This window comes from Micromys minutus (genome assembly GCF_963924665.1).
Source record: "Micromys minutus genome assembly, chromosome: 5".
Taxonomy (NCBI): Eukaryota; Metazoa; Chordata; class Mammalia; order Rodentia; family Muridae; genus Micromys; species Micromys minutus.
This window is the reverse complement of record NC_137974.1, coordinates 895,478-967,566: the sequence shown is the minus strand read 5'-3', so window position 1 is coordinate 967,566 and position 72,089 is coordinate 895,478. Positions and strand designations below refer to the sequence as shown.

Genomic DNA, 72,089 nt, shown 5'->3' with positions numbered 1-72,089 from the left:
CAGAATTCTTAGAAAGTGAATCAACCTTATAAAAATAATAGCTTTCAGACTTTCAAGACACTCTCGTGTAATATCAGTAAGGTGAGGTAATTTTTATTTAAGAATATTTATCCTCGTGGTTTTCTTTTTTTTTTTTTTTTTTTTTCTTTTTTTGTTCCTGTAAGAGTTTTGCAAGATAGTATTTCCCAAAGCAAGCTCCATGTCACACTAATACCCAAAGGCTCTTCTGAGAATAAAGTTACAGGAACTTGAGAAGGTCTACATATTTCCCTAGCACCTCCACATATGTACCAAGTGCCACAACACAGTGAGCACCGTTATGAAACTCTTTTGTAAACCCACTTAAGTTTATTTTTAAAAGCATTTTTCCAAGCTTATGTGACCACAGAGCCAATTTCCAGTGTAATGCCTACAAGGACTTTGAGGAAACAATTTTGTAAGGAATTCATTTATTAAAGGCAGTGTATTCTTATGGAAAGAAAGATAACTCATCACCCACCACAGCTTATTGTAAGCTTAAACAGAGAGCGCTGGTGATTTGTGGGGTTACAATTATAAAATCATAGTCACAGAGTCCTATGTTAATAAACCACATGAACTAACGCTCAGAACTTTCCACATTCTTAATTACCTAGTGAATCTGAAGTGAAAATTAAGTGAAACTTATTGTACAATTTTCCAAAAGCTTCTGGGGAATGTGAGCTACATTTAGAGATGCTGGAAGCATCCCTAGTAGAGGACTCTGAGCTTTTCTCAGGGGTTGAGGGCCCCCTGCCCATTGGGTTTCAGAATGAGATGAGTTCCTGTCCCTGACTATTCTCTGGACAATGACCCCAGAACTTTGCTAGAGCCAGCATGAGAAGAGAAGGATGCCTGAAGGGTGGAGCAAAGAAGCAATTAGTGAAAGCCCTAGGCTGATTCCTTACCATCCAGTTCCCCAGCTTGTGTACATCTGCTTCATAAGCAATGCTAACTTGATAGAAAGGCCTGCAAAGAGACCTGGGGGTGGGTCCAATCTAGAATCAGCAAGGAACACAGGACGTGGTATCAACATCTCAGGAGGAGAATTGGGAAGACAGAAAGTAATGGGAAAGGCAAGAATATGCAAACTCTTTTTCTTTCTTTGTAGACCTAATAAACCCAAGAGAAGAAATCTCCCTCAGTCATTCTTAAGGGAATCAATAGGATGGCTTTAAAGAGAGCAAATAAAGTAACATGTCCAAGGGAAGCTTTTTATCATGGAGGGTGGCTTTTATACATGGGTTTGGAGTGAACGGTTGCTAGGAAATATGACAGAATAAGGAAACAGACTGTAAATGATATTCCGGGTGTGTGCAAGATCGGGTGGGGTGGGCAAGATGATCTAATGTAACTAAATGTAACCAAATACATTTTTCTTCCCTGGTTGATTTGGCTTCAATTTTAAGTCATTATTTTGAGATTTCTAAAGCACACCTCTCTAGCTGGGTTTCAGAATATGAAACCTGATATACGCTCTTTTCAAGCAAAATGTCCACACAGCCTTTTGTGAAGAAGAACAAGTTAACAGAAGAATAATAAAAAATTCCACTGGGTGTTTTATCAGGTCAAGATTTTGTTCAGTCTCTCCTTTCTTCATAGAAACAGGTGTGGTTTTTTTCTGCAGCAAAAATATCAAATAATCTGCTAAAACTGACAAAGCTATGTACCCAGGCTTGTTCCCACCGCTCTTTCCCAAAACCTCACCCAGCCCCAGCCCTGAGTATTTCAGCAGAATACTCAGCCAATGACTAGGTGAGTTTGACTGTAGCAACTGGCTCATCTCGGCATGGTTATCAGTAAGCAGTATGCACAGCAGTACCACCTGAGGCACACAAATTCTAGGCTGGAGTTTGAGGCAGCCCCCTGTGAAATGTACCACAGACACCAACAGACCCAGCCTGGACTTCGGTGTGGTTCCATTGTCTCTCACTGGAGTCCTTGCTTAGAGAAAAAGGAAAGGTTTTATGACTTTGTGGTTGACTGGGCTACTGAAACTGTGTTAGATGAATGACAATGTAAAGAGGTACCTATACTGTACAATATGCTCGCTATAGAATGAGGGGGCCTCTCTGGGATGAATGTCTTCCATGATAGCTGTTCTGTAAGATAGCATGGCCTGGTAACATTGGAGCCATGTCAGCATGATAAATATGCCCAGGATGTTCATACAGTGGTTCCCTTAACTGGTGCATTTCTTTCTCTGTGTCTCTGTCTTTGTGTATCTCTCTCTCTATCTCTGTCCCTCCCTTTTCCCCCCTCCCTTTCTCTCTCTCTCTCTCTCTCTCTCTCTCTCTCTCTCTCTCTCTCTCTCTCTCTCTCTCTCTCTCTCTCTTTCTCCTGTTGTAATGAATGACCTTAGGTGGAAAATATTAACTGTGAGTCCTAAAGAACTATTGCCAGATGGTTTTATTTTACTCAGGAGCGTATTTTTGTTGTAGAGCATATACTGTAGGTCAACATGTCAGCTGGGATTGAGGGCTTAGGTGGAATAGACTCAGAATGTGAGTCAGGCCAGCTTCCCTCATTTTTGTCTTCGGAAGTAAAATTGTCAAGCCCACATTTTGAGTTCTGGGTCATGTATCCAGGGACTGTCCATCTACACTAAAATTATTCCAAAGGCCAAGAGAATCTCCACTTCCTCCTTCTTGTCTTTCTTCTTTCCTTTCTCCTCTTCTTCATTTCATCATCATCATCATCACCATCATCATCATCAGCATCATCTTCATCTTTTTTCTGTCTCTGTTTTCTACACAGTGACTTATTCTGTAGCTTAGGATAGTCTTCAACTCATGCTTTCTTGTTGCAGTCCCCAACTGCTGGAATTACAGGTTATCTTGCCACACTCGGATAAAGGGGTATTTCTTTAAAGACCCATAGCACAGCAGCCATTACTCCATTAAAGGGAGGGCATTTGTTGTGCTGCACTTAGGCAGGGATCCCTGTGAGGCTGGACCAGTGACAACTAGATAGACATGTCTTATCTGGAGGGATCATGAAGAACTGATAAGTAACACACCAAGTGTGAATATCCTGTAACATGTGGAACAGAAGTTTCTACCAAGTGTTGGTTTGTGGTTTTAGAGTTCCTTGGATAAAGGATGCACTGGTATCTCTCCTGGATCAGAAATGGACAACATAGATGGGTAAGCTAGGAAACAATAACTCTAGAGCCATAAAAGGACCATCTAAATGAAACAAGAAGACAGATGGTTCTCAGAAAACTTGGAAGTCGTTGTAAATATCACTAACAAATAGAATGATATGAGGTTTCCAGTGGTGGGCATTTCTGAAGGAGCAAGAAGATTAATGGGAGGAAATCACCAGCTTTACCCAGAGTGATCAAATTAATACATTTTGGAGTAAAAATGAGAACTGTAAACAATTATTCCAGGACAATAAATGTACCCTGGCCTGACAACAGGCAATGTGAAATGTATTCTCATCCTGCTTTCAACTCTAAACCCCACAGGCAGCCTCATGCCAAAGGACTCCATCATTTGACATATAAGGTTAGGTCCTTTCTCACTTAGCTACACCATGCAAGGATGAGAAATCTTCCTACAGAGAAGCAAGCAACTTCCTTTTTTATACCTAATGGTTATTTCATTTTAAACCTTAGACTTTTGTAAGCTAATTTTTTGTTATTAATTCCTAATTTCACTGCAATACATTTTAAGAATGCAGTCTTTTGACATGAAATTGAAATCTCTCAGATTATTACAAAATAAATATTCATAGATGCTGTCTTTATACCCGAAGACCTGAATTTCTTCCTGGTCAAAAGATCATTGTAGCCTGAACTTACAAATTATGATTTTCAAATCTTAAAAATGTCTGCTTTAGCTGGGGCTCAGGCTGCAGCTCTGCTGTGTGCTTTGTTCTAAGTCCTGCCATCACCTCAGCTGCTGGAATTTTAGGCACACGCCACCATGGCCAGGGTCTAGGCTGCTAGGGGTCAGACCAGGGCTTGGCATATAAATCCAGGAAACAGCAAATTACATGTGCGCCATTAGCAAACTTCACTGGTAAAGAAGAACCACACAGGACAGTCTCACCTGCTCTCTGCTCATCCCTGGTGCTAAGTGTCTCCTGTTGGAACATGTGGGTGAACCCTGCCCGCCCAGGTTTCCATCTGTAAATATACCACCCACCTCTCTTTAGTAAATTTTTTGGGGGAATATTTTCTTTCTTTTTTCTTTACAGTTGCTATGTTTATTTTAACCATCACACCCAATGTTGGACAGCTGGCTTAAAATCCATATTAAAAGTCTGTTGTGTATAAAGCAAAAAAAAAAAAAAAAAAAAAAAATGTCTGCTTTATAAAAACAGCTTCAATCTGTTATTTGAGTAACACACTTTGAAACTTCCAGCACAAATTGCAGGTTGTTGTTTCTCTGCCATTCAACCATTGTTGTTTTGTATCTCTTGAAACTATATGGCTAAGTGCACACACAATTATGGCAGGGAACATCTTCAAAGAAAGTAGGGAGAGCTGACCTTGAGAGGGAGAGAGAAAGACGAGCTGATTTCTGGGCAATGGTACTGAACATGACAGAGTGTCCTCCAAAGAACCAGAGAAAATAACCACTAACAAAAGTTTACTACCAGAGAAATTATCTTTCAAAGTGAATGCAAAGTAAAGAGATTTTCATAAAATAAGGCTGCAAGTTAGCTACCAGCCTAACCAGAGGAAGCCTCCATGTATCCCCAGCAGAGAAATGTTCTAACTTGGAAAGCATTGGATTCAGAAAACCAAAAGAGAATTTAATAAATGTATGAACTGAAACAAACATTGGGAACATAAACAATAGCAGTGTCTTGGATAATTCTAGATAAAAAGAGACAATACTCAAATACTCTATTACAAACAAACAGTGTAAGCTATCATCAAACATAAACTATTATAAATTATTTATATTATTTGGATTGATAATAAATATATTTTGCAAATTAAATGTGGTAAAAGTTAAAAATAAGAGCTAAATATTTTTAAGGCAACTAAAGGAGGTCAAAATGTAACACCTCCAAGATAATATTTCTTTTTAATGGAGAAAACTGTTTAGACATGTAAAAACAAAAATGTCAAAGCCTCCATGACATACCTTCTCCAAGAAGACCACACCTCCTAATCCTTCCCAAACAGTTCCACCAACTGAGGACCAATCATTCAAATACAAGAGCTTGCGTGAACCATTCTCATTCAGACCATCACAGTTGCAGACAAGGGAAGGATAAGGTGCTCTTACTGTTTCATTCAACATGGTACTAGATGTTCCAGCCATTGAAGTAATATACCAAAAGGAAACAAAAGTTACATAGATCTAAAAGTGAGAAACAGGACTGTTCCTATTTACAGAAAACACTATAGCCTACATGGAAAATTTGAACACTTCTTTTTAAAAAGTATCCATGGAAGTTGGATGGCTAAATATTGTTGTCAGCTTGCCTGAATTTAGAATCACCATAGAAACACTGGTGTGGATATGTCTATGAGTCTATGAGGGTATTTTCAGAAAAGGTTTTTGTTTTTGTTGTTGTTTTTTTTAGGTTTTAACTGAGGATATCAGTTTAACTGTGGATTGTATCATTCCATGGGATGGGGTTCTAGACAAAATACAGAGCTGAATGTGAGCTGAGCATCAGCATTCATTTCTCTCTGCTTCCTGGGCTTGAATATAAGATAACCAGACACCTCCAGTTCATGCCATCATGTCTTTCCTTTCACAGTAGAATGTGGCTGCACCTGTAAGCCAAATGAAACTCCTCCTCCTTAAACTGCATGTCAGGCATTTGGCAACAAGAGCAACTGATACAAAACTAATACATAGTTTAGAAACCTGAGCAGAATGCAAAATGTTATTCATTGGTGTTGTCTTGGGGTTTACTGCTGTGAACAGATGCCATGACCAAGGCAACTCCTATAAGGACAACATTTAATTGGGACTGGATTAAAGGTTCAGAGGTTCAGTCCAGTATCATCAAGGCAGGAACATGGCAGCATCCATGCAGGCATGATGCAGGAGGAGCTGAGAGTTCTGCATCTTCATCCAAAGCCTGTTAGTGGAAGATTGACTTTCAGGCAGCAAAGGGAAGGGTCTTAAAGTCACACTCACAGTGACACACATATTCCAACAAGGCCACACCTTCTCATAGTGCCATTCCCTGGGTGAAGCATATTTAAACCACAATAGATGTGACTTATTTTCTAAAGTTTTATGTGCTGGTGGCATGGTCCCCAGCATGGTGATGTTAAGAAAACATAGAGCCTTTGAGAGACAACAGCTAGAAAAAAAAATTAGATTATAAAGCTATTGCCTCTAGAAGAGATGAATTCTGGTCTTATATAAGATAAGTCAGCTCTAAAAGAATAGGTTATTATTAAGTGACTGTAGCACTACAGAAATGACTAAGTAGCTAAGAGCCCTTGTTGCTCTTGCAGAGGACCGAGGTTCAATTCCCAGCACCCACATGGTAACTCATAACCATCTATATCACCTGTTCTCAGGGATCTGATGCCGGTTTCTGACCTCCTCAGAGACTGCATGCACATGATACATTTACATACATGCACAGAAAACATCTGTACAAGCAAAAATAAAACAAGTCAGTATTTTTTTTTTAAGAATCAAGTATGTCAGCACTGCATGCTTGGCCTACTATGAACACAAACCTCTGCCCTTGTTCCACTTGGCTGTGATATTCTCAACAGAGCCCTCACCAGTGTCAAAAGAGAAACAGGGCTGCCCAATTTTACATGTTTAGCCTCTAAAAGAGCATTAGCTAATTAACACCCTTTCTTCAATATTACTCAGATTTGGAGAAGTTGGTAAAAAAGAAACAAAGCAAAGCAACACAGAAATCAGTTCTGCTTCTATGGACCAGAACCGAGATACACATGGACACAGAATGGAAAGTGTGATATCATTCGCAGTTTTTCAAAAATGAAGAAACCCTTAGCTAAGCCTAACAACTGGAAAAGATTTTCCTGGTAATGAGTGAAATCTTAAAACATTTAGAGAAGCATTTAATGTAGATAGATCTCTCAAAACCAATATATAGTAAAGATTTTAATCCCCCCCCAAAAGTGATATACATGTTTATAACAAGTTTTATAAAAACCTTGAGGGGAGAATATATATTGACCAAATTATCATAAAATTTATATTCAATGTAAAGAAAAACTAAAACAATATTGAAAGAAGAGGAAGAAAGTGAGAAGAGTCACTTTTTCTGAGTCAAGACTCACTATTCAAATATAGTAATTAGCCCTATAAAGACCAAGTTTTAAAAATACAGAAATAACCTTGAGTGTGTCCACTTGAGTTTCCACAAAGGTTAAAATGTAGTTAGGAGCAAGAAAGGGTGCTGTTTTCATAAATGGTATAGCAGCCTTTCGTCATCCATAGGTAAAAAGCATCTAAACTAAACAGAATATCTGAAAACTAAGTCATCAACTCAAATATAACATAAATGTAGTGTAAAACAGAAAACTATAGGGCTGGAGAGATTTCTCAGTGGTTAGATCACTTGTTGTCCTTGAAGACAACCCAGGTTTGAGTCCCAGCACCTATATAGAGACTCCCCAATCATTTGTTATTCAAGTTTCAGACCCAGTACCCTTTTCTGATCTCTGGGAGCACCAGGTATGTCCATGATGCATATATATATATATATATATATATATATATATATATATATATATATATATATATATATATATATATATATATTCATGCAAACAATTCATATGCCTGAATTAAAGTAAATAAAGCACAAAAACTGATGAATATAAACAGTATAATTTTTAAAATATAACAGAGCAGAAAATCTTCTAGACCCAAGGCTTGAAGAACTACTTGTAGGCATGAAACATAAGCAAACTCCATTAAAAGAAAGTATGCTATAGTGGACCTAATCAAAATTAAATGTTTTTAAGAGGAGAAGACAGCTGGTGGTATACACCTTTAATCCCAATACTTGGGGAAGCAGAGGCACGCAGTTCTCTGAGTTTAACACCAGCATGGTTTACATACAGAGTGAGTTCCAGGACAGCCAAGGCTACACAGAAAAACCCTGTCTCAGAAAAAACAAAAACAAAACAAAACCCAGAGAGAGTCAGGCTACAGTGATCGGGTGAGAGGTGGGGGAGAGGTGGGGGAAGAGAGGGATGGGGGAGAAGACATGGGCTGGGAGAAAGTCTTTACAAACAGCATATCTAGCAAGCACTAGATTACATGGAGAACTTCCAAACACAGAAGTATAAAGACAGACATGAACTATACAAACACCATGCATAGTATCTGCCCACCATGGGTGCTGTCCATGTTCAGTTTGGTAGGATCTAGAGGAGGCATTCACAGATCTACCTGTACTGTCTCTGTTTGTGACTCCCTGATCATTCGAAATTTAAAGCAGAAAGATTTTTTTAAGCCACAAGAATAATGAAACTAACAACCTTATTGTGATATTCAATTTGGATTGTCAAGTTGACTGGATGAAGAAATGTATGGCTGGAGAGATGACTCAGTGGCTAAGAGCACTGACTGCTCTTTCAGAGGTCCTGAGTTCAAATCCCAGCAAGCACATAGTGTCTCACAACCATCTGTAATGGGATCTGATACTCTCTTCTGGTGTGTCTGAAGATAGTCACAGTGTACTCACATGTGTACAATAAATAAATAAGATTAAAAAAGAAAGAAAGAAAGAAATGTGTGGGTTGGCAATGCACACCTCTGAAGGCATTTGCCTAAACTGGATCAGGAGAACCTGGAACTAATGGTGGACTCATAAAATAATTACATTACTGGGTCATGGAGAACAGCAGGGAGAGAGTCCTACCTGGAGGAAGTATATCACTGGGGTGTGTCCCTGCGGGCGGTGTCCGGGCTCTCCCTATATCCCCCTTGTATTCTCACTGTCTGCTTATTGCCAGGTAATGATGCCAGATCTCTTCTTTGCATTCCTACCATCATGACTTTCTGCCACCGCCAGGAAAGCCCCCAGAACCTGGGACCCTCTGAATCCAAGAGAAAAGGTAAGGGTCACACCTGCAAGTTCCCAGTTAACTCTGATCACAGCCAAGTGAAGAACATTGGAAACGTTCCTCCGATTGCACAGTTTATTACTAGACAAACATAAGAAGATGATTCCTCAGCTCTTAAGGACCAACATTTTTGTTTATTTTTCTGTGTTTTGTTTTTGTTTCTTTGTTAATTATTTCCTTTTTATTGGGAATAGTTCTTTCTCATACATTATATCCCAACTGCAGTTTCTTCTCCTTGTGTTCCTCTCCAGCCTCCTCCTTCCTTTCTGTCTTTCCTTAGAAAAGTACAGGCTTCTAAAGAGATAACAACCTAACACTACAAAATAAAATATAAGATAAAGCAAAACCATTATATCAAACTCAGACATGGCAACCCAACAAGAGAAAGACCAACATTTTAAAAAATTATTACTAGCCATTTTAATAGTTGAAGATAAGATAATATACAGATGTACCCAAATTTCATATTCTAAAAAAAAAGATATTTCTAGAAAAAAAATGTTAAAGGAAGCTTTACTTTCACATTAAATTTTGACTATAGGTGAACAATGTCAGATACAATTAAGTACTTTTGCACACCAGCTTCCAGACATGCAGACACAGGCGGAAGTCTGATAAAATTTGACAGACTCGAAGATTAATGACAAATTCATCACTGTGTCTACTTTCCTTAACAACCACAAGATTTCTTGGTGTCACTCAGCTAACCTAATGATTCTGATTAAGTAAATATTTATAGCAAGAACCCATCACTGAGACAATGATCCTGTAATTACCATGGACACAGAATGAGTGTGATGAACGCCATGCCGATTTAGGAAGGGACTCTGTGTAGGATGATGTGTCTTCAGAAATGCCATGATACATTACCTTCTGTCAAAATCAAGCTCTATGACATCTGACAGTTTAGAAATGCCCTGCTTAATCCTCTCACTAGAAAAGCAAACAAACTGAAGCAGCACCAAATAGTCAGTTTCTTTGATACCCTGGGTAGGAGGCAATCACACATTTCACAGGTAATACTAATGCAGAAATGCTAACTTTGAACCAGTGGGAATGAATGCTGTTCAGTGGAAGCAGATAGAGATCAAAATGTTGAAATTCCTTGAGACAGCAAGTATTTCCCATAGAGCGTTTGATAATTCTATTTCAAGGAAAACCACGTAATATATGTGTGCGTAACAAACGCTGAGTGAGATCCAAGTGAAGGTCCAGGCATGGCTTCCTCATGTTGATTGTTGCTCATTTCCAAAGCTTAATTAGAAGTTTCTACGGTGTTTTAAGTAAAGTGGAAATTGCAGACAATCCCAACCTCTCATGCTGCATAGCAAACCACACTCGAATTCAGCAATTCAAACCCACCATTACGCCAAGCTCTCAGATTTGAGGAGTCATTAATTAACACAAGGTCAAGAAGGTCTATGCTCTACAAAGTAAGTTTGAAGGCAACTCAGCAGCTGGGGACAAGATGTATTTGGAGGTGCCTTCCTTTTTATTTCTAGTAGTTTGTGTTTGTTGTTAATTACTACCTCATTTGGTCTATAAAAGCAAAAATAACCCCTCTCTAGGGTTTTATCCACACAAGCCCGTTTGGGGTTCCTCATACCATAGCAAGTAGGACCTAGGTTTGGGGAGTTCCAAGAGAACAAAGTGGTGCTTGTGACATTTGGAATTCCTACTCACATCAGTCACTACAGTGGTAAGGTGACTATGGCCTTGAAGCAAGCCTTGGGTACACTGAAAAAAATGTGTTTCCCAATCCAAACCAAACAAAGAGTTTTACTATAGGTTTTGTAGTCCCACGAGAGAATGGCCAGGTTTCTTGAAAATGTGTTGAACAGAAGAAGCTACTGTGACCATCTTTTAGAAACACACTGCTAGATATATGAAATAAGTTTAGCTCTGGTTCCGAAAATTAACAATCTCCCTTGAGAAGTACATAAAACCTGATACTATAGCATTACTTCCATTGAGAAGTATATAAAACTTCATACTATAGCATTGCATCCATGAAATTCTTGTCACTACTGACCAAAAGAAGGCCATAAAAAGAAAAAAAATGTTTAAGAAGACGTAAAATTAAATAAAAGTTTGGTTGTATACAGAAGACATCATTTTACAGGGTTTCTTCCTGTTTAGGGCTGTTTATGTCCTTTCTGCCCCCTCTTTGGTCATGATTCCAGAGCCTTAGAGGAGTGGTATAAATATCCTGATAAGGCTGTACACTTAACCATCACACATGCTCAGTACCTTGGCGGCCATGTTTTCTCCACTCTCATTGCAAAGGACAGGGTCTCTCATTAAGGCTGAAAGTAGCAGTTGGCTATGGATATAAATATACATATTTAGAAAGCACTTTGGTACCGTGATGGTTTAGTTAAACAGCAGAACTGAGTCCTTCCACTGGCCTCAGCCTTCCTTAGCAGTATTGGTTTGTTTTGTTTTAACCAGGTTTACAGTACTCTACATACATTTCTTTTGTAGAATGCGCTTCAGATGCAAACACAAAGCACTTGGCCACCTTGGGCGCCCTGTGACAGTTGTGCGACAATTACACAATTTCCCTTGATTACGTGTGATGATGTGGTCCCAGGATCCATAGCTGAATAAGACTCTTAGTGCTGGGCTGAAGCTCGATGCCCAGTGTAGGGGAATGCCAGGGCAAGGAGGTGGGAGGGGGAGCACCCTTGTAGAGGCAGGAGAGGGGGAATGGGATAGGGGAATTCTGGAGGGGAAACTGGAAAAGGGGATAACATTTGGCATGTAAATAAAGAAAATATCTAATTATTTTTAAAATGATGCGATTTTCTTTTCTTTCCCAAATCCTATGTGATTATTTTCTGCAATTATGAAAGCTAGCCATCAAGGATGAAGCTTCTAGAAAGTTCCAGTTTGATGCCTCTAGATCTTACAGCCAAGTGTGTACTGTCTTTGTCAACAGGGTCCTATCAACTGGTTCTGGAGAGCAATCAAACAGTTTCGTCTTCAAAACATCTGTGGCTGCCTGTGATGCACCTACACAAGATTGGACCTAATAAACTATCAATCATAGCTCCAGCCGGGCTCATGTGGCCCTGCTTCTCTGAGCTGAAATACTATCTATCATGGGGAAAGGGACTCCTGTCTTCAGTTATGTACCACTGAAGAAGCCCTAGGCACCAGTGGACCATTTTAAACCCTTTGTCAGACGAACAGTATCGTTTAAACTCACTGGGTCTCAAGGGGAAAAGATATCAGTATTAGAAATGGACTTGTAGGGAAGAGGAGGAGCTAGCAGGGTATGACTATTAGAATGATGGAGGTGTTAGTAATCAGACTGAGCTCCGTGCAAGTATGAAACTGTCAACAAATTAAATAAAATTTAAACAGAATTTAAGTTGGAATTTAAGACATCTGAAGAAGTTATACAGATAATTGTCTTAAAGTTGAAACAAAATCAGTATTGAGAGAGCAATGGAGACATGTCATAGGAGAGTTCCTGTGACAACCACACTCCGGTGACTGCAGAGAGAAAGGGTGGGATGTGTCCTTCAACAGTTGGATCATTCCTGTAAAGTCAAGGCAGCGGTGATAAAAGCAGGGTTATCAGAAATGACGGAATGTAATTGTATTGTGGGAAAGAACTAGAATTTGGATAACTAAAACTGGCAGAAGCCCATTAAAGGGATACATAGATTCAGAATGCTAAAGAGCTTTATGGAAACATAATTATTTGATTATAGGGTCCCATGCAAGCTTCTCTGGAGGAATATAAAGAACGTCTACCCCTCCTCATATGATTCCAACATTAAACTGGAGTGCGTATCCACCAAAGTTCACTCTAGAAACCCAATGAGTTTATAACTTACTTATAGAGCACAGGCAATGACAGTGGTGACTACATACCTGCATAGATGAAGCCCCTGTCAGTCAACCTTAATTCTCTATGCTTTGACCTTTCCCCACTAGCACTAAGGCCACATGAAGTGATGGCAAAAGTCCAACAGATGGCTGGATGCTCAGAGGAGAGCCCAGTCAACCTCTCCTCCATCTCCTCTCTTAGGAGCAAGCGCCAACAGTCCAAAGCCTGATAGGGCTGACTCTTGCAAGGAGTCACAGATAATCTCAAAGATACGGTGGCTTCTCAGAGCAGAAGACAACATTCTACAGCAGAGAATTGTGTGGTAATTCAATATGGAGAGAAATCTGGGAAGTAAGATCAGAAACTGCCTGGAATCTAGTTGGAAAAACATCAGTGTTGCGACTTTGCATCGTGTCCTGTAGACAAACCCATGTGAGTTTTGAGCATCAGCATATCAAAATTAAAAACGTTTTGGGTGATTAGAATGTTCGGATGAGCAGAAGTTAGATGAAGCAAAGTCTAGGATACCAGCTGTGATTTTCTGGGAACGAAGCACAAAGGGCCCTGCAGAGCTTACGCAAGCTACAAGCAGACAGTCTTCTAACCGTCTCTCAGATGGAAGCTCATCTGCAGCTCACAGAAATGAGAAGCCATAAGGAAAGAGCTGATCCAGGTGGGTGGGGGCGGGAGGGGCTCCGATATTCCTTCAGATGGATTCCACTGCTGGTCTTCAGTAATGAAACCCATAAATCAACACAGCCACCTACTTCGAGGTGTCTATGGGAGAGAAACTCAGATATGAACACAAAGAAGATGTGGGTAAGAATGTTCACTGTAAGATGTAACCGGAAAATATATCACTGGGTAAGGTAGCTCAGACCTAGAATGACAAATGCCGCATGTTCTCTTTTATTTGGGGATCCTAGATACGATGGAATCTTTAGGTGTAAATTTATTACTCTGAGTAACTGCAGAAGCCAAGAAAGTAGAAAGGGACCATTGAGGAGGGATGAGGGAAGAGTTTTTAGGGAGGGAGACTACGGAACACGAGTGCTATGGAGGGTAAAGGGAAACAATTTGGGTTGGGTGGAGAGAGTAATGTGGAATGAGGAAGTGTGAGTAAACAACACTCAAGATGCTTAGAAAGGGCACAGAGAACATTATTTTGTGAGCTTTCTCAAAAATACATACAAAGGGGCTAAAGAGCTGGCTGGGTTCTTAAGAGTACCAGCTGCTCTTACAAAAGTAAGAGCTTCAGTCCCTAGGACCTCCATGACAATGCACACCAGTTCCAGGGGTACAGACCATTCTTCTGGCTTTCAAAGGCAACACGCACACATATATGGTGCATAGACATACATGCAAGCAAAACACCCTTACAAATGAAATAAATGTAAAAACTAAAACATATATAACACACACACACACACATATGAAGGATAATTGCAGTCAGTTCACGTGAAGAAGTCCTGCTCTATCTAGAAGCCATTAGACTATCTAATAAACATCTCAGTGCTAGACAAGGAATGTCTCCCTTTGAGTTGTTGGCTGGAGGATCCAAAAGAATCCTCTAAATAACGCAGTCTGTTGTCGTGGCTCTTGGTTACCTGACAGAATTTGAGGATAAGACCCTATCATTCAAGAAACTATATTCACATGTGGACACAGAATTTATAGAAATTAAGCTGGTGCCCTGACCTGGAAGCCTCCTCCCTGGATGCTCTCATGGTGCCAGAAGTTGCTGTGCACACTGGAGAAGAGGAAAGTTATCAGTTGTCCTACCTAGCTATAAGTCCTATGAACTATAATAATTATTTTCCTAACACTAATATCTTGGGGGTAACTAACAGTTGTCTAATTGGACTCAACATCCACTCGATAAGATGTATTGTTTTATTATTTCTTTATAACTTGTATAAATATTACAGAGTGTGAAATACTACACCCTGATTTACAAAAAGAAATGTTCAAATCAGACTCCATAGAACATACATTGGATGGCCAACACCCTGACTGAAGACTGTCAGTTTTAGTTCTTGGTACTTTCCGAGGCTCCTGGAAGTAAACTGGATTGTGCCAGGGTTTTCTGATGTTCTTCAATCCTGTGGAGCCGAGTCTCTGTCAGTACTTTCCACTGGAAGGATTTCTTCATTATTCCCACTGTGGACATCTGTTTCCTTTGTCAGCTGATCTCCATTGCTATGACGTGATACCCAAGACGTAAGCAAACAGAAACTGACTTGGAACTTGCTCGCAAGGGCAGGTGATAGGTTGGCCCGTTGGCAGAGAGAGCACTGTGGAGGGCTCTGCTGAGAACAAAGGCAGATGATCCTACTAGAGAACACTGCCCAGTAACCTAACTACCTCTAGACCCCAACTCCCAAACCTTCTACTTCCCAATACCACCACGGTTGGAGAGACCGATTCTTTGGGGTCTGAGCTGTTGAGAGACACTACTGAAATCCTAGCATTGATGTTGATTTTTTGGGGGTTTGTAGCTTAGATGGCCTGTTTGAATTCCTAATGTTATTCCTACTGGGTATAGATTTCTAGGTTTATACTATTGTTTTATCCATAGTATTAAAATATTTCTGTTTTCTTGCTTTTAAGAAAACTGAGCTGCAATCCTTACATGTGCTCCTTTATATGTAGAATGACTTCTCTCCTAATACATTAACAGTTGATTATTAACACTGGTACTGAATGGTTTATTTTTTTAAGTGTATTGCTGTGATTTTCCTTATAATTTGTGGTGTGTGTGTGTGTGTGTGTGTGTGTGTGTGTGTGTGTGTGCGCGCGCGCGCGTGAACTTGGGAATGTGTGCATGTGTGTTTCATGGGGCTTCTTGGTTCTGAGGTGTCTTTGTTTCCATTAAAGTTTCCATTAAATCTAGAAATACTTCGATCATTACTCTCTTAAACAAACTTGGTGTAGTTTCTTAAAGTAAAGAAAATGTTATTTCCACTATTTTATGTTACTTTAATAACATTCCTCTCAATGTTTTTAGAATATTCGTGCTTAGCATATAGAAACACAATCAAGTTCATCTACTGATAGTGTATTCTGTACTAGCTTTAGTTTGTTGTGGCTGATGCCATTAATCATTAACATGAGTTAACAACCTCCTGATTTCTCTGGTGTTCTGTGAGGACACGGAGTGAAGACATCACCAGGGGCTCACACCTCAGTTGTGGACTTTCCGTCTCTAGAACCATGACTAAATATATCTGTGTAAATTATAAACCACCCAGTCTGCAGTGGTTTGCTATAGTGGAACGATGCTCTTCATGGCAATGCGAAAACTGCAAGAACGCAAACAGCAGAGCAAGGACTGGCCTGTCTGGAGACATTCACCAAGGTAACTATTTACATGTCCTTATTTTAGGACATCTTACTACTGTTCAGAGAAAAATATGAGGCCTTTTAGATATTTCTTTGATATTAATATGTATTGTCTTTTCAGTAATTAGAAGAACATTGTAAAATTTAAAATAGTTGGCTTTCTGGCCAATTTAGGAAATATGATATAGAAATATAGAAATAGAACTATCTCATAATTATGCAGAACAGTTAAGGTAACTTAGATTTTAACACATATATCTGTAACTAGAAGAAGCATATCTCTCTAGTTTCAAAGCGTTATCTTTTCCTCTTTTAGTCACCCTGAATAAATATTCACATACATGTGCTTACAGCCATGTGGCCACTGACAGACCATGGATATGACAAAGGACTACAGACCTGTAACAGAGTTGGAAAGCTTCTCATCTAATGGTGTCATAGTCATCAAAACCTCATAGTAAAATACTCTTTGTGTCTTAGGGATTTTGGGTGTCAACAAACTTCCTGTCGGTTGTAAGTACACACAGTGTGTTTAGTCCATATACTTGATGATAGTGAACCGTGGTTCCTGTGTTATGTCCACCCAACATTCTAGATTTTTAGCCATTACTTCACCCCAGTTCACTACCAAACAATGTGTCACACTACACCAGCAGCAACACCCATCTCATGGTTACCGCATCTCGTGATCGAATCTCGAGGTCAAATCTCATTGTTGACCTCCACAAGCTAGATTTGGATGAGCACAATGATGCCGTTCCCTAACAACGCCTTTGTGACGCAACATCACTTAAGATCAGTGCACACATTAAATAAACCCCAGTGCACCCCGCCACTTAAGAAAAGCAGAATGTGGGAGCTTCTTGAATAGGGAAGCTAAGGCAAGGAGGAGTTAAACGTCTTTCTTCTCATGAGGTCACAGAGAGAATGTGCACAGGGCCAGGGCAGGGGCATCTTTTCCCCACTCCACACTGTTCTCTATGTTAACCATCAAGCACATGTAGAGTCAATGGGTACTGGCACTTTACATAAATACATGACGATGTGGTGCTACATGCAATAAAAATCTCAAGCATAAAATGTGGAAGCAATTCAAGAAAACAGATCTCACAGTTTTGCCTCTGTCAGAGTCAGACTCCAACATGCTCTGATTAAAACCCAACATCTGCAGGCATTTAAAATTCAAATGTACAGGTATTCGAATTCTTCTCTATCTGCCATGTTTCACTGCTGCTTTTTTCAGCTTAAATATTAAAAACATTACATTATTTTATTTCATATGTCAAACTCCATGTCTCTGTATATTACACAGCACTCTTTCACCCCCAACCTCTGGTTCAAATCCAGCTCTTAGCGGAGGGAATAAAAACCATCTGAAAATATTTAGCAGGCTCATCTCAAGGCCCATTGGACCACGGTTTATGCCAACTTGAAATACACAAGGAACAAACAGATTTGCCACCAATTAAGGTGTTTACATGAAAACATTGCAGAATGAACAATGTGCAAAGGCCTTTTTCCCAGACCTGAAACCTGGTTCTTTATTTCACAAGGAAGTTGCACTAAAGATGGAAAAATAAAATCTGAGCTGCACCTGTCCTCTTCCAGCAGGTGAGTGTGGGTTCAAGATTCCACCCTCTGCCACTTTGTGGAGGGGAACTGGAGTTTAGAGGAAGGGGTAGGAGTGGAGGTGGGGATACATTAGCTTTGAGACCCTCCATTAGCACACATTGTTAAATATGGTTTTATAGGTTCCTCTTGGCAAACCAAAAGTTTAATTTAAAAACAAATCAAGGAAAGAAATCTATTCTTTCTTTTGAGGATTGCCTGTTATGGATAAGTTCATACTCCATGAATTTGAAAGTGCAGGAAGGGAGGTCCTCCCCAGGAGGTAAATAAAAAAATGTGAATGCCTCCAGAGGCAAGGCCTTATGTCAGCCTCCCCTGCAGAGGTGGGTTGTGGAGGGCTGAAGAAGTCGCACCTAGTATAAAATCATTTCTTTTATTTTTAAATGTAACTGCTGTGCAATCCAAATATGCTATGTGTGCGTGTCACAGCTCTTTAATCTGTTTTTCAGCCATTCCCCAAGCTTCACGTTTTCAGGACCACAGAATCGTCCTTTTAAGGAGTCAATGTTCTATCTACAACTCATTCATCTGTGAAAGCCTTACCTTCAAAACAACCTTGCCTGAAGTACCTAACAGGGATTCAAATCTGTCAGAAATTCAGAATATGTCAAAACATCTTGAATATCAGATTGAAAAAGATATTGTTCAGCCTGCCTTCCAGAAATGCTGATTCTGAAGATTGACTGTTGGTCCTAGGAATGTGTGTTAAAAGGTGATCAAGACCTGGTGGGCCATGCTTCAGGGAAGGGATTTGTTTCTGCTGTATTGTGGATCTATCTGTGGTTAATAGATTTATCAAGTTTTAAGGAAAAGACCAAAACATCGGAAATGTCCCCTGCCTTTAGGGACAGCAGCAGGAAGGTTTCTGAAACGAGTGTCACCTGGCTATTAAAAAAAAAAAAAAAGCATTTCAGTTCTTTTATCCCAAGTCACTCTGCACTGAAAATTCATACTCTGTAGTGTGCACACATATATGTGCAGGGTGCTGTTGATAGATGTTCATCATCATGTCACATATGCTAAGCAAGTGCTCTACCACTGAGGAATATCACTGCCACATGCTTAAATTCTATCCTCATCATCCAAGTACACTCCCCACTTGAATGAACTAACTGGCAAAATGCCCTTACTCCCAATTCACTTGCATATCGCACAATTAAACTGTGGAGCAATTCTGCTTTCTTAAATCTGCGCTCAACAGAAAACATGGTTATGGACATCACCTTTGGGAAGCTTAGGGTTATCTAAGAAAAGGGTAAAATCAAAACTCAGTGAACCAAGATTTTGCAGTAATTCAAAACTAGAAACAATCGCCATTTTTGAAAACAGTTTGAAGGAGCTTCTTTGTATCTTTCCAGTTTCTTCCTAGGGCAGCCTGTGTGTGAGGCCTCAGTACTCCCTTACCCCTGATGAATGCTTCAAGACAGAGCTGCACTCAAGTGTACACATTTGGTAGCATTCACTGCAGTAACAAAACTCTGACATTCCACTTAAGGACAAGGGGTAGAACAATCATAAAAACCTTCTGCTTCACTTAATTTAATGTTTGACAAGTTCCTTGAAGAATAACTGGAATATTCTCACCAAATGCTTTAAGTCCTGTCTTGACCACATCTGTCCCTGGAGTTTGTTCATGGACATCTTAGGATATAATAAATCCTTCCTTCCTGAAACCCAGCCTCCAGCAAGGAATGTTGAACAGATGGTATTAATCATAGGATGCCAATCTGAATTTTAGGTAGATGCCCTAGTGATGGGAAAATGGCTCATTTTCCATTGTCCCCTCCATCATTTTTATGGTTTGAAGCCTTTAGTCATGAATGATACGCTCTGAAATAAATACTTTTTCTTTATTGAAGAATTTAAAGATATATACCCACATTTGGCTTTTGGACTCATCTTAGACACAGGACTATGTGTCTAGATAACAAACTGAGTTCAGAGCATTTCTTCTGTTGTGTAAAATGCAACAGATATTATAATTGAAGTGTCTTCTGGTAAACATTACAAATCAGACAGCATGTTTACTTATTACATGCTGGCGCTTGAGGCAAATGCAATATGCAAATACACTTCAAGTTCTTTTATTTATTTTTGGTTTCTCTCTCTCTCTCTCTCTCTCTCTCTCTCTCTCTCTCTCTCTCTCTGTGTGTGTGTGTGTGTGTGTGTGAGTGAGTGTCATCATGGGTATGTGGAAGGCAGACACCTGGGGTGTCAGTCCTAGACTTCCATCTTGCCTGAGGCAGAGTCTCTGGCTGGTCACTGTATGTTCAAGGCTAGCTGGCTCACAAGCTTCTAGGTATTCCTCTGATTCTTTCCTCAGCTCATCACAGGAGCACTGGGATTGTAGACATACACTACCAAGTTTACTTTTACATAGGTTCTGGTGATCCAGACTCAGGATCTCATTTTAAAGATGCAAGTATTTATCCACCTCCCCAGCCTACATTTCAGACTCTCAATGAGGAGGGTTGGGTCAAGAGTATGCCTCTTGAGAAGACACAGATAAATAAACTTAGAAGTCAAAGGGATATATTTGACAGATACCCTGAATTCAAGAGGATCATTTAGGGGTGACTTTGGAAAATTATGCCTCATAATTGAACTGGAGAACCTAGAACAAAACAGATTTCTGAACACTTATGAATCGCTAAGATTGAACAAAGACAGTGCATCGCTCTAAACTCATTAGTAATGAGCAATGAGATTGATATTGCAATTTAAAGACATCTCAGGACCAGACAGCCTAACTATTCTTGGCATTACCAGATTTAAAGAAGAGCTAACAGTGATGCTTACTCCTCAAACTACACTACAAAGCAGGGAAGGAAGAGATGCTTCCAAACTCTCCTGTGAAATGACCTCAAACCTGAGACGCTGTGATGGTTTGTATATGCTTGGACCAGGGAGTGGCACAGTTTGGAGGTATGGCCTTGTTGGAGTGGGTGTGGCTATGTTGTTGTGGGCTTTAATACTTTTGTCCTAGCTGCCTGGAAGCCAGTATTTTGCTAGCAGTCTTTAGATGAAGATGCAGAACTCTCAGCTTCTCCTGCACCATGCCTGCTTGGATGCTGCCATGTTTCCTGCCTTGGTGATAATGAACTGAACCTCTCAATCTGTAAGCCATCCTCAATTAATGTTGTCCTTATAAGAACTGCCTTAGTCATGGTATCTGTTCACAACAGTAAAACCCTAAGATAGACTCAAACTAGATAGAACCCCAACAAAAAAAGAGAAAGCAGCAGAGCCAAAGCCCTCAAGATCATGGATACAGAATGCAGCAATTAAGAGCTGCTAGGTGGAAGAGGCATTGATTGGTGAGCCCCTAATAAGCTGTGCTTTGTCCTTTCTCTAAGGCTCAGGCAAGAAACTCTAATTAAAATCAATAATCCACACATAAACAGATTAAAAGTATAGGGGGAGGCCTGTTGAGAAGAATGGTTCTGGTCAGAAAGGGAAGAGGTGAGAAGCAGAAAATGGTGATGAAAGCAACTCAAACCTATTATACAGTGAGAGAGAGAGAGAGAGAGAGAGAGAGAGAGAGAGAGAGAGAGAGAGAGAGAGAGAGAGAGAGAGATGGTCAAAAAATGTTCTGAATCATTTAGAAAATAGGTGCAAATAGAATCTGCTAACACGTTAAGGATTCAACCACTATCAAGTTGCTGTCATTCTACGGTCATGTGATCATCTCAGCAGATACAGAAACACAGCAAATTTCAACAGCTTTTGTGATTAAAAAAATAAAAGCCCTGTGGAAACTAGGTGCAGAAGAATAATACCCCAGCACATCAAGTCTCTCTACAGCAGACCTGTGGCCGACCTCACACTGGTTGGAAGAAGCTGAAGGTATTTCCTCATATTATTCTTTCTTTATTTATTTTATACATGTGAGCACACTGTTCCTCTCTTCAGATACACCAGAAGAGGACATCAGATCCCATTACAGATGGTTGTGAATTGAACTCAATCAGGTGGTTGCTCAGAATTGAACTCAGGACCTTTGGAAGAGCAGACAGTGCTCTTAACTGTTGAGCCATCTCCCTAGCCCCTCACTTTTATTTGATATAAATTTTGACAGATTTTTTGGCCAGGAAAATAAACATGATACCAATAAGGAAGAAATCAAGCTACCTGATTTTACAGATGATATCATTTAAAATATATAGAAAATGTATTACCAAAAGATGTCTAAATCTGATGAAAAAATTCAGTAAGAAGCAGAAAAATGATATCAACATAAGGTATCATTTTTCTGATACTGATAATAAACTTGCAAAAAAATTAGAAAAATATATCCTGTTCACACTAGCCTGAGAAAGATCAACTGTTTAGGAATAAATCTAACCAAGGAAGCAAAATCCCTACAGTGAAAACCAAAATGCACTGAAGAAGATACTAGCAAGTGGAAGGATTCCTGTATTCTTGGATCAGCAAGACAACTATTGTTACATGGCCACATTCCTGGAAATGATCTGTAATCCAATGAGATCTCCATGAAATTACTACCAATACTCTTTATAGAATTAAGAGATGTATCCTAAAATTTATATGAAACCACACACACACACACACACACACACACACAAACTCCAAATGGCCAGAGAACCCCTGACAAGAAAAGGCAATGTTGGAGCTACCATACATCCAACATAAAAGTACACTGTCAAGTCACGCAACAAAAACAGCATTAAGGGTTGGTTTTTTTTTCTTTCAGTTTCATATCAAATTTAATCTTAAAGAATGTAATGAAAATATAACAGAATCAGAACATTTAAAATAAGCACACTTACTTAAAGTGGAAATTTCTGGATTCTCAGGTAGGGTATAACAATGTTTTGCTGGGGCAGACAGGTGAGAAGAAGTTTTGCTAAGCAGACACAGGTGAGAGGATTTTTTTTATGGCAAACACATGAAAGGACACATGTTCAGAAGGATTATAAATATGAGCCCACAGGCAGTGGGAGCTCTAGCATTGCTTTGCCTTGCTCTGCCTTGCTAGTCTTTGCTGTATTGGTTCACATTACATTGCATTGTGGAGCTTCACTTGTGATGACTTCATAGAGAGAAATTCACCAAGGAACTTCTCATGAGATTCCTGTGGCTTCTGCTGATTCCTCATACTCTGTCACCAGGATTAAACCACCCTTGCTGATTCATGTTCGGTGTCTGCTGAGTGGACTGGACTGCAGTTGTTGATTCATGTTTGGTGTTTGCTAGTGGACTGGACTGAGAACAATGAATACTGGAATAATATCAAAGAAATATTTCTAAACAGGTCCACTTTCCCATGCCCTAATAACCTTTTTTTCTGGTAGGCTACAGGGGAGGTTGAACCCTTATTAAAGTCAGTTGTGAAAAATATATGCCTACACTTACTACACAAATCAACAGTTCACTCAAGTCATACAAACTGTAGACTCTGGAAAGTAAAATACACTAACTATATTGACACAATTTTACATGTATGTATATATTCTATGAAGGGTGCAAAAGTTCTCTCTAACAGGCACAGGTCAATGGACTAGGACAGGGACCTAGAAATAAAACCAGGCAGCTACAGCCATCTGCTTCTTCATGTAGGTTCCAAAACCGTCGGAGAACAGTCAGTCTCTTTTTCAGATGGTTCTTGAATAGCTGGATATTTACTTGGGTGATAATAAATCTAGCCCCCTTTTCTCATCCTGTACAGTAATTAACTCAGAACATGGAGGGGGGACCTTCAAGGTTCAGGCTTGCAACTCGGAAGCTGCCGGGGGAGAGTATAAGGGAAGCCTGGGTAGAGACGGTAATGAGCGGCAACTTCCTCAGTGTTGCTTCTGTCAGTAAGGGAGACAATCAATAGGAACAAGGGACAGCCACAAGTGAAAGAAATCTTCAGCTAGCCAATAAGGGATTAACGTCCTGAATTCCTGAAATACCCAGAGAAAAAATACCAAGACAACAAGGAATCCGGTGACCAAATCAACAACTGTACTAAAATGTCCTCCAAAAAATGCTACAAAGAGTCAACTAATGAATGAAAGATGTCCAGCCCATTAAGTCATGAGGGAAGCAGAAATAAAAACAGGAATTACACTGAGATTCCACAAGATTCCATCTCATCACGGTCAAAATGGTTCTCATCAAGATAACAAAAACAAAACAAATAAACAAACAACAAAAACCCAGCAAATTCTAGTGTCGGGTAGAAGGAGAGGAAGGAACTTACAAATTCTGAGTGTGGAGGCTGTTCCTGAAACTAGAGATAAAATGACCACACGTTCCTGTTGTGCCCTGCTATGTGTGCAGCCCAAGAAGTCACAGTCAGTGTTCCTTAGAGTGGTGCTGGCCTCTGTTCCTCATAGCCGAGCTATAGGATCACATGGCACATCTTGCATCCAATGAGTGGGTATGGAAAACATTGTATGTACACAGTATGGTTTACCCAGTAGGAAGAATGAGATCCTGTTATTTTCAGGAAAACAGATGCAGCTGGGAATCACGTTAAATAAAATTAATCAGACTCAGAAAAACAACTAGTGAAGTTTCAGTTCCAGGTGTAATTTATGGGTGAGGCTCACAGAAGAACAGTATTATAGAAGGCCAGGGGAGGATGAGGGGAGGGAGAATAATGAGAAAAGAAAGAATAATGAGCACCAGGGTCATCACAACACAAAAACGATGCAATGAAACAGATTGCTTTAAACAATTAACACATACCAATAAAATGTTTCTTTAAACTATGCTGCCATGTAATATAGTTGTAAAAATGAGACAAACATAATTTTTACTGCTCTCATTTATGCATTCACTAAGCAAAGCAAATCTAGCAGAAAGCACTTGCTAATGTGTCTGCGGTCCTACGTACTGCATCAGGAACAGAACAATGGCACAACAGACCGTCCTTAGTTTTCAAAAATATATGATCCAGGTAAGGAGAGGCTGGAAAGATGGTTCATCAATTAAGAGGATTTGCTGCTCTTAACATGAGGACCAGAGTTTAGACCCAAGAACCCATATCAAGTGCAAAACCTGTAATTCCAGCTCCAAAGGAATCCAATGTCATCTATAGGTACCCGAATGCACATGCAAACATGCACACACATGAAGAAAATAGAATTTGGGTAATTAAATAAATGAGATTTTAAAAATTGTAACTACAATGTCTAGCACTGTATGTATTTGCTCCATAATAATTAATTATTTTACATACACAATAAATTTGAGAGCAGGGGCTAAGAAATGGCTCCAAGTGTAAGGTGTTTGCTGTTCTGGAACTCTGAACTCAGATGCAGCTAGGAGAAGGGTCAGAGACAGGCAAACCCTTGGGGCTTGCTGGCCAACCAATCTAGCCAAAAAAGCAAGCTCCAAATTCATTGAGAGAAGATAAACAATGTTAACCTCAGACCAAATACACATACACACACACACACACACACACACACACACACATAGACACACACATAGACATACACACACACACACACACACACACACTCAGGTACCATACACATGGATACAACACACATAATTTTTCTTTCTTTCTCTCTCTCTTTCTTTCTTTTTTCTTTCTTTCTTTCTTTCTTTCTTTTTAGGTACAGATTAGAAATTCTGTGATTGAATAAAGGAATTTATACTGAAGTTTCAAAGGACATGAAAGTTCAAAAGAATCTGTTGGGTGGGCCACAGAGGAAGAGGATGCACTCAGTCCTGCTATGACTGGATGTCCCAGGGCAGGTGGGGGCGAGGGGATACTTCCCTTTCTCTGAGAAGAAGAGGAGAGGGTAAAAGAGGAAGGATCTGGGAGGAGGTGGACAACCAGATGTAAAGTGAATGAAAAATAAATGAAGGAAGAAAAAAAGGAAGGTTCAAAAGAATCAAATGCACATGAGAAAGGAATCCATTTAAAGAGAATAAAAGAACCTGGAACATAGTGGGGTCAGGGAAATTTAAGAAAATGGGTCAACCGGCAATCCTGGGAGTTCACCAGAATGGACAATACCCCACCTGCAGAGGCTGCATCTGCTCCAGTGACTCAGTGGGAATTGGCATTGGACTCATAACCACCCTGAAGCCCTTGCATCTGTATTCTCCTGGGAAACTAGTAATCACTGAAATGCCTTTGGAGCCCAGACAACCACCAAACTCCCAAACTCAGTAGTGTCGAGTTTCTCAGCTTTGCAGAAGCATCTGAAGCAGCCAGTGGGCATCAGGTGTGAAGGGTGAGCTTATTTCAAACTAAGAAATGCAGCCTAATAAGAGGTTCTCAGATCGTGACTTCACTATTGCTTTTCTCTACCACACTATTGTGAATTTGTGAACCCCAAAAGACCATGAAGAAGCTGACTCGGATGTAACTGCATTAGGGTCTCTTTAAGCTCAAGCTTCCCTCCCCCTGCCCCATTCTGCCTCCTGGGTCAACCCTGACACGGTTGGAAGGTAGAGTCCTGAGCTTAGATTTAGGCATTTACAGAGGCAAGAAAGGGGTATCTAACCTGGTACATACCTGATTGGGGCCAGTAAGGCCTTTAACATAATTGGATGTCCTGGGGGTCAAACCATAAACTTAACTTCTGTTTTCCTTCTGATTGGTGGTTGTTAGGCATGAAGTGTTAGGGGTAGGCTTGTAACCTGGCGGTACAGATTTTTGGGGTAAAGTAGCCTTAGAGATGCTAGACACAGGTTTTGTCCTGGGGGTGGGGTGGGGGTTAGCCTGGAAACTGGTGCTAGGTACTGGCCTGGTAGTTTTCTTGAGTTTAACCTTAGGTCAGGTTCTCAAAGATGGAGTCTGAACCCAAAAGATTTGTTCTCTCATTTACCAGTTTCTCTGGTGACAAGAAAGCCCAATCATGGGGATTCCTAAAGTTATTATTATATTTTGGAGGGGTCAGGGTTGTCACCTTTCAAGCCTTGTGGTGTCCCTGGGGCTTGGCTAAGGTCCCTATCAGTGGGAGACAGGAAGGAGTCCCGAGGCTGAGTTTTGTTCCTGTTGGTCCGAGTCATCTTCAACTGTAAAACGAGTCCATGATTTTATGCTGCAATCCCATGACCTTTAAGGAGGATGGGAGGAAGGGAACATGTTTTATAGAGAATATGAAGTTTAGGCCAAACATATTTATAAGCCCATTGGATACCTTTGAGATTGTCTAGCAATTGGTGGTCCTCAAACTCAGAGATGACCTCTGCCTGTATGTTAAGAACAATAGAGGGCGGGGTATCTGTGGAAGCCTATACCTTGCCAAAATGTCCTCTAAGAGCATCTTTGTCATAGTGGATGCAGTTTTATACTTGGTGAGGAAAGCCTCAGTCCAACCTGAAAATGGTTATCTATAAACATCAGTAAATATTTATAACTACATTTTTCTTATTTTACCTTTGTGAGGTCTGTCTCCCAGTAGGCGCTAGACTTTGTCTCACTGGCAGCCTTTATAGTTCTTGACAATCTCAGCTATCTTTGAGTTGGGATCTATAGTCTTGATATTATGTGATACGTACTGGCTGATTTTGTGGCAACTTGACACAAGCTGGAGTTATCACAGAGAAAGGAGCCTCAGTTGAGGAAATGCCTCCATGAGATCCAGCTGTAAGACATTTTCTCAACTAGTGATCAAGGGGGGAGGCCCAGCCCATTGTGGGTGGAGCTATCCATGGCCCAGCCCATTGTGGGTGGAGCCATCCCTGGGCTGGTAGACCTGGGTTCTATAAGAAAGCAGGCTGAGCAAGCCAGTAAGTAACATCCCTTCATGGCTTCTGTATCAGCTCCTGCTTCCTGACCTGCTTGGGTCCCAGTCCTGACTTCCTCTGGTGATGAACAGCAATGTGGAAGTGTAAGCTGAATAAACCCTTTCCTCCCGAACTTGCTTCATGGTCATGATGTTTATGCAGGAATAGAAACCCTGACAATGACACTGTATCAAACCCTGTGTTCCCCAGACACCCATGTGGATCTTCTGAATGTATGTGTAGTCTCATTTCTTCTGGTACAATGGGTTGGTGGTCATTTTTTGAGAGTTATTTGGGGTTTATGAACACTTCCTTGGTACTACAAAACCATACTTTTAAAGGTATAATAATTTCTCATTTCTCCTTCTCTCTTCCTCCTTTAAGCCCTCTTCCTACTCTCACAACAGCTCCCCTCCCTCCTCCTCCTCCTCCTTTGTCTTGCTCCTTCTCTTCCTTCTCTTTGTTTTTGTACCACCCTCCTCCTCTCCATTCCCACTCCCCCTTTACAGCTGCTTTTTACTTCTGAGTGTGCATTCAGAAAAAGTCTCGGTAGCCACTGGGATGTGACAGCTTCTCTGCCCTGTGGTAAAGGGGATGCCTGGTGAATCCCTTGTATTCCTTGTTTCTGTTTTCTCCAAAGGGAGCAAACTAGGTGATAGTCCTTGAGTTGCGCTTCCCTTTCTTGTAAAGAAGCTGGTTTTGAATACTGTGTGGAGTAAGGGCTGTCAGATGAAAGTGATCCCCAGGGTATGCCAGCCTCCAGCTGAGCACCAGTGAAGCAGGAGGCCAACTTTCTCAAAGAGGGTACCACGCAGGCCTGACACCCCTGCAGTCCCATGTTGTCTTGCAGAACAGTTTCAATAGTAAGACAAGAGCAGGTTTCATGGTAAGAACTAACTCCATTTATATTTTTAAGCATGCTGTTTTAAAATATAGGTTTTTGTAAGTTTGCCTTTTCTATAATAAGTACATATATAAATATTTGACGTGTAGTCCTCTGTTTTGAATTGTTATTCCCCTAAGTCTATTTCAGAAAGTGTCATTCAGAGAAGCTGGATGGCCTGGTATTAAGCACGTGGCTCTGCTCTTCTATTGGGCTAGAAATTCAGTTCAGGCATTTGGAAGCTACATTTCTTTAGAAAATACTTACACTCTATATCTGTGTTTCTTCATTCATAAAAAGATAAATAAAATTATCAAACAGAGCGTATATAAAACAAGAATTAAAAAATCAGCTTATTTCTGATACTCAGCATGCTCCAGTGTTCTGTGAATGTTTGAATAGAATAAATTAGCCAAAAATCAGAGGTTATACTGATTATTGATTATGAAGTGTGGAAGGCAAATCTGAGTAAAGCTATTGAAAAGAAATCCAGGTACAGAGGGAAAGTGGGAGATGAGGGAATATATCAAACACTAGGGAGAATTGGGTAAATGTGCCTCAGAGCCAGCCAAGTACAGCAGCAGCTCAGAGAACATGACAGCAGGGCCAGTTCCCACCCCAGGCTCAGCAAAGGCTGTGTGGCTGAGTGGATGTCTTTCAACATGATACAACTCTGTTTCCAGTACATCTGTTCCATCAAATTTTCCCTGTAGGAGATTAGTAGATGAAGGAGACTCATCCTCCTTCCCACCTATACAAATCAAGATGTAGCGACTCAAACTTGTATCCACTCTTGAGCTAAGAATGTTCAAGTTTGATTTTTTTACTCAGATCAGGAACTGGGTGGTCCCAGAGGGTTGTCTACTGGTCAGCAAGGGGCTGGGTGTCCCCTGAAGGTGGCCTAATGGTCAGGAGGGGGCTGGGTGTCCCCAGAGGGTGGTCTGCTGGTCAGGAGCAGGGCTGAATGTCCCCAGAGGGTGGTCTGCTGGTTTTGCAACATGAAATCTTGCTGCCAAACACCGGAGGCTCAGCATGAGTGTGACCCCAGGAGAGCAGCCAAGGCCCCCACTAGGACTGCGTTTGTTGTTTGTCTAAAGTGGATGTTTTTCCAAGGAAATTGCATTGTTTCCCTGAAAGGAGATCCATCATCCTTGTCTCTGTGGTTACCGCACAGGAACCACATTGATGGGGTGATGGCTGCCTGCTCAAAGGAAAGAAAGCAATGCTCCAGACCAGACCCACCCCCTTCCTTTGCCTGGTCCTCCTCAAGGACAAGAACATCTTTGGAATCAAAGTGTCATGTCTAGCCTTGAAGGAACCCATCTCTAGGGTCTGACTCTAAGAAACCTTTGACTACTTGAGAGGCACAACGTGACACTGAGGTCTTTCCTATAGACATCGAAGAGTCTGTAACAGTTCCTTCATCTCAAACTCATTTGAACCTGCATATTTGGGAATTTATAGACTATATGCCCCAGATTTTCAGACTCAGCAAAAACACGCAATTGAAATTGGGCCAAAGAAACCCTAATCACACCCAGGTTATTGTTAGTACTGTCAAATGTCAAAACTATAATCGCCTTAGGTTTGACAAAATATATTTTAATTGTACACAAGTTCCTCAGCTTGTTCATATATGTTGCACATATGTGACTTTCTCAGCTATCCTTGTCTTTCTATAGCGAGATCCTATGTGTTTTTAAGTGATAAATCTGAGTCAAATACACATGTAAATGACATTAGACTAGTGTACCCTCTGGGGGTTAAACAAGACTTAAGGGGGTACACAGAGCCACCATTTCCTCACCAAAGGGTCATTACACCTCTTGCCAGGCTCCCTTGGAGATTCATTTCAGCACTGTCTCTCAAGCTGTTCCTACAGCGGTTTACTCTGGTGCATTGCTCAACACTCATTTGGTCTCGGCTACAGTCCCTGGTGATGACAGTGCCTTCGCCTCCAGAAACTCTGACCTCCTTTTCTAAGTTGATTCTCTTCACTTCTCCGAAAAGGGAGGTCTGCCCTCATCTACTGCGTTCTCCTGGCAGCAACTTTTTCAGCTCCTTCTCCTGGGCCAAGAGCATATGCTCATGTCCAATTATGTCTTACAGGGCGGTAAAATTACCAAACTCCTCAAACTCATCTTCCTCCTCTGCTACTGACTACTCACTGTCTCAGGCCTTACAATGTGTTGTTGTCTTTAATCTTCATAATGGTAAGTCATTACTATCTTCGCAAAATGCACATTCAAGGATCATGTCCTGATGGCATTAAGTAGTCAAATACAAATGTTGGCTTTATCCTTTCCTCTTGATTTGTTATAGTTCATCTCTAAGTCTATCTACATCTTCCTTTTTGGGTTTGTGGTTGTATTGTGTTGCTCTGTTTTGTTGCTGGTGCTGAAGACTGAATTGGCCTTGCACATCAAGGCCAAGGAATCTACCACTGAGCTCCATCTATAATAGAGGGGTGTCCTCAGCCCTCCATTTTTATATGACTCTTCTAAGATTATCTCTGTTCCTCCAGGTATGCCTTTGTCCTGCAGATAGCTTGGTCTTTTTCACATCGCAATAATCCATGTTTTTTTAAACTTCTGCATGCTACACCCATGCAAGCTGGGCTCCTTTCTCCACGCTGCTTCTGGTGGGGCATTCAGTGCCTTCCTAATTCAGTAATCCAGTAAGTCAAGCCTGAAGCACTGTCATATTTCTTTCTCCAATCTGCTAGAACCTGGCAAAGATCAAGCACCTTTAATGTTTGTATCTGCAGATTTCCGGGAAATATCTAAATTGCCCATAAGTCCAAGATTCTGTGTATATTAATGCTTAGGAAATATTAAGTACTTTAATAGTAAATATTTAATGAAATAATAACTCAATAAAGGCACAGTATGAAGATATGAGACAATAATCCTAAGAGTGTCACTCAAATCAGTCATAAAAACCATCAGAGCATTTTGTCAAGATGCCCCCCTTCTTACGAATCTTTCCATTGTTCTGCTCTGCCTACTTGTACTCAGCCACACCCTCTTAGTTCTCAGCCCTCTGAACTTGCAAACTTTGCTTTATCACACAGCCTCCTGTTCCAATCAGTCCTTGTATCTGCTAGTAGTCAGACTATGGCAATTACAGCTTTCTATCTTCCACGGAGCTATTAAATCCATGGACAAATTCTAGTAAGTAAATTGCTGAAACAAGTCTTCAGGAGCAATTCACAACAAGGCACCCAGAGCAACATCTCATCGAATCAAGTACAGTGGTTGCTCCCCAGCTTCTTCCTAAGCCATGGGGCATGAGAGTCTATCATTTTCAGAAAACCTTAAAAGCTAAAGAATATGTTGGCAGGATAAGACTGACTTTAACTTAACAGTCACAGTAGGACAAGGCACACTCCTTCCCTTCCATAAGGGGACACTAATCTTGTTACACCTGCTTGTCCCTCCTGTGTCCAACACCACCTCTCAGTGTCACCTCCTCCACCCACCATAGCTCTGAAAGTTAACTTCTGTCCGAGCTAAAACCAACCCTCTACTGGTCTTTTGCATCACAGTCTGTGGAGCTCTTGGGTAACCGTGCACTCACTAGGTTGTCTGCTGTGCTGGCTGATTTCTACAGCTAGCATTTCTCCCACGGTTCTCAGATTAGCTTGCTGCTACCTGCAGTCTACTCCAGCTCTCTCCATCTTCCTATTTAGAGCTTCAAAGCATGATTTGCTTCTCCAATCACTCAGCAGCACCTCCTATCAATGTCTGCCCTGTTCACTTCTGCCAACTTTCCCATCAAACTCAGATTTCCCCAGCTATCCAAAATGCTCTCGTCTTGCTGAGCACCCTTACCACCTCTCTGAGTTGTAATGTCTTCTTCAAGGTCACTACTCTGGATGACTTTATGATCAAGGACCCCAGGATTTCTCGTCCTTGTCCCTTTGTTTTCCTGACATTTCACTGGCTGTTTCATGGATATTTCTCAGTTCTTTCTCTGTCTCTCTGTCTCTCTCTGTCTCTCTCTCCCTCCATCCCTCCCTCCCCATCTCTCTCCTTTTCTCCCCCCCTCCCTTAGCCTGATGCATTCTACACAATTCTATCTTTATTTCTTCTATTTCCATATGGTATAAGATAAAATCCACTCTGTCTGTCAGCTGATAAGATGTCCTCCTTTCCCACTCCTTTCCCATCCCTGGCCACATCCTCCAGTCTCTGACGATCTTTTATTCTATTCTGTGGCTGATCTCTTTCACTCTACACGGAACAACACTGCATTTACTTACAGATAAAGGTTTGGAGGATAAGCAAATTTCCCAGGGCTCCAGATCTGATAAACAACATGGATATGATTAAAATCCATATCAGTTTCAGGGTTTCCCTACTCTGACCACACAAGTCTGAAAATAGGGAATATTACTTACAAAATTAAGAATAATTTCAAAGTATGTGCAATTAGAAATAATTACACTTTTTTAAAACTTTCCATTTTCACAATTATTCAATTGATAATTATTTTATTGGGTCCTTACTTTGAAAGACCGATAGTTAGAAACATCTACTCTAAAAACTGTTTGGGGGGCTAAAGAAACCCTGGCTTTGTAAACTTTGTCTCCTGTGTGACCTCCTCTGCATGAAGGCACCCATCCTGATTTCAAAAGCTCTTTATCAAGCCCTCCCACCCAGCTGGAAAGGAGACCAAGTTTTGCTTCCCTTCCCCAAACTAGGAGCGTCTCACCCAGAAATCTATATAGATGTTCATGGTTTACACTAGGAAACAGCATTTGACTGACCCCTTGTTGTTTGCGTATTCCATTGCACTTCTGCCCTGCTAAGACGTTGTCTTGGGAAATTCTGAGCATCACTGGCCAATGGTTCTCAGCCTATGGGTCTTGACCCGTTTGGAGGCCACATTTCATATTTTTACATTGCAATTCATAACTAGCAAAGCTACAGTTATGACGTGGCAACAAAATAAGTTACAACATGAGCAACTTATTAAGGGCTCACAGCATTAGGAAGGTGGGAAAGCACTGTCTCAAACCCTCCCCATCTAATGCATCCTAACTGCAAGGCAGACACCGTCAGTAAAAACTGCTTCCCCTCTGACAGTTTCAAAGTGGAGAAGTGCAGACTGGAGACAATGAGTGCAGACATGGCAGGGAGGCCTGTCATCTGTGCCCTATAACTGACGGTCAGGGACAGTTTCCCTATCTCAAGCCACAGAAGTACTTCCTCAATGAACATGATTGGATGAAGACTCATTGAACCAAATCGCACATATTTCTAACTTAGAAACCTACAAAACTTGTCTTGAATTTTTAGCTGATGCACATTAATCATGCCCAGATTTGCAGAGATTGGGACATGGCATTTTAATATATGCATACAGTGCATGGGGATCAGATCATGGATGCTGACATACATGTCATCTCAGGCACATCACTCTTTTGTGTAAATACTCAACTGATTGCCATCAGCCATAATTATCCCAAATGTTAAGGGATACTTGAAATTATTCCTATCTAATTATGTCTCTGTACCCACTTTACAACCTCTGAAGATAATGAGTGTGTGTGTGTGTGTGTGTGTGTGTGTGTGTGTGTGTTCTCTCTCTTCCCCCGACCCCCTGTGGGTCAGACACATGTCCACAGGTTGGAGAATCACAGTATATTGTTGATCCTTAACCTCTACATCCAATGAGACAGAATCCTTTTGTGTTTCCCAGCCTCAGGGTCCTCCTGCGCCTACCCAGCTCCTCGCTGTACAAGTACTAGGGTAACAGGTAAATGCTACTTTTCTCAGCTTCTCTTCTGAGTCTGAGAGGTTTGAAATCAGGTCCTCCCACTATGGTCTTTACCCATGCAGCCATCTCCCCAGCCATGGTGGTTCACTCTGAGAAAACAGTGGCCACGTATTTAGTTGTCATTCTCTGATATTGTCCATTGTACACGTCATGTGACCCATTAGCAAGACTTTCAATATTTGTTCTACATACATCCTAGAACTCTCTGTGTCTTCCTAGTTCCTAGTTTTAATGAATTATCATCTAAATGCTACGCAGATTGGAAGGTATGGCTGGAAGGAAAAGTCCTGTCTTCCACGTTCACATTAAAACCATGAACTAGTGATAAAGGGAGTCCTCTCTAGAATGCTGGAGTGAGCAACTCAGAGCATAGCCTAAGTGATGGCAAGGGCTCAGCTGCTTCCTGAATGTCCCCAAATTCAAGACATAAGTTATGTGCGATTAGGCACACTCAAGCTGGTATGGCCACAACCACAAAATACAAGTTCAAATAAAGTTGATATTGTTAGATGTAAGTTTAAAAAAGTTTTATTGCATATTAGATACAATGTTACAGATTTATGTGAGACTAAGCCAGTGAATTAAATATTATAAACATTTAACGCATCCATAGCCATTGTATATACTGTATATTAGCCTGACAAGTGCTTACTGGGAAGTATGTAGTGAGAAAATTGCCTCCTACCCTATGCTTGGATGACCTTCCATCAGGTATCCTCAGTGAGTCAGGATGGAGACAGGGAAGGTGAGAAGGTTTGCATGAACAGACAGCTGGAAGAGGGGCTGGTCCAGGGAAAATTATGACAGCACATTTTTTAATTTTTCCCCCACAGCAAGGTCACAAGTATGTCCTGTGTTAAGAAAGACTGGGACACACTGGTCTGAGGACAAGAACTAATTCACTAGCTCATTTTGTTCTGTTCCCGGAACAGCAAGTGCTTATTGGAGATTATTCATCGTCGAATCGGAAGTGCCGTAGGGCTGTTTACTCCTGCATCTTTCTGTTACATAACACAAGAGGATGAAATCTGGAGAACACGGAAGGTCGAACGGTTGCATGGTAACGTCATGTGAGATACATACCAAACCCTTTGCATGGGTGTCTTGTGCCTGTTGTAAAAAGCCTCCTTTTCCCAGCTCCCAAGTGTCCTTTGGTTGAACAATTGCAATGTATAGTCAGCGTTTGAACGGTTGCCAACTAAAATTCTTGCACCAGGCTCCGTAGCTGTCTGTTCTACCAAGACAAATAAGAGCAGCCCCAACCCCTCACTTGAGTGCATTGTTCACGGTGCTGAGCCGTGATTTTCCATATCTGACTGTCTTTGTGTTCACCCCAGGAGGAAGGGTGAGCCTGGTTTATTGAGTTCTTATTTCTCACAAAGCGGTAACATCTGGAGGGCTGAACGGTTTGTTGGCAGGTTCAATCTGAAGGAATTCGGCCACGGTTCCGATTGGCTCTTATCAGTAGGTGTCACTAAAGACAGTTTCAGAGACAGAAAAATAAATAGGCCAATTAAGTGATGCCAAGAACAGACTATTTTACAGTCATTTCTACTCTTTTATTGTTCTCCCAACTATAGAGGGTTCAAGATTGTAATTATTCCCTGCTTTCCCCCCCCTGCTGCAAATGAACATTTTTCCATTTTCCATTGCCGCCAAGAGAGGGACATTTAATTAATATATTTTGTGGTGCTTGATGTAGCGGGCTAGCGAAATGAAAACAGATGAAGGCTATTAATTCTAACACTTTATTGCAGTGAAGCTACAGCCAGCTGCTCTTCTGCAAACAGACTGATGGAGGCTTTGCCAGCTCCTTTCTCTGCCCTATGAGGTGCATCCTTTTTATCAGGCATCCCACCTTTGCCGTGCCTTGTGTCCCCAGAAGTCACAGACATAGGAACTCTAGTAAGAGGCCACATATTTCTGAGGTCAGCAGAAGTGACACCCAGGCCACCATGCTCAGTGGTGACTGGCACCTCCCCCCCCCCGCCCCCCGCAAAGATACAAGTCCAAGAGGAAAATCCATTTCCAAATCCAACCAACTTGCAAACAACTTCCGGGTGTTAGCTGAGAAAACCAAGCCTGGGTGTGGTCAGATAGATGGATGTTATTTGTGAAATGGACTTGAATAATTCCAGGCATGGGTCTCACTGACAGTACCCTGCTGGCCTGGGGTCGGTACCCAAGTAATACTGGCAAATAGATGAATAGCTCCCAAGCTGAAGTGCTTTGTCTAACTATGAACCTTTGCCTCAAGGGTATTTCTTGCATGCGCTTTGAAGCCCCAAATCACTGTGTAGGAAGGAGGGGTATGCTGCACTGGGGTGAGTGTTTGAAATGCATGCACTGGAGGGAGGGCCTGCATGTTCCTCTGGTTTCAGGAACATTCCATGCATCTGATTTTAGATTCTAAGGTTTGGGGACAAACCTCAGTGCTCTTTCCAAAATACTTAGGATTACAAAGATAAACATGAGCAACAGCCGGTATCAAGAGGAGCAGCAGCCGGTGTATGTTATTCACCTGTCCCATCGTTTCTCTTGATCCCACAATGGCCATGTAAGGGGGTGACTCATGTCCCCATCTTATGTGGAGAAACGTTGATCTAGCCTTGCTATATGTTTGCAGCGATACACTTACAACTTTGCAGAGTCAGGCTGGAGACCAGTCTGCCCTGCTCTGAGCCTGCTTGCTCTCTCAGTGGCCTCTTCTGACTCAGAATCCGTAGTGGCAAGCCTGAATGTTGACAAAGAGTATGTTAGGAAGAAAGAAAAAATGGGGAGAAAGAAAGCAGAGGTGAAATCTGCAGTGGAGAGCGCAGTGCTGGAATGCTGGGTCTGGTCTGTGCTCAGCACGGAGGCTATCGATGGTCCCCACAGATGGGAAATATCTACCCACAGCTCTGCCGTCCATTCTCCACACACACCAGGGAAGGACCGGTGGCCCTCATTCTCAGTGTGAACAGTCTTCCCTGCATCGTTTTGCAATTTCAGACTTGCAAGTCCAAAGAACATGATGTCATTTTCATTTATCGAACAAAATTACTAAATTACGCAGGCTATAAATCCAAATTCCCAGGTTCTCCAAGAAAAAAGACAAAACAAATCAAAAAACTTTGTTCTATGAATTGACAGTTCCATGTCACAGCTCAGGGTGCACTGGCCCTAAGATGCTCTCCATCTGTGACCCTCCAGCACAGTCTCCAACACAAGAATTTCAGAAGCCAGTGCTGCCCTTCCACGAAAGATTGGAAACATATAAATTCAAAGGAACATAGTCACAGTTAAAATGCGATATGGGTATTACTTAATACCTCTTCATAACTGTGGTATTTACAAACTACCAAATAGGTTTTTAAAGATTTATTGCACATGTATAAATATTTTGCCTGAATGTATTTAGGTCTACCACTTGCATGCCTGGTCCTACAGGAAGTCAGAAAAGGACATCAGATCTCCTAGATCTGGGGGTAGGGGTGGTTGTGAGCCATCACATAAGTGCTAGGAATCCAACACTGGTTCTATTCAAAAGTAACAAGTACTCTAACGTACCCTCCAGACCCCTGACAATGTTTAGAGAGGTTGTTTCTGTAATCCTGTGCTCTGGCATGCCCTAACACATCTGAAATAAACATTCTAGCACATTTCAAAAAACATTGTTCGTGAGTTGTTCTAGATGGAGACTATCCTGGTAGGCTTGCATTTGTGATGTACTTGGAAGCCTGGCTCAGAAGGTACCATTGGCATACTTTTGAGGGTCATCCTGATGACAAGCAGGAAAGGAGCACTCAGTGTGGAGCGACTGTCCTTTTGTCTAGATTACTGATATGATCTACCCAGATCACCAAAAGACACAGGAGCACTCAATGCAGGCCATAGCAAAAAAGGTCGATCAAACTTTACTGAAAGCCTCAGTCCTTACTGACATGTTCACAGAATCCACACCAACAAAACCCACATCTGCCTGAAATTAACAGGGCCCTTGGTCTTCAAAGACAATAGGAGTTAATGCCATTGTGTAAGGCAACAGGCTCATTAGGCAATTAAAGGGCCAACACTATCACAAAGGACCTGTCTTTAAAAGAATGTGAGCTGTCCTCCACTTGACAAACTAATAAAATAGTTTTTGGAAGAGGTGTTTCTTGAGGTGGGTCATGAAGAACATGTCGAATAAACCTTTGAAAAGTAGATGAAAGGGACCATGATATTGAGGGATCAAAAAGAAACTATGAATATATTGGGCAATGGAAGTAGTTTAGTCTAAACATGGTGGAGACCCAGCCTAAGCTACTAATGAGTGTCATTTTGGGGGAGCCCCAGAGGCACACTGAAGATTCTAAACATCAATTATTGCACTGTTTATGAAAATTAATGGAGAAAACAGATACCCAACATCTTGCAGAGAGAATTCTACTTATGTTACTATAAGTACAAAAGTGAAAAATGGAATGTTCCGTGGGTGGCAGGCCTCGGCATCAGATTTGGGGCACAGTGGGTTTGTGTTAATATTTAACCCTAGAACTGTAAATATGGAATCCAAGAATTATCAATAGAAGCTGGTCAGCTGACAAGAAATGGTACAAAGGAGAAAACAATCATGTATAAGCAAGGATTCCCAGATCCCAGAGGGTGGTAACACAGTGTATGAGGGGAAAGCATGTCAAGTCATTTAGACCAGAATTCAAATCTAGATTTCATCTTGTATGGACTCCCTGTTTTTCAAGAATCTCCTTTGACAATTCAGTGATGGATGTATGAAAGGAAATGGCAAAATAAACATCCAGTTACAGATGCAGTCAACTTGAAAAAAAATCTACAGTACACTGGCCTGGGGAACTGAGGTCTGAGCATATCAGTGAGAGAGTTTCTATCTTGGGTAGATTGAGATGGGAAGACTCGCCCTAAATGTGTGTGGCACCATCCTGGAGACTAGAGGAAATGCACAGAGCAAGTGAGGAAGCTGGCTGAGCACAGGCATTCATCCTCCAAGCTTCCCTAGAGCAGACAGTGTGACTAATGGCCTCAGCTTCTGCCTCCACCCCTCTTGACTATGATAGGATATATCTTTAAAAGGCTAAAATAAATCCTTCCTCCCTCTCTCATTTCCTCCCCCTTCCTTCCTTCTTTCCTATCTTCCTTCTGTCACTTCTGTCGGGTGTCCTATCACTGAGAAGAGAAAGGTAGCTAATATAGGATGAGAGGCCATATGAGCTATGACATCAGAGAATATGCAGATGTCAAATGAGTGCATGGAAGACATGCAACTTCATAGCCATTAGGGGAACATCAATTAAAGCGGTAGTGAAGTTTCACGACATTAGTCTGGCTTGAATACCAAAGGCTGACAGCTACCAGGTGGCCAGATGATACGAGTTCTATGACCGGATGGTGGTCCAGTCATTTCAGGAAACAGCTTGGCAGCTCCTTCAAGACCTATGGATTTATCCTGCAAAACCTAATGATTGTTTTCTGGGGATTTGTCATGGAGAAACAGACACATTCACACACAAACCTGTACACAAATGTTCATTGCAGACAAACACTGATGCCTTCCAACAGGAGCTGGTCAGATAAACTGTGGTTCGTCTGTACAACACTCAGCCATAAGGAGGAATTAATGACTAGTACATGAACAACTTGGTGGATATTCAGAGAATTATCCTGAGGAGAAAGAAAAAGTCAGTGCCCAAAAGTTATATTCCAGAAGATTCCGTGTATACAAGATCTGTTGTTTCCTTTTTTATTTTTTATATTCTGTGATGTAATGTGATGTGTTTGTGTGTAATGTGTTTGTATGCATGATGCATTCGCGTGAGTGTGCAAGTGTCCAAATGCGTGCACATGCGTGCAGAAGCCAGAAGAGCACACTGGCTTTCTTTCTGTCGCTTTCCATTTTGTTTCTTTGGACAGAGTCTCTTGGTGAGCTGGAATCTCATTGTCTGGGGAGGCTAGTTGGTCAGAAAGCTTCTGGGATCTACCTGTCTCTACTGCCTTCCATCCTGAGATTTCAAGTACATGTGATCATGCCCAGCATTTTATAGAGGTGCTGGGGATTCAAACTCAAGTCTTCACAGTCACACAGCAAACACACTTACCCAGTGGGCCATCTCTCTGGTCTTCAACTTAAATGGCATTTTTCCTTTTTTAATTGGGTATTTTACGTGCTTACATTTCAAATGTTAGTCCCTTCCCCTCTCACACCTTCCCCTCCCCCTCTTTTATGAAGATGCTCCCACCTCAATTCCCTAGCATTCCCCTACACTGGAGCAGCGAGCCTTCACAGGACCAAGGGCTTCTCTTACTGATTCTAGACAATGCCATCCTCTGCTGCATATGTGGCTGGAGCCATGGGTCCCCCAATGTGTACTCTTTGGTTGGTGGTTTAGTCCCTGGGAGCTCTGGGGGGTCTGCATAGTTGATGTTGTTGTTTTTCCTATGGGATTGCAAACACATTCAGCACCTTCAGTCCTTTCTCTAACTCTTCACTTGGGGTAAGGCTCTGGCAGAGCCTCTCAGCAGACACCCATATCAGGCTCCTGTCAGCAAAAAAATTCTTGGCATCAGCAATAGTTTGGGGGTTTGGTGGCTGCATATGAGATGGATCTCTAGGTAGGGCAGTCTCTGGGTGACCTTTCCTTCAGTCCCTGCTCCACTCTTTGTTCCTTTATTTCCTCCTATGAGTATTTTGTTCTTCCTTCCTAAGAAAGACTGAAGCATCCACATTTTGTTCTTCCTTCTTGAAGAACAAAGTCATAGATTAATAGTTGACGATGACCATAGAGAGAACTCGATGCAATGCTTTGTTGAAGGACAAATGCTGACATCTTGCATTGATGGAGCTGCCCTGGGCAGATCCTGGTTAGAATGTTGTACAATAATTTTCAGTTGTTTTTATTGGTGAGCCCTCTCAGCACAGTATCTTACTGTGTGAATCTATAATAATTATTCAGAATAAAAGTTTTTTTAACCTAGCAATTATCCTCCTGTATTTAATTAGATCCTGTAAGGAGTCACTGCATGCTTCTGGGCTATTTGGAAGAGATAGATGAAAAAGGAGGAAGGCAAGACAGTTTGGAAGAGAAAAAGTGTCTTAAAATGCAGACTATTACTAGACTATTCTAGGGAATCATGTGGGAGAAATGGAAGCAGGAGCATAGTTGGGGAGCTTCAGTAAAAAGTGAAACATGACGTCATTGGTAGTGAGAGGAAACTGCTTGCTTCTCAATAAACCACATGAACTTAATGCCATGTGAACCCCTTGAGAATTTCTATTGCCACAAAGTCCCTGGAGTGTCCAAGATAAAACAATAGCCCATAGGGCACAATTTAGAAAATTTCATGTTTAAAATGCAATCTCTCTATCTTCCCAGCATATGTATGTTCTTACAACATAAGGGTTGTGATATGAATTGGACTGCTCCAATTTATTTCTTGGGTTCATGGATTTTCGGAGCCTAAATTCCCTGTCCTCCGGGAATAAAGAGTGTTGGATTTCCTTTACAGAGTCAGTATTCTTAAAACCAATAGAAAGCTGCACACGATAAGAAGTTGGCATGAGGCACTGGGGCTGGGGGATCTAGATATATACTGTTGAGGAGCATCTAAATACAGGACGCCTGTTCATGAGCTCCAACATGGGACTTTCCAACAGTTGGGATATGGGAAATTCCGGACAGGAGACGCATCTCTGTGTTGGTAAACACAGAATTGATGGTTCCGAGAGATAAGTAACTATCATCCTGGAGTTAGCCAGTGTTCCTGCTCAAAACTCAGAAGAAATGGTAAACAAACTGGGATTGGCTCCGTGTAGACACTGGAGATTATACCTACGCCAGGTTGAGCCATGTCTAAGCTTTGCATAGCAAAGCACACTAGGAACAATCACAACCTCTTGAAAGATTTAGAGGTGCTCAACCCTACATCCCATAATATCAATACAAGTTCCTCTATGGTGAACAGATCAGTTCTATAAAAATGTCAAAGAAAGATCCATGTGGAAAATTACCTTCATTCTGGAGACAAGTGTTTGAATACTGTACAGACCTAACGGAACTTCCCGTGAGCAATCACCAAAACTGGACCTGTCACAGTGTATACTGTACTTTCTCACTACCAAGCTGGAATTGTGGTACCAAACGAAGTCATGATGACAACTGCCCAGAAAAGGAGTAATACTCACTACCAAACCTGCTGTGGAATGACCTCATTTTCTCTACTGCTGACTTGTGAGGCATAAAATGAATAAGTGTGCTTAAAAAAATAAAAACTGTACATAGGTCTTGTGTCTGTCACAAACATTACTTTGGAAAACATGGGGAAGACAAGTCTGTGAGGCTGGGTCTCCTGTGAAGGAGACTCCACTGGGGTCTTGGTACCCTCATATGTCAGTACTCTCATGTTTGCTGTTGGGCCCAACCACAAACCCCTTTTTGTATGAAACCTTGAAGGTATCATGGATGCAAAGAAGGTAATTTGATGTTTGCCCAAGATTTCGGCAAGTCTTCTGCCCATGTTCATTTCTCTCTTAATCTCCAACCTGCCAAGGTTTCCCTCTGCCTGGTGTAGTCACCTTGATGCAAGTCCAAAGAGCATCATGCCAGCGTGCCGACAGTCCGCTTCAGGTCACTGTAATTTACTTTTGCTCACTACTACCCGTAGCATATGGAAGCAATTCATTCATTTTCTTTGCCATCATTAGGATAGGAATCCTAGAATATTCTACATGTAACCCCATCATAGATTTCCCTTAACTAATTACAGACTATCTAACCAGTTTCCTTTAAAGTAAGACTTGCTGGTTAATACAGAACGGCATTGCTTCTAATAAGCTGTGCATGTTACGCTGGAATTTAAACTGTGCTGTTGTGTATAGGGAAGGGCTGAAAGTTTAGAGTTACTCCCCTTGGCAAACATTTTTTTTTTTTTTGAGGACAGCTTAAATAAGCAGTACAGAAACCAGATGTCATTTGGTAAGAGTATCTGAATGACCAAAAAATTTGCTGTCTGGATATTTTTCCCTTTATAAAAACAAGAAAAATTCTTTGGATTTATATCATATTTAGCAGCTGTGAAACAGCGCGAACATCTGTTTGTACCTATGGGGAGCTGACCCATGGGGCTCTTGTCTCCCAATCACCAACTCTCACATGCGCAGTGTATTGTTTTCTTTGCCGTTGCCTCCTGCACTTCAAAGTTTTCATTCGCTCATGTTCTATTGGCAGAGACGAGGAACTAATCCATTCATTATAAGACCAGATGATTAGGATTTTTGACACATGATCACAGCATTCTGTCCACCCAGCCTGTGCCCAGAAACATAGTCACATTGCCTCTAGCTTCAGTTTGGAGTATCCACACTTAATTGAAATAATTCAAGATTTACAAACCTCCAGCAAGACTGTAGTCGCAAGTATACAGGAGCACAAAGGACCCACGCTCGCCATTTGTAGGTTGTGGTCTCTAAAAGGCCACCCCTAAAATGATTTGTCCCTTTTCATTTATGAGAACAAATTTTATACCAGCTCTTCCTTGGAAGTTTTTCTATTAGAACTTTGCCACTGCTTTTATTAAGAGCAATTACAATTTTTTTAAATGTTACCATTTTAAAGTACCATTTTTTTTAAACTACAGTAAACACTGTGACAGGTCCAGTCTTGGAGATTGCTCACCAGAAGTTTTGTTTGCACACCCAGGGAATATCAGTTTCTAAGGGCCAACATTTTTCCTGCACTTTATAAAAATAGGGGAACTATGCTGAATTAGAACTGAATCCTACCAGGTCAAATCAGAAGCTTTATTTATACATTCGTGTGTGTGTGTGTGTGTGTGTGTGTGTGTGTGTGTGTGTGTCTGTGTGTGTGTGTGTGTGTGTGTGTGTGTGTGTGTGTCTGTGTGTGTGTCTGTGTCTGTGTGTCTGTGTAAGAGAAAAAAAGTCTGCTAAATAAAGCATTCCTGTTGAAAAAAAAAAAAAAAGGCAAGAAACAATTCATCATTTATACTAACAAAAGCTACTTCTAAAAAAAGAAGCATTCTGTCTGTCATCAGGACTCAGGATCTGCCCTTGAAAGGCTGAGCTCCCAGGGCAGCTGAACAGGCACTTTTCCACCTGGACTAGAAGTGAGCCTGGGCACAGGCCCGGGGAGGTCACACCTGGAGCCCACAGAGCACTCGGAGCACAGTGCTCTCTGGAATAGGGTCCTATTGGGTCAGGTCTCCACCACCTGGACATGAGATCCGCCTGTGGGAGGCTGAGTTCCCAGATCAGCTGCACAGGCACTTTTCCACCTGGACCAAGGGTGAGCCTGACACATAGGCCTGCTGGCTGTTCAGCAAAGGAATGCAGGGAGTTCTCAGAGCACAGAGAGGATGGTGCTCTCTGGAAAAGAGTCCTTTCTGGCTTAGAGAAGGAGCTGGGTCTTCTCCATTAGGATTCAGGTTGAGCTCCCAGAACATTTTCTCAAGAGCTCTCACACCTGAGTCCATGAAGACAGAACTGAGTCACTGCCATCAGAACTCACTGCCTGCCCACAAAGAGAAGAACAGCCAGGAGCAATCTTTCTCTCTTGAACCCACAGGACTTCAGATCCATAGGAGAGACAAGCACCAGTCAGAAACAAAAAGATCACCTACAATCACTGACAACAGGATGGTGAGAGGAAAGCATAAGAACACAGGCGATGGAAACCAAGACAACCTGCCAACATCAGAACCCAGTTCTCCCACCAAAGCAACTAGTGGATTTTGCAACACTTCAGAAAAACAAGATTTAGACTTAAAATCATACTTCATGATGATGATGGAGATCTTCAAGAAGCACATGAATAACTCCCTTAAACAATTACAGGAGAACCAGGAGAAATTACTCAAAAAACTACAGGAAAACACAAACAAAGAGGTAAAGAAATTGAAAATGAAAATAGACACAAGAAAGAAATAACAACAAGAAGAAGACAACCCTGGCGATAGAAAGCCTAAGAAAGAAATCAGGAGTCATAGATACAAGCATCACGAACAGACTACAAGAGATGGAAGAGAGGATCTCAGGGGCTGAAGACAACATAGAAAACATAGACAAAACAGTCAGAGAAGATGTAAAAACCAAAAAGATCCTAACCCAAAATGTCTAGGAGATCCAGGACACAATGAGAAGACCAAAGCTAAGGATAATAGGTGCAGAAGAGTGTGGAAAATGTCAACTAAAAAGCACAGTAAATATCTTGAACAAAATCATAGAAGAAAATTTCACTACCCTTAAGAACAAGATGACCATGAACATACAAGAAAGAATACTAAAATCAGTAAGGGAAAAAGGACAAGTAACATATAAAGGCAGAGCAATCAGAATCATACCCAACTTCTCAACAGAGACTATGAAAGCTAGAAGATCCTGAATAGAAATCATACAGACCCTAAGAGAATACAAATGACAGCCCAGATTACTATATCCAGCAAAACTCTCAATTACCATAGATGGAGAGACCAAGATATTCCAGGGAAAAAAACCAAATTTACGCAATATTCGACCACAAATCCATTTCTACACATGATAATAGATGGGAAATCCAAAACAAAGAGAGAAACTACACCCTAGGAAAAACAAGGAAATAACTAAGCAAGAAAACCAAAGAAAGTAATGACACACAAACAGAATTCTACCTACAACAACAAAAATAACAGGAAACAACAATCACTATTTTTTAATATCTGTTAACATCAATGGAATCAATTCCCCCATAAAGAGACATGGACTATCAGACTGGATATGTAAACAGGATCCAGCATTTTGCTGCATACAGGAAACTTATCTCAGAGACAAAGACAGACACTACCTCAGAGTGAGAGTCTAGAAACAAACCTTTCAAGCAAACAGCCCCAAGAAACAAGCTGGAGTAGCCATTCTAATATCAAGTAAAATAGATTTTCAACCAAAAGTTATCAGAAAAGATAAGGAAGGACACTTTTACTCATCACAGGAAAAATTTATCAAGATGAGTTCTCAATCCTGAACATCTATGCTCCAAATACAAGAACACAAACATTTATTAAAGAAATACTACTAAAGCTTAAAGCATATATTACACCATACACAATAATAGTGGGAGACTTTAACACCCAACTCTCATCAATGGAAGCAGAAACTGCGCGGAGACACATCGAAACAAGAAGAGGTTATGAGCCAATTGGAATTAACATATATCAACGGAACATTTCATCCTGAAAGAGAAGAATATACCTTTTTCTCAGCACCTCAAGGCACCTTCTCCAAAACTGATCATATAGTGGGTCACAGAACAAGCCTCAATAGATATAAGAATATTGAAATACTCCCATGCATCCTATCAGATCACCATGGACTAAGGCTGGTCTTTAACAACAACAAAGACAACAAAAAGCCCATATACACATGGAAACTAAACAATGTGCTACTCAACAATAACATGGTAATGGAAGAAAGAGATTAAGGGTTGTTTTAGAATTTAATAAAATTGAAAGTACAATGTACCCAAACCTATGGGATGCAATGAAAGCAGTACCAAGAGGAAAACTTATACCTCCAAGTGCCTCCAAAAAGAAACTGGAGAGAGCATACACTAGCAACTTGACAGCACATCTGAAAGCTCTAGAACAAAAAGAAGCAGATATACCCAAGAGGAGCAGACAACAAGAAATAATCAAACTCAGAGAAGAAATCAACCAAATAGAAACAAAAAGAACCATACAAAGAATCAACAAAATCAGGAGCTTGTTCTTTGACAAAATCAACAAGATCAATAAACCCTTAGCCAGACTAACTAGAGGGCACAGAGATAATATTCAAATTAACAAAATCAAAAATGAAAAGGGAGACCTAACAATAGATACTGAAGAAATTGAAGAAATCATCAGATCCTATTAAACAAGCCTATATTCAGAAAAACTGAAAAATCTGGAAGAAGTGGACAAATTTCTAGACAGATACCAGATCCCAAAGTTAAAGGAGGATCAGATAAACCATCTAAACAGTCCCATAACACATAAACAAATAGAAGCAGTCGTCAAACGCATCCCAAACAGAAAAAGCCCAGGACCAGATGGGTTTAGTGCAGAATTCTATCAGACATTCATAGAAGACCTAATACCAATACTCTCAAAACTACTCTACAAAATAGAGACAGAGGGAACATTACCAAACTTATTCTTTGAAGCTACAATTACTCTCATTTCTAAACCACACCAAGAGGCTACAAGAAAAAAGAACTTCACACCAATCTCCCTCATGAATACTGATGCAAAAATATGCAATAAAATTCTTGCAAACTGAATCCAAGAACATATAAAACAATCATTCACCATGATCATATAGGCTTCACCCTTGGCATACAGAGATAGTTCAATATTCAGAAATCCATCAACATGATCTACCATATAAACTAACACAATGGAAAAAAACCACATGATCATCTTACTAGATGCAGAGAAAGCATTTAACAAAATTCAATATCCCTTCATGTTAAAAGTCTTGGAAAGAGCAAGAATCCAAAGCTCATACCTAAACATAGTAAAAGCAATATTCAGCAAACCAGTAGCCAACATCAAACTAAGCAGTGAGAAACTTAAAGGAATATCACTAAAATCAGGGACTAGACAGGCTGTCCACTCTCCCCCTACCTATTCAATATAGTACTAGAAGTCCTGGCCAGAGCACTTAAACAACAAAAAGAAGTCAAAGGGATACAAATCAGTAACGAAGAAGTCAAATATCATTTTGCCGATGATATGATTTTATACTTAAGTGACCCCAAAAATTCCACCAGAGAACTTTTAAAGCTGATAAACAACTTTAGCAAAGTCGCTGGATATAAAATTAACTCAAACAAATCAATAGCCTTCCTCTACTCAAAGGATAAACAGGCTGAGAAAGAAATTAGTAAAAATATACACTTCACAATAGTCACAAACAATATGAAATACATTGGTGTGACCCTAACTAAGCAAGTTAAAGATCTGTATGACAAGAACTTCAAGTCTCCGAAGAAGGAAATTGAAAAAGATCTCAGAAAATGGAAAGATCGCTCATGTTCATGGATTGGAAGGATCAGGACTGTGAAAATGGCCATCTTACCAAAAGCAATCTACAGATTTAATTTGATGCCCATCAAAATTCCAACTGACTTCTTCATAGAGTGGGGAAGAGCAATTTGCAAATTCATCTGGAATAACAAAAAACCTAGGATAGCAAAATGTATTCTCAACAACAAGAAAACTTCTGAGGGAACCACCATCCCTGACCTCAAGCTATATTACAAGGCAATTGTGTTAAAAAAAAAAAAAAAAAAAAAAAAAAAAAAAAAACATGATATTGATACAAAGATAGGCAGATAGATCAAAGAAACAAAATTGAAGATCCAGAAATGAACTCTCACACATATGATCACTTGATCTTTGACAAAGGAGCTAAAAACATTCAATGAAAAAAGAACAGATTCTTCAACAAATAATGTTGGTTCAACTGGCAGTCAGCATGCAGAAGAATGCAAATTGATTCTTTCTTATCCCCTTGTCGAAAGCTCAAGTGCAAGTGGATCAAAGATCTCCACATTAAACCAGGTACACTGAAAATATTAGAAGAGAAAGTGGGGAAAAGCTTAGAGCATATAGGCACAGGGAAATTTTCCTGAACAGAACGCCAATGGCCTATGCTCTAAGATCAAGATTTGAAAAATGGGACCTCATGAAATTGCAAAGTTTCTGTAAGGTTAAGGACACTGTCAAGAAAACAAAATGGCAGTCAACAGACTCGAAAAGGATCTTTACCAATCCCATATCTGATAGAGGGCTAGTATCCAATAAATACAAAGAACTCAAGAAGTTAGACTCCAGAGAATCAAACAATCCTATTAAAAATGGGGTACAAAGCTAAACAAAAAATTCTCAACTGAGGAATACTTCATGACCGAGAAGCACCTAAAGAAATGCTCAACATCCATAAATATCAGGGAAATGCAAATCAACACACCCCTGAGATTCCACCTCACACCAGTCAGAATGGCTAAGATCAAAAACTCAGATGACAGCAGATGCTGCCAAGCATGTGGAAAAAGAGAAACACTTCTCAACTGTTGGTGGGGTTGTTAGTTGGTACAACCACTCTGGAAATCGGTCTAGGGGTTCCTCAGAAAATTGGACATAATACTACCTGAAGACCCAGTTATTCCACTTCTACTCATATACCCCAAAGATGCTCCAACATATAATAAGGACACAAGCTCCACCAAGTTTATAGCAGCTCTATTTATAATAGCCAGAAGCTAGAAAGAACCCAGATGTCCTTCAGTAGATGAATGGATGCAAAACTTGTGGTATATTTACACAATGGAATACTACTCAGCTAGCAGAAACAATGACTTTACTAAATTCTTAAGAAAATGGATGCAGCTAGAGAATATCATCCTGAGTGAGGTAATCCAGTCACAAAAGAACATACATAATATGCAGTCACTGATAATTGGATACTAGCCTCAGAAAGCTCTGAACACCCCAGAAACAACCCACAGATTGTGTGAAGATCAAGAAAATCAAAAGCCAAAAAAATGATGAAAAATTATTATGCTTAATCTTTACACACCAAGAAAACTTTGACTATTTTCAGGTTATATCTCGTTTTACATGTACTTTATGCTCATTGTAACTAGTAAGATTTTAATGCATACTATCAAACCTTTAAAAAAAATCAAGTAGTGACAAAAATGTATTCATATACTTTTATGCAAAAATACTTAAAATCTGTACATTTATCTTTGTTTTTTAAAATAAAGTTGTTCAATTAAAAAACTAAATAAATAAATATCATTGCATTCATTTCCTTCTCCTCCTCTTCTTTGTAATCAATATGTTTGAATTTAATACCTTGTTCATGCTGTGTAATGCTATTTTTCTGTACCTTACCTAAAATTAACTTAAATTTATAATAAAATAAACTTTGTAAGCTGCTTGTGATAGTTGATTTTTCTTAAATCAGCTCTCCCTATTAATTATTATTTTGTTCTTATAAACCTTTTTGCTATAATTATTTCAAGTGAATAAAACTTTTGTACATTCAATTGTCCTCTGCAGTTTGCCTGCTTCCCTCTGAAGTATCAGACACTCTGTACACCAGAAGGACCTCATGGTACCCACTCCAAAATTGTCCATATAGTCGGTCACAAAACAGACCTCAACAGATACAAGAAGACTGAAATAAATCCCATTCATTCTTTCAGATCACCATGAACTAAGGCTGGTCTTCAACAATGACAAAAACAACTGGAAAATCACATATACATTGAAGCTGAACAACACTCTACTTGTTAACTTGGACAAGAAAGAAATACAGAAAAAAATTAAACATGATTTAGAATTTAATGAAAATGAAAGCACAACATACCCAAACTTATGGGATGCAATGAAAGCAGCACTGAGAGGAAAACTCATAGCTCTGAGTGCCTCCAAAAAGAAACTGGAGAGAGCATACACTAGCAGCTTGACAGTACAGCTGAAAGCTCTAGAACAAAAAGAAGCAGATACACCCAAGAGCAGATGGCAGAAAATATTCAAACTCAGAGCAGAAATCAACAAAGTAGAAACAAAAAGAACCATACAAAGAATCAACAAAACCAGGAGCTGATTCTTTGAGAAAATCAACAAGATTGATAAAACTTTAGCCAGACTCACCAGAAAGCACAGGGACAGTATATAAATTAACAAAATCAGAAATGAAAAGGGAGACATAACAACAGAAACAGAATATTCAAAAAATCAACAGGTCTTACTACAAAAGCCTATACTCAACAAAACTGGAAAATGTGGATGAAATGGACAATTTTCTAGAAAGATACCAAGTACCAAAGTTAAAGCAGGATTAGATAAACCATTTAAACTGTCCCATGGCCCCTAAAGAAATAGAAGCAGTCATCAAGTCTCCCAACCAAAGAAAGCACAGGATCAGATGGGTTTAGTGCAGAATTCTATCAGACCTTCATAGAAAACCTAATACCAATACTCTCCAAACTATTTCATAAAATAGAAACAGAAGGAACACTACCCAATTTGTTCCATGGAGCCACAATTACACTTATACCTAAACCACACAAAGACCCTATAAAGAAAAAGAACTTCAGACCACTCTCCCTAATTAACATCGATGCAAAAATACTCAATAAAATCATGGCAAACCGAATCCAAGAACACATCAAAATGATCATTCACCATGATCAATTAGGCTTTATCCCAGGGATTCAGAGAGGATTCAATATACTAAAACACATCAATGTAATTCACTACATAAACAAACTCAAAGGAAAAAAAAGCCACATGATCAACTCATTAGATGTTGAGAAAGCATTTGACAAATCCAACACCCAATCGTGTTAAAAGTCTTGGAAAGAGCAAGAATCCAAGGCCCATACCTAAACATAGTAAAAGCAATCAATATACAGCAAACCAATAGCCAACATCAAACTAAACAGTGAGAAACTCAAGCAATTCCACTAAAATGAAGAACTAGACAAGTCTGCCCACTGTCCCCCTACATCTTAAATATAGTACTTTAAATTCTAGCCAGAGCAATTAGACAACAAAAAGAGGTCAAAGGAATACAAATTGGAAAGGGAGAAGTCAAAATGTCACTATTTTCAGATGATATAATAGTATACTTAAGTGACCCCAAAAATTCTACCAGGGAACTCCTAAACTTGATAAGCAACTTCAGCAAAGTGTCTAGATAAAAACATAACTAAAAGAAATCAGTAGCCTTCCTCTAGTCAAAGAATAAATAGGCTGAGAAAGAAATTAGAGAAATGACACCCTTCACCATAGTCACAAACAATATCAAATATCTTTGTGTGACTCTAACCAAGGAAGTGAAGGACCTGTATGACAAGAACTTCAAGTCTCTAAAGAAAAAAATGAAGAAGATCTCAGAAAATAGAAAGATCTCCCATGCTCGTGGGTTGGCAGGATTAATATAGTAAAAATGGCCATCTTGCCTAAAGCAATCTAGAGATTCAATGCAATCCCCAACTCCATTCTTCATAGAGTTGGAAAGAGCAAATTGCAAATTCATTTGGAATAAAAAAAAAAAAAAACAGAATAGCAAAAACTATTCTCAAAAGTAAAAGAACTTCTGGGGGAATCATGATCCCCAACCTCAAGCCATATTACAGATCAATTGTGATTAAGAACTATGATATTGGTACAGAGACAAGCAGGCAGTTCAGTGAAGTAGAATTGAATGCTGAAAAATGAACCCACATACCTATGATCTTTAACAAAGGTGTGAAAAACATTCAGTGGAAAAAAGACAGCATATTCAACAAATGATGCTGGTTCAACTGGCAGTCAGCATGCAGAAGAATGCAAATCAATCCATTCTTATCATCTTGTACAAAGCTCAGGTCCAAGTGGATCAAGGACCTCCACAAAAAAAAAAAAAAAAAAAAAAAAAAAAAAAAAAAAAAAAAACCAATACTGTGAAACTAACAGAAGAGAAAGTAGGAAAGAGCCTCAAACACATAGGCGCAGGGAAAATTTCCTGAACAGATGGTTTATGCTTTAAACTCAAGAATCAATAAATGGGACCTCATAAATTTGCAAAGCTTCTGTAAGGCAAAAGACATTGTCAATAGGACAAAATGGCAACCAACAGATTAGGAAAAGATCTTTCCCAATCCCACATCTGATAAAGGGCTAATATCCAATACATACAAAGAACTCAAGAAGTTAGACTCCAGAGAATCAAACAACCCTATTAACAAATGGAGGACAGAGTTAGACAAAGAATTCTCAACGGAAGAATATTGAGTGGCTGAGAAGCATCTAATGAAATGTTCAACATCCTTAGTCATTAGGGAAATGCAAATCAAAACAACCCTGAGATTCCACCTCACACCAGTCAGAATGGCTAAGATCAAAAAACTCAGGTGACAGAAGATGGTGGTGAGGATGCGGAGAAAGAGGAACACTCCTCCATTGTTGGTGGGGTTGTAAAACTGGTACAACCACTCTGGAAATCAGTCTGGTGGTTCCTCAGATAATTGAAAATAGTACTACCTGAGGACCCAGCTATTCTACTCCTGGGCATATACACAAAAGATGCTCCAACATATAACAAGGACACATGGTCCACCATGTTTATAGCAGCCTTATTTGTAATAGCCAGAAGCTGGAAAGACCCTAGATGTCCTTCAACAGAGGAACGGATAAAGAAATTTTGGCATATTTACACAATAAAGTACTACTCAGCTTTTAGAAACAATAACTTTATGAAATTCTTAGGCAAATGGATGGAACTAGAAAATATCATCCTGAGTGAGGAACCCAATCCCAAAAGAGCACACATGGTATGCACTCACTGATCAGTGGATATTAGCCAAAATGCTCAGAACACCCAAGATACAATTCACAGACCACATTAAGCTCAAGGTTGGAAGAGCAAAGGGGATGCTCCAGTCCTTCTTAAAGAGAGAACAAAATATCCACAGGAGGAAAATACAGAAACAATACTTGGAGCAGAGATGGAAAGAATTGCCATCCAGAGACTGTGGGGATCCATTTATATACTGTCACCAAACCCCGACAATAATGTAGATGCCAAGAAGTGCATGCTGACAGGTGCCTGACACAGCTGTCTCCTGAGAGGATATAGGACATATGTGACACAGCCTCTGCCAGAGCCTGAGAAATGTAGAGTCGGATGCTCTCAAACAACCATTGCAACACCACAGCAAGAACAATAATGTTAATCAACCAGATCTTCCCAGAGCTTCCAGAGACTAAAATACCCACCAAAGAGCACACATGGAGGGACCCATGGTTCCAGCAGCATATGTAGCAGAGGATGGCATTGTCAGGCATCAATGAGAGGAGAGGTCCTTGGACCTGTGAAGGCTTAATGCCCCAGTATTGTAAGGGAATGTGGGGGGGGGGGAGATGGGAGGGAGGGGGAAGATGGGAGGGTGTGGGTGGATGGGGGAACACTCTCATAGAGGCGGGGAGGGGGGAGTGGGATAGGGGATTCTGGAGAGGAAACTGGTAGAGGGGATAACATTTGAAAAGTAAAGGAAATTTCCAATTAAAAACAGAGAGAGAACTAAAATAATTTCAATTAATACCTCATAAAGTGTGTATAGAATTAAGACAATTTTCTAATATGCAGAGCAAAAAAAGAAGCACTGCTTTTAAAACTGTATGAAATGTCACTGTGAAAGCCGTTACTTTTAAGTAATATATACTAACAAAATAGAGTACTAACAAATGAAGGGGTGTCAGTCATTCACTCCCCAAACAGAAATAACAGAAAATATTCACATAGCACATAACAAGAATAACTATAAAATTGGTGTTTTTTTAAAAGAAAAACATTATAATTTAAGCTAGCAAGATGGCTCAGAGTGTAAAGGCAGTTACCAACAAGTCTGAGCACCTAAGTGAATATTGGCAGACATATGGTCGGCAAGAATTCACTCCCATCTACTGTTCTCTTACTTCTGTGTATGAACATGCAGACACAACACAAGCACACATACTAAACCAATCTAAAATGCTAAGATATAACTTTTTACATTTTTGTAAACTTTACTATTTAAAAGCCTGCAAATAAATAAAAATTAGCCAGAGACCCAAAGTCTCTACAACTTAAGTAATTCAAACACAGTTGGAATTGGTGTTTGAAAAGCTGTAAGCATCACATTAAATTTTACGCTTTTGCATTATAATATTAAAAAATGAAATTGTAATATTAAATGTACAATATTAAAATATTACACTGTAATATTAAAATAATACACTGTTAAAAAAAACAAACACGAGAAGGCCAATGGGGCAGATTGGAGAATGCAGACAGAGCATAATTACACAAAGAACGCTGTTATCTAAGGGAGCAGGCATGGAAAAACAGTGAGCAAGGGGACACTGGCACAGGGCTGTGGTTTCCGCAGCTGAGGGGGTGGTCGCAGCGGGCGCCCTACCTGGCTCTGCTACCTTCCCTCAGGACATCAACGCAAGCCTGAAGAAAAGCGATCGTGTCCTTTTAAGCCATGGCGTATCCGTTATACAGAAATACAACGTTGGGGAACAGTCTTCCAGAGGGCCTCAATGGGCTCACACTGTCTCCACAGATCACCCCCCGGGTTGCCCTTCAGGCTCTACTTCCATTTGATAAAGCTATAGATTCATCATTGGCTCGGAGTCAGGAACAGTCCTTTTCAGGGGCTCGCTAAATACATGCAGATTCTGCGATAATGTCTGGACTTCGGTATTGATGGTGTTGAATTCAGAGAGGTGACGGAACTGACGGAAGTGGGTAAAGTGACAACTGTAGCCTGTGATGTAAACACTGGCTCCAGTACTACAGACTGAGTCGAGAAATGCGGCTTTTTTTATGCCGCCTTCTGTTATTTTCGTCGCTTTTTGAAGAGACTTTTTAAAATTTATTCTCACGGTGCTGTGTATCCTACCCAGGGGTCCCACGGAGAGACGCATGTGGCTCTGTTCTCTTAAGTGACCTTTAGTACACAGCATAAAGAAATGTAACTGCTTTTAATGACAAATTAAAAGTCGCTGCCTTGGTAATAATATTCTTCAATAAACTCGTTTTAAAACTTAAAAACAAAACAAAAACAGTGATCAAAGAAGACGACTCTGCCTCCTAGCTGAACCCCAAATGTTCCATCTAATGAAACAAAGTGACATCACTGCTCATCTCCCAGAGTCTGGTCACACACACACTTCTTTAGAGGGGTCTTTTCTAGGGCTCAGTCCTACCCAGCACACCTCACCTGCTCCTCTGCTCGGATTTAAATTCCTAGCCTTCATCAATCACTGAAGTACAAAGTCCCCCTCTCTCCAGACCTCTGCTTGGAATGTGAGCCTCATGAAGACAAGGTTTGGGACATTTCACTTGTGTTTACCTGCCCTTTTCACAATTTCCCAAGCACATATCAGGCAATTGATAAATATTCCTACCTTAAAAAAAAATTGAGATTAAATTTGATATGAGCCAGTTGGCAAACGAAAGCCTACAAGCACATTGGCAAGGATGTGGAGAAAGTAGAATTTTGTATAGCTAGAACACATCACTCAGCAAAACTTGCTGTTACCTAGAGAGTTAAATGTATACACCATAGAATCCAGAAATTCTACTTGTAGATACTCACTGAAAGGTCAAGGAAAATGGCTGGAAAGATGGCTCAGCAGTCAAAAGCACTGGCTGTTCTTCCAGAGGTCCTCAGTTTGGTTCCCAGCATCTACATGATGGCTCACGCCACTGGTAAGCCCGTCAGCAGAGGGTCTGACACGTACTTCTGGCCTCTGAGCGCTCCCCCCTGCATCTGGGGCACATAAATCCATGCAAGTGCACCCGTATACCCATATATATATATACACACACAGTATTTTTAAAAAGAGGGCTTAGTGCAAGAAGATTTTGAGTTGGGGCTTGGCTGAAACCAGATAGTGAGATCGTGTCTCAGAAATAGGGTGTAGGAAGGGGCAGTAGATAGAACCTGATTTCTATCCCAAGGACACACGTAAAAGAAAATCGCCAGCTATACATCACATATGTGAAGTGTCATAGCAGAACCCATTATACATAGTTAATTATATTAATGAAATAAAATGAGAATCCACAGGTGAACAATCATTCGCTCCTCTGACAGGAGCAAGCGCTTGTTTAGACTCTGGTCTTGTCGACTCTTTTTCTCTTCGTCCTTCTTTCCGCTGTACAGGACACCGCTGATGACCACCATGGGGGCAAGGCCAGTTAAAATAACTGCCCCTAAGACTCCCTTCACTTCGTCTAGAACCACAGTGCCCAAAGAAGTCACATTTGGGCTACAGGCCTGGGCTCGTGTTGTCGGACAATTAGCTCTGGTGTGGATACCCAGCTCAAACTGGACAGTCAGATTATCTCTTTAGAAACTCAAATATCGGGTTGGGAGGCAATGACTCATTGCTTGGTGCTGGGGCCAGGGAGTGCAGGTCTACATGGGAATGGGGTTGTGGGGGAGCCTCAGGGGAAAAGAGGGAGGGAGAAGGGAAGGTAGGCAGACGGACAGAAAGACATTAGGATTTCTTTCCACTTTCCGTTACAGGCTGGGCTATGCTCTTATTGGTGGAGCTCACCATGCATACAGCATAACTCAAAAGCTTTTTGTTTGGGCTGGTTTCAAATTACAGGATTTTGGAGAAGTCAAGTCAAAACTTCAGATGTGCAATTCTAGCAGAATTTAAATACTTGTGAATTTAAGCATTAACTTAAGTGTGGATAAAAGGCATAAAAAAGCTCATGCAATCAATGGGACTATTCTAGTTGATGCTACTTTCATGGTTCTAGGCACCATACAATACATGTTGCAAAATACATTTTAGGAAAATTGTGTGTGTGTGTGTGTGTGTGTGTGTGTGTGTGTGTGTGTGTGTAAAATAATACACTCTGCTAAGAAGTAATACAATTTTAAAAGTTTCAGCTGTTTTCCCTTAATACCACCCTCTCCACCCCAAAGACAACCACAGACGGAATTTTGTATCTGTTACTTTCTTTCTCTTATGATTTTAATTTAAATAAATATTTTTCAGATATAATATTTAGTTTTTAATACTGTTGAAATGTATATAAAATATCCAGTCTTCTTTGGACTACTTTTATGTCCATTTATGTCTGAGAAATTCAATTTTATGTGTACAAATACAATCATTGTTTTTATTGCTGTGTGATGTTCTCTTTTAACAACTGTGCTCTGTGTTCTTTTCTCATATTCTCTCTGTGTACGCACATGTGTACACACATGTGTATAGTGCTCAGCCTGGTGTTCGTCATGTCAGCTGAACCAGGGGCTTTAACGTCAGAGCAGGTAAAGAACATTTTGGCCAGTGCCAGAGCTGTTCTCTGTTAGTCAGGAGTGTGAGTTAGCCTACAGCTTCTACAACCAACCTCCATACACTGCCACCAGTCAGAGTGTCAGTGTACAGAGTGTCAGCTTACAGTGTCAGCGTACAGTCTCAGCGTACAGTGTCAGCATACAGTCTCAGCGTACAGTGTCAGCATACAGTCTCACCGTACAGTGTCAGCGTACAGTCTCAGCATACAGTCTCAGCGTACAGTCTCAGCGTACAGTCTCAGCATATAGAGTGTCAGCATACAGTCTCAGCGTACAGTCTCAGCATACAGTCTCAGCGTACAGTGTCAGCTTACAGACTCAGCATACAGTGTCAGCATACAGTGTCAGCGTACAGTCTCAGCATACAGTCTCAGCGTACAGTGTCAGCGTACAGACTCAGCCTAGAGTCTCAGCATACAGAGTGTCAGCGTACAGTCTCAGCATACAGTCTCAGCATACACTCTCAGAGTACAGTCTTAGCGTACAGTCTCAGCGTACAGTCTCAGCATACAGAGTGTCAGCATACAAAGTGTCAGCGTACAGTCTCAGCGTACAGTCTCAGCATACAGTCTCAGCGTACAGAGTGTCAGTGTACAGTCTCAGTGTACAGTCTCAGCATACACTCTCAGAGTACAGTCTCAGCGTACAGTCTCAGCATACAGTCTCAGCATACAGTCTCAGCGTACAGAAAGTAGGGAGAGGAAGTAGAGGTAGCTAGGCATTCTACAGCATGGGTTCCCCACAAGTGTTCAACTCCCTCCTGCCTCCCTCCAATACTTCTCTGTCTCTCCTCCCCTCCCCTTCACTCCCTCCTACATTTCCTGCATAATTGCTTGGGGTTTTGTTTTCTTTTTTTATCTTGTTCTTTCACTTGGCCATATGGTGCTCTATAGTGTTTTTGCTATAAACATACAGGCAGCAGATGCCATGTATATGTGCTGTTTTAACTTCACATCTAGGCAACATGTTATCTACTACATTCACCTCATTTTCTGAATAGACTCCAGTTTCTTCTCCAGAACTTTCTAAATTGTTCTTCTCATAAATAGTGCAGCAATAAAAATCCTTGTAAGCACTTCTATGTCCATACAAACTTACATATAAACAAAAGTTCCTTTCTGGTGTGTAGACCTCAGTGCTATTGTGTTTATTAAAGGCTGCACAGCTTCACCACAGAACTGAATTGGCCCAAATTCCTATAATTAAATACATAGATGTCTTAGAATTATAGTGTCTTTGGAGAAATATGGAAAGACATAATCAATTATTAATAAGGATCACAGAGAAAGTGCTTAAAAGAGGAGTAAAGAAGTGATTGTTTACAGAAAAAGCAAGATTCAATAAGTTTGTGACTTCAGTGTACATATACATCCCTGGAAAGTTAAAGTGAGCCCTCTTATGAGCAGGGCAGAAGCTCTTCTGTAGAGCGTGAAACTAAAGACACTAAATATCCTCAACCACTCTCAAGGTATAATGGAGTCACTCCATGTCTTTTCAACCCAGGTCCTTTCAGAGGACTTACACTACATTTCTCAGGTTCTCTGCTACTTGAGCCATTTAACTAAGTTCAGAAAGCTCCTCGCAGGCAAACTGGGTACTTTGGAGTCCTTCAGTGTCACCCTGTGATGTCATTGCCATGGTAACAGAGGTCATACATTCCAGATGTCTGTGACTTGTCATTTGACCCCTTTGTGTTGTCTTTTGTTGATTTAATTGTAACCTAATCAGATTTATCAACATCTCCTTTGAAATGTTGTCCTTGAGTCAAGATGGTGTTGTGTATTTTCCTCAAAATATTTAGGCCACTACAAGCAAGGCTGAGGCTGGGTACCTGCTTGGGAATGATTTGTTTTAGTGAGCCTTCTGAGTCATGGATCACATTCTGTTCGTGTGTGTGTGTGTGTGTGTGTGTGTGTGTGTGTGTGTGTGTGTGACCAATTGCCATCTTCTCGACATTTCTGAGACCATTCCTCCCTTCTCCACTCACTTGATGGCACTGCTGCCATTCGCTAGTCTCTGAAACCTCAGATGGAGGCCGTCCCTGAGGGACCCTTTCATAGAGAAAGGGAATGAAGGGGGGATGTACAGCTTTGAAGACAGGTGTGGCTCTGATCTTAAGAAGGAGAAAAAAATCAGGCCCCACAGAGACAGAATCACAGTCCAATCTCTCATCAGATGTACCTCACTCTGTCCTCTGGATCTGGAAGTGGGGAACAGGTCAGAAGCAGCCTTCACTTTTGAAGCAGGCAGGATTAGATGTTCCTATTTCCTGGCATCAGGAATCAGGTGAAAAAAATACTCCTTCCTGCTGATAAAATGCTTACTGACCACCTAAACCTTCCCTGCTGGAAGATTCCCTTCTATTCGCCCACTGGGTAGACGCTCCAGATGGACTCGGCAACTTAATGTGGAACGGCACCAGTGAAAACTTCTGAAAGACCCAGAATCCAGCACCAGCCAAGCCCCTGTGAGTTGGAACCTGCATGTTAGTCAGACCCATAAGCTATTCTACTCAAGTTCCATTCTGAGAAGCTTCCTCTAATAACTCCCAGGCAGGCCAAGGAACCTGGCCCTCTGCCACCCGCCCACTCATCCAACGGCCAATGCCTCCAGACCTCACTTGTCCTATATAAAAGCCAGACATTTGTCACTATGAAACATTTAAGACATGCTGTCAGGCTTAACACACAAAAGCCAAAGTAAACTTATTTTTGTTCATATCAATACAGATTGAAATGAAAGTCTAAAGATAAGGGATTAAATAAAATAGTGTTTAAAAATAGCATTGCCTGTTTCTGTTTTTTTTTTTTAATTGTGGCTATTAGAATTTAAAATTCTATACACAGCCTGTATGTGTGACTTGGATTGTATTTTCATTGGCCTGTTCTCTGCAGTCCCTGACCCCTGCCTCCCCACCTGACACTGAATAGCCTGTGCGTTCATCACAGTGAGAAGCAGCTTTCTGGCCACAGGTCTATGGCCATAACCCTTGATAAGACTGGTCAATGACCAGCCTTCCACTCTGGCCAGCCCTGTCAGGTTGCTCACATTCTAACGAAAAGCAATCGTTTTGGTTTGTTTTTATTTTAAAAGGGCTATAGATAGAAGAAAGGATATTGGTGAACAAATTCTGGTTGTGCCTTTAATGCTGAATTCTCTCTAAGACGCTGGCCTCAGCCTCCATCTGTGGTGTCTGTCTTGGCAGTTCCTTATCTAGAACTGGGGAATTCAAACTGAAGGTCCTTAAAATGCTGGAAACCCCAGCACCTACTCTCGGTTACATTGTACAGACCCATTGTCACTCCAGTTGGGCCATAAACATCTCATGGGCAAGTGATTGATTTCATGACTCCATTCACAGTGGCCAGTCAATAACCGGACACTGAGTATCTTCACAAGCACCACCAACCATGGCTTCTTTACCAAAGGATGAAACACTGGTTTTAGGCCAGTCTGAGCTTTGGGGAAAAAAACAAAAGATGAGCTCCAATAAAATAATAGAAACAATACTTAACTCCTCAAACTGTTGCCCCTTGAGGAAAAAAGATGCTTTATTTTACTTATTGGTACGGGCACATTTGTTTTTAAAGCGGATCATCTGACTGCTACCTGAGAAATCTTAGTTAAACATTTCTTTATGCAAAACAAAGAATGTTGAGTAGTTAAATATTGTACCTCAGAGGCTAAAGTTGAGGAATTATTTTTTGTTTTGTTTTGTTTTGCTTTCTCTGCTATGATCATTTAAAGGAGAAACCAAAGTGTCAATGTTCAAAAGATTTCCAGGTCTTTCCTTCGACCTGGGAAAGGATAATGATAAATCTCCAGTGGTTAGTTAGGTCACCACACATGGCTGACACATCCTCTGTGAAAGCTAGATGATTTCATGGTCTTCACTGAGAACCTACTAAATGGAGGGGGGGGGTACTCAGACAACATGGAGGGGATGGAAGGGCAGCCTCCTCTCAAACTACAGCCTCACTGAATTAAACCGAAAAGGACTTTGTGATTATCCATAAAAAATAAATTCTAGCTAAGCTTCTGTTATATGCATTGTACCCAGGAAGTCCTGGTACAGGCCCTCTCCACAGATGTTCAAAGTGGGGTTCAATTAGAACTCCTAGGCTATTCAAATAATTATGGAAATGTTCGAAAAGAAAGGAAGACAGAAGAGGGAACAACCAGGAACAACAGAGGCTACACATCCGCTGAACTGTGAAAGAGAAAGGTGAAGGCCTAAGAAAAAAGCATGTGAAATCTGCACGGAGTCCCCAGATACAGATGTGGCTTTGAGTTCATGCTCCGTATACAGCTTACTCTGGTCCCTCCAGATCCCTCACTGAGGGGGCTCTAGACGCTCCAGAATGCGTGCACGGGTTCCCAAAGCACTCATTCACTAAGCACCAGAGCTCTGAGGCAAGCTGTTGTTCTTCCTCTCTAAGACTCAGTTTCCCCATTTGTCAAGAGAAACTGTAAATGCCACCTGCCTACATTCTTGTTTAGTGGCCAGTGAATAATCTACAAACTTGGTGTTACAAAACAAAGAAACAGAACAAACAAACAAACAGTGAAGCAGTGGACTCATGAAGAACTCACCCACAGGAACAAATAAAGACAAAGTGATGGCGAATCAGAGCGGACGAACTCGAAGCACACAAGCAGAAGTAGAAATGCAGCTGAATGTTGACGAACTTAAGCTAAACTTAATCTTGAGCAAAATGACTTAGTCAGTGTATCATTGCAATCAATATCCACTAGGGAACAAGCCGGATTGCTGTTAACTGGCCAGAAGCAGCCCACGAGGCACCTACTAGGACCCTGCTGCACAGAGATGAGCTGTGGCAACACCACGAAATTGCTAGAGTGAAGCCATGTTTTCAGGCCAAAGGGGACACCAGGAATCAGGGTTACAGGATGAGAGGTCGGCAAAGAGGTGAATGGCACATTCTGCTTTCTTATTGCCTAGCTGATGTTAGTAAGCAGGAGAGAAGGGAATAGTAGGCATATATTAGACACACACACACACACACACACACACACACACACACACACACAAACACAGGCCACATTTCTGAAAGTGGGGGAAATCCACATAGCACTCTGTCTCAGGCTGTGATCATGATTTTCTGTTAATATTAAGAGAAGGTGTTCCATAGTGCTCTTGACTGAGATGGGTAAGGTTCAAACTCCACTAACAAGGGAAACCAGGGCTCAGAAAAGGGCTAGTCAGCCTAAGGAGGCTGGAATGAATACAATGTGTTTTCACCTGGCTAGCCACCAGCCCCCTTTCCTGGCCAGCACCCTGATTTCCATGTGAACAGTGCCTCCCCTCACCTAAGTCCGAAAGGTTGGATTTCATTTCCATCTTTGAAGGACACAAAGGTGCCAGGCTTCGGCTATTAACAGAGTCCACGCCTCCAGAGAGAGGCGAGAGTCACTGGTGGATGGCAAGTGACCTGAATTGGACCAAACTGATCTAGCCTAGCAATGAGGAGTCTGAATTATCAAGAAAAGGAAAGGAGGGAGGGAAGGAAGGCAGGGAAGAAGGAGGGAAGGGAGGGAAGAGGGAAGGGAGGAAGGAGGGAAGGGAGGAAGGAGGGAAGGGAGAAAGGAGGGAAGGGAGGAAGGAGGATTGATCAGTCTGCTGGGACTGAATTTGCCAGGGAAGAGTTAAGCATAGCCCACTTCATGAAAAAAGTTAGATTTGTTACTTGTAGGTCTGGATCCTTCACTATTCAAAGGCCGGCCCCTAGACTTTGCACGTGAACAAGCCAGTGATTCTTCTTTTCACCCATGGAAACTAAGACATTTGCTAGTCAGGAGAAGGATCCTGCCTGAATGAGAGACATGTGTAGATCAAAGACCACAGATATTGCTACCAACTCACACCTAGAGGAAACGAACTTTGTGAATGTAAGTAATAGAGGTCTGGATAAGAGAAGGAAGGTGGCTCTCAATCCATCACCAGAACAAATGGCAGGGTGAGAAGGAGACAAGAAAACAAATCACTACTGGGGGCTTCGGCCATGATGAGGCTCATAGAAGGAAATCATATCGGAACATATCTCCTCTGAAAAATAGCCTGAATATGAGAACAGAGGATGAGAAAATAAACGTGTCCCTGAGGCGAAGAGGAGTTTAAGGAGCTCAATTCCAAGAGATAAGAAAAGTGAGGTAGGATTTAAACAGCATAAAGCGTTCCTGTGTGGGCACTGTTAGGGTAATATTCAGCAGGAAGGGGCATTCAGGTCAAGAGTTTTGTTTCAGCATCTGAGCTAGGCTAGCCCTTGGTGGACAAACTTTAGACAATATTTGAAATAAGCATTATAGCAAACAGTCTGGTTTCACTGGTATGTGGGGCTGTTGGGAAACTCTCAGCAAGGCAAAACTTCACAGTGTTCACAGCTAAGACATTGTGACTGACAAAACACAAAGCAACCTTGGTATCTAATTCTATGTTAATGCAAAAAAAAAAAAGTAAATAATCTCAAGTACTGAAAGATTCTCTGTTACCACACATTATGATTCTTTGGGACTCAGCTGAACCAGTCTATCATTTTCTTTATTAGCATAAATTAATAGATTATCTAATCTCAGGTATCCGGTCTGGTTCTATCCATCAAGTAAAACTAATCTAATGTCACCTGGGTGAAAGGTAAAAGCCATTAGTGGTGTTAAAATCCCTTCCCTGGGAGAGATAAACAACATCTACCATTCCTGCGGATGACAGAGGAAGAATTTCACACAAGTTCACTCTGGGGCATCACTGAGTTAATTTTACAGAGCAGTGGGTGAGAGGTTATGGGCAGAGTGAGGCCCCACTGTAAGGTGTGCACCCAACACACATGATAACTTCCCATGTCCTACTAGATGGAACCCCACCCACAAGTTCTTCCCAGACTATACAAGTCTAGCTCCTCCTGGAGGCAGTGTGCAGTTAGGTCAGAGCTGCATTCAGCTGATGAGGAATGGCTGCTGAGATTGTGGTCGTGGGTCCTTCCTTGCCCTTCTCTCTAGGAGGAAACGTCAAAGGTGCAAATGACCAGACATGGTGGTGGTTTGTACGTAGGCAGAGTTCAACTCAGGAAGATATTGGCAATTTGGCTTAGGGAATAGCCCTGTGCGGAAATTAGCTTCCACCTGAAGCTCCATTTGGTCCCTCATGGCTGGTTTTACAGAAGCCTAGAATTTACAGAACTCAGTAACAGTTCCCAACAAAAACAAAGAAACCTTCGTTGCGATTGATACAGTCAGGTAACTAGATTGACAAATGAAAACACATTTGCACTGTGATGAATTTTGTTTTAGACTCTTTCAAATCTTTAAGTTTCAAAAAATATTTGTTTTGCAAACTTCAGAGTAACTTCAATATGTGGTCAAAATTTGTTTACAATAATTTTAAGTGACTATCCAAACTACTACAATATTTACAGCATATAAATTGAGACTCGATAATCAAAGCCAGGCATAGTGGCTTTTGTGTATAATCCTAGTATTTGGAATGCTGAGGCAGGAGGTTCATGAATTCTAAGCCAGCCTAGGCTACTACACAATAAATTAAAGACCAGCTTAGCCTAAAAGCAAGACTTTGTCAAAAGAAAACAAAAGCATTGGATTTCAGATCTGGTTTCTCTGATCACTGACAGGTAGACTTCCATGTCTTTTCCTATCAGGTAATTTCATCTGTTCGTTCATCTGTGCATGTGAGAGCCCTGGATACAGTTAAACTCCATCGTTTATCTTGGTGATGTGACCTTGAGCTACACCTCTTTCAGAGAAAAGGCTACTGTGTGTGTGTGTGTGTGTGTGTGTGTGTGTGTGTGCATGTGTGTGTGTGTGTGTGTGTGTGTGTGTGTGTGTGTGTCATGTGTCTGGGATTTCCCATAACCCATAAAGGTTGGTACTGGGAAAAGGAGATAGCTCTGTTGATAAAATACTTGCTGGTAAAGTATGCAGACCTGAGTTTAGTACTCAGCACCCATGTAAAAACTGGGTATACATCTATAATCCAAATCTGGAAGAGGCAGAGACAGAGGATGTATGAAACTCAGAGGACAGTCCCCCGAGCCAAAATTGTGAGCTACTCACTCAGTGTAGAACATCATTTAAAAACCACAATGGACTCTGTTTTTCAATTCAGTATGTTAGTTCATATCTTTTTATTGAAGAATTCAGACAGTTAATATTAAGAGTTATTACTGAGCAGTGTTTTTTAATTCGTGATTTTCTGTTGCACTAGTATTGTTGACTTTGGAGGTATTTTGTTTTGTTTTTAAAGATCTCTTTGGTTAACTGTTTTAGAAGTATTTCTTCCTGTATCCTCTTGGGTGTTGTTAATCTTCTCTTCAGACTGAAGTTTTCCTTCTATTGCCTTCTGTAGAGCTGGATTGGTGGACAGAAAATGCTTAAATTTGTTTCTATCATGAAATGTTTTCCTTTCTCCTTCAGTTGTGATTGACAGCTTTGCTGGATGTAGACATCTGAGCAGGCATCTGTGTTCTTTCAGAGATGTAGAATGTTTGTCTGGGTCTTATTGGCTACCAGAGTCTTCATTGGAAAGTCTGGTATTATTCTAATGGGCCTACCTGTATATGTGACTTTGGCCTTTTTCTTTACAGCTTCTAATATTCTTTGCTCTGTACATTTGGTGGTTTCATTATAATATGTGGTGGGGAGTTGCTTTTCTAGGCCTGTCTATTTGATGCTCTGTATGCCTCTTGCACCTTGACATTCATCTCCTTCTTTGAGTTTGGGAAATTTTCTTCTATGATTTTTGTCTATCTACATATTCTTGACCCCAACAACTATACCAGGATTGGGTTCCACCGTGTGAAACTGACCTTAAATCCAACCAGAAAGTGATTCAGCTTCCCATAACATTTGTGCCACCACGGCTCTAGTAAGTACAGCTTACCAAACTGGTTTTTATTGCAGTGCACAGGGTTCGTGCCTGGATAAGACTGATGATCCTGGGACTAGAGATGACCATTGCTAACCCAGAAAGTGTTGATCAACATGGCTTCCCTTGGGTAACAGATCGCATCCCCACCTAGGTGCTAAAGATTAAAGAAAAAAAGTTTCCAGAAAAATGAGTACAGACATTATTTGGTTGGCTATCAGGGGTCTCAAGCCCCTTTAGTATATTTTAAATGTGTGCTTAGGTGAGAGAGTTTCTGACTCATGGAGACAGTAGTTCCTGTGATAGAAAACAGAAACAGACTCTCTGGGTTGTCCTTGGGTTCCATCATCCAGGGAATTTGTGGCCCCTAAAAATGTGCAATCAAGCTTAAAGGTAGACATTTGAATCTGGGTGTTAAGAGGAAAGATCTAAATAGAGACCAAGCTGGGCATGGTGGCTCACACCTGTAATCTCAACACTCAGGAGGGCTGAGCAGAATTATTGACAAGAATTCAAAGCCATCCTGGGCTACATAATAAATTCAAGGCCAGCCTAGGATACATAATGAGATCCAGGCCAGCCTAGGCTTCATAATGAATTCTAGCCCAGCCTAGGCCAACTAGTGTGTTCCAGTCTAGCCTAGGCTATATAGTGAGTTCCAGTCTAGCCTAGGCCACATAGTGAGTTCCAGTCTAGCCTGGGCTATATAGTGAGTTCCAGTCTAGCCTAGGCTATATAGTGAGTTCCAGTCTAGCCTAGGCTATATAGTGAGTTCCAGTCTAGCCTAGGCCACATAGTGAGTTCCAGTCTAGCCTAGGCTATATAGTGAGTTCTGGAGCTATACAGGATGAGATTCAGTCTCAAAAATCCAAAGCATAAAAAAATAAATTTAAAAAATATTGGAGACAGGTGACAGAACTTAATATTTATATTGTAATAGAAGTTCCAGCAGGATGATCTGAAATAAGCTAATAGCAAAGAGAAAATGAAAGGGCCCTGACATTTCACAGGGAGCAGGATGAGCAGGCTAAAAAGACTCACTGCCCAGGAGTCATAGGTAGGGGTCGAATATCAGACAACCTGCATATCGATATTTATATTACAATTCATAACAGTAGCAAAGTCACACCAATGCCGTGGCAACAGCAATAATGCTGTGGTTGGGGTGAGGAACTGTATTTAAGGTTGCAGCACCAAGAAGGTTGACAACCACTGAGAGTCTAAGGGAATTTTAAGCAGAGTGTTTGTTAATAGACTGAAGGAAGGCTATGTTTAATTTTGGGAAAGCCAGGTACTCCCTCTCCTTCCATCCATAAACCTCCAGATTGATTTCAGGCCCTCTCGGAAGAGCTGGACGCTGGTGTGACAGCTGTCAGTGGGGAATTACTACTTAAACTGAAGGTGACTCTGTAACCTTTCCTTTTTTTCTAAGAATTGTAGGTTAGCTATGTTTCCCTTTCAGATGCTAAGCACAAAATGTAACAAACTGTGTGCACAAACACTCATAACATGTAGCATTCACGAGTACCTTGTGTTTACCTATCTGTGGCTTTGACATTGGCAAGAACAGAAACTCTCCCCACGTTCAGCAGCGTGCTCTCTGTTGCCAAGCCCACCCAGGACAAAACCGTGACCTTTCATAGCCAGCGTCTCTCTGGGCTCCTTCTGGAACATGGTCAGATTTCTGTCTCGGCTGCAGAAGATGTGGCTTTGTAGAACTTCAGTCTCATGTGTGTCTCCTGGTTTCCCTGAGGGCAGGCCCTGGTCTGGAGAGAGCGTCTCTCTCCAGAACCTATCACTGCCGAGTACTCAGTATGTCCTGAGTAAATGTTTGGTGAATGAGGGGAACCTTGCATAAGCTTCTGCTAATTCATGAACTGGCAATCAGGAAATTCCATCTTGAAGTATTCTTTCATCATGGACTGTAAAATATTGTTTAAAGAAAGGATGTGGTTTATCCATGTTTAAGTTTTAGGTCAATTTTCTATGGAGTTAGTAGAATCTCATTCCAGTACAAATTACTTAATCCCCTGGTGCCTTGGGTTTTCTGCCTACAAAATGAGAACGGTGGTTCTGATTTTCCTCGGTTCTGCAAAGAGGGTTGAAAAGCTCAGAGTCCTTCTTACCAGACCAGTACCCCTTAGGTAGATGCCCATCTCATCATCTCATTCTCATGTTGGTTAGGCGGCTGCGATAGGGCTTTGCGGATTTGGAGTCTGCTGATCATCGCTCCTAGAACAAGACTGAAAGACGAGTCGTAGTAACCATGCCGCACACTGTGGAAAAAGTGATTTCCTCGAGGTTTCAGTCCCTTGTAGCCGAACAGTAAGGCAGAACTGGGAGCCTTAGGGCAGACTGGGCGAGCTGCAGCAATGGTGTTTGAGGTCTGTGTTTGAGGTCTCACTGGACTTGGGTTGTTTGTTCAAGCTAACCTTCCTTCTGGTTTAATTTTGCTTTTCAGGTGATTAAGCGGTCTCTTGCTAAAATAACCTGCCAGCAACCTGAGCGGTTACTTGAACCAAAGGTAATCTTTTCAGCTGCAGCCTAAGTGACGGCGTGTACCAGCTCCTCACAGGCACAGTCCTTGGTCACTGTTCCATTTTGCACCAGGCTCTGCAAGTGCCTTACTGTTATTGTGTCACGTATTCATGGGGTGTTGTAACCATTGTCACCTTCCATGCAGAAGTGAGGCTCTGAGACACTTCACAGCCTCTCAGCATCACACAGCCCTGATCACTCAGAGACCAGAGAGTCAAACACCCATGACTCCAGCTCAGCCTACTTAGCACCACTCCCAACCTCCCTATAAATTCACAGATTTGCTCACCATATTCTTGTTCTCTCTCTCCTACCCCGGAGGTTTCAATAGGCTTTGGTCAAAAGGCTGTCACACCCTGTTTACTAAATCCTTGCATTCCTACCTCAAAGGATACACAAATGGGTTTTCTTGTCAATGCAGATAATTTGGTTCAAACCCACAGCTGAAATGGAAGAGCAGGCACATTTCCCTTTGTGGTTCCCTCTGAAATCCACTGCTTTGTTTTCTTCCACGGGTTTTTATGAACATTTGTTGGGGACAAACGCCACTCACATCTGTGATTATTCTTTCTTCTTTTCCTTCAGTTATTGCAAAGAATAAGTCTAATTACCATCAATTACCTTCAATGTCCTTTTTTTTTTTTAATATTCTTATCCTGTTTCTTCCATGGTTAAATGATTGTTTCTTCATGAGTTTTTCTAGCAGAGTAAGCCTGAGAACTTATTCTGAATGGTAACTGAATTTATAGTCACATGATTTTTTAATCCATATTTGGAAGACAATTGTGTCAACTGCTGATACAAATTTTTTTGTGTGTTTTCTGTGTATTTTAGCCATGAAGGCTTGATATCATAATGAGAACAAAATAAAATTAGAAAAGGTTGTACTGAGTTGCGTATATGACTAATATAAAAACGGATAATAAAAAAAAGTCAAATTATTTTGTGGGATGAAGATGGAATAGAACTCTCTTCTTAGCTGTTAATTCCAAACAATTGCTAATAGCTTCTGGAAATGCTGTCTGAACAAGATTCTGAGGTATACCCAGACTTGGTGATGATGTCTGATCGTATCACTGTGTGATCTCAGCACAGTGTCAGGAATGAGTAGAGGGTAGGGTTTGACACAGTAAAAGAGCAGTGACCCCAGAAAAATCAAACACCAAATAAGGATGACACTGCTTTTATAATAGCAAGAATCCCATTTTATGAGCTAAAACAAATAAACAAGCATAAAAACCCACAACCATACAACTTAAAAAGTAATAAGAAAAAAACTTGCATCTGTTTTTTTTTAATTGCTTTTTTATTGGATATTCTCTGTATTTACAATTCAGGTGTTATCCCCTTTCCACCAATCCCATTCCCCTCCCCCACCCAATGCCTCCATGAAGATGCTCCCTCTCCCAACCTCCCTCTCCTACCTCAGCATTCCCCTTCACTGGGAAAATGACCCTCTGCTAGACCAAAGTCTTTTCCTCTCATTGATGGCAGAGAATTATATTATCTGCTGCATATGCAACTGGAGCCATGTGTTTCTCCATATGAACTCATTGGTTGGTGTTTTAGTCCCTGGGACCTGTGGTGGGTTTGGTTAGTTGATAATTTTATTCTTCCCATGGGGTTGGAGACCCTTTCAGCTCCTTCAGTCCTTTCTCTAGCTCCTTCATTGGTGTCCCCATGTTCAGTCTGATGGCTAGCTACAAGCATCCTCTTCTGTATCAGTATGGTTCTGGCAGAGCCTCTGAGGAGGTATCCATAGGATTCCTGCCAGGAAGCCCTACTTGGCATCAGCAATAGTGCTTGAGTTTAGCTGCATATGGGACGGTTCACCAGGTGAGGCAGTCTTTGGACGATCTTTTTTCCAATCCCTGCTCTTCTATTTGTCCCTTTATTTCCTTCCATGAGTGCTTTTGTTCTCCTTTCTAAGAAGGACTGAGGCATCCACCTTCTGGCTCTCCATCTCTTTGAGTTTCATAAGTTCTGCAAATGGTTTCTTGGGCATTCTGAGATTTGGGGGGAAAGAGGGGATAGCTAGTATCCACTTATCAGTGAGTACATGGTAATGAATGTTCTTTTGTGACAGGGTTACATCACTCAAAATGATAGCTTCAAGTTCCATTCAGTTGCCTAGGAATTTTATGCAATCATTGTTTTTAATAGCTGAGTAGTACTCTATGGTATAAATGTACCACAGTTTCTGTAATCCCTTCCTCTGCTGAAGGACATCCGGGGTTTTTCCAGCTTCTGGTTATTATAAATAAGGCTGCTATGAGCATGGTAGAACATATGTTTCTGTTAGATGTTAGAGTTTATTTTGGGTATATGCCCAGGAGTGGTATAGCTGGGTCCTCAGGTAGTACTAAGTCCAATTTTCTGAGCAATTGCCAGACTGATTTCCAGAGTGCTTGTACCAGCTAAAAACCCCATCAACAGCAAAAGAATGTTCCTCTTTCTTCTTATCCTTGCCAACATCTGCTGTCATCTGAGTTTTTAACCTTAGCTATTCTAACTGGTGGGAG

General features: G+C 40.9%; 1 pseudogene across 1 annotated transcript; it reads left to right on the top strand.

Moving 5' to 3' along the window:
* The first annotated feature begins 55,292 nt into the window (after positions 1-55,292).
* On the top strand, positions 55,293-55,614 carry LOC308420862 (transcription initiation factor IIA subunit 2-like; annotated as a pseudogene). Its single transcript has one exon. The product of its transcript is annotated as a transcription initiation factor IIA subunit 2-like (transcript).
* The last annotated feature ends 16,475 nt before the right edge of the window (positions 55,615-72,089 follow it).